The sequence below is a fragment of the Convolutriloba macropyga genome, chromosome 9 (genome assembly GCF_964194025.1).
Source record: "Convolutriloba macropyga chromosome 9, txConMacr16.3, whole genome shotgun sequence".
Taxonomy (NCBI): domain Eukaryota; kingdom Metazoa; phylum Xenacoelomorpha; order Acoela; family Convolutidae; genus Convolutriloba; species Convolutriloba macropyga.
In genome coordinates this window covers 6712315-6784403 of record NC_134476.1, presented here as the reverse complement: position 1 = coordinate 6784403, position 72089 = coordinate 6712315, and the positions used below count along the sequence as shown (strand labels likewise).

The window sequence follows — 72089 nt, the reverse complement described above, 5'->3', positions numbered from 1 at the left end:
AGTTAGTAATTCATAATCGACTTTATAAGAATCTGCTTTCTCTATAGAATAACCAACAAACGCATCTTTGCAGCTAATGCTATGATTACTCAAGCTATGGTCAAAATAACGCATTAAACCCAATTTATCTTGATTTCCATAAGTTAAAGATTCTGGGAAAAACACTTCCTTTTGAAATTTAAAAACGCTATATTTCCGTTTGTTCTCGTAGAAGTACCGACTAATTCCAATTTGGCATTCTTGTAACCCAGACACGTAGGGGAAAATTTCGGGATAAGTTGAATTGTGATAAAATTCGGCCTTGTAATGCAATCGGACCATGGGCGTGTAGTGAAATAAATAATAATTCGGCTTATTCGCCATCCGACTCAAAGCTTGCAAACTTTCAGTTGGTAAAAAAGAGCACCCGTCGTATAAAAATACCCATTCGGCTTCGGTTTTGAATGCGTGCTCTAAAGCGAAATTTCGCCCCCTGTTGATATTAAACGCTGCCTTTTGTAAAACTTCGATATTTCTCGTTTTGGGTAAGTGTAAAATTTCAACCCATTCACCGTAGGAAAGTAACAAGAAGTAAATTTGGGAAATTTTGTCTTTGTCAATAACTGAGTGAATAACCCACAAACGCCCAAAATCTTTGGGTAAAATTTCACGATCTAAGATAAATTTGGTGTTTATTAATGTCTGGCTGTCTGCGTGTAAGGGCACAAGATCATTACTCAGAATTCTGGTTAGTAAAAAGCGGGCTTCTTTTGAGTGCGGTTTCTGGAACGGGTTTGGCACGTTTAGTTTATTGGTAATATTGTTTATCTGCCTTGAAACGTCGCCTATATAATCGAACAGCGAAGCCCATGAAATAACAAAAATTGTAACAATTACAAAAATTATGATGACGAATAGATATTTTCTTCTTAACAAACGAAATATTGAAAATAACAGCCGCATTTTGATAGCTTGTGGTTGCTAAGCTTTATTGATTAGAGAATTTTCAAGATTTTGTCAAAATTGAAAAATATTTATAATTGAAACCTGAATAAAAGTAATGGTTTACGTTTGAAGTAGATTTTTTTCGGGAAAAAAGTCTAAAAGTCTGGAAATGACGCTAAATTTTACCCATAATTTATTTGACTTTAAGATGGGTAAAATAACGATGCAATGTAATTTTTTCGATACACTTTTAGTTTCAAGTAAATCGTTAGAATAAAAAGTGAATCGAAGGTTCGAAGGTTAAATATTAAAACTATATTGACTTTTTCAGTAGTTTTAAGTAATTTGTTCATAGACCTCAATAAGAAGTTCAAAATGTATACGTATAGACTCACATACAAAAAATCTGCTTGTTATAACTATATTACATACACTTTTAAATAACTTAAACAATTTTGGAAATCTACAGTACAATACGTGTCTTTTTTTACGGTTTGTGACCACACAAGCCGCATGTGAACAACATAGATATTACAACCAATCGAAGCGGATCGGTTTTCGTCTTTTATCGATTCAATATCGTATTTATGTCTAATTTGTTGCTGTGAAAAATTCAGAAATTTTAAAGTCGTTTAATTTCACCAAAACTAGAATTGAAATTCTTCACTTTTCAAGAAACAAAACAGTCATAAAACTGAGTTGAAAATTTTTAATCGTTCGAAAAATAGGAAGGCTGGTGTTTGATTTTTTAATCGCAATATTTATCGCAACGCGTTATAAAATAGCCGTTTAAAATATTTGGTTTTTGCCAGATCGAGTGATAAAATTGATAACATCCGCAGCGATGTTATACATTTTTAATAATTATTGCGAACCTCATTTCTGATTTCTTCTGTCCATTTTTTTTGTCATTCTAAAGCTTGAAGTAGAACAAAATGAAAAAAAAAATGGAAAATGCGACTGACTTCAGTCTTTTAGTGGTCCTTGGTATGTATATGAGGTTATCTGATTTTGACGAGGTCAGTTGGGGTAATTATAAGAATCGTGCTGGCATCCTATAATTGTTCCGACCCTCAATAGTGGGGGAGGAACTTTTTACTCAAATGGGTTTTTTGTTCAGTCAATTTCGCCGATCGATATATTTATCGCAAAGTTTTGTGAGCGGCATCATTAGAGAGCTTGTCAAGCGTAGAATTTCAAATCAAAAAAGGTTTGATTAATTTTGCTTTTTCCAAGGCGCTACGGAGGTTTAAAGTTTTGTGGACATTAGCCTAAATTCCGTTGTTCTGTTCACATTTTTAGTAATTTTTGCTCAAATTTTGACCAGTTTTTCCTATAAATAGGATAAAATTGTTAACGAGAGTCTCATTCGATTTAAATGTAATAATAAAAGATATTTGCTGAATTGTTTGAGCCAGTTGTTTCGGCTAGAACTTTGGCAAAATTTTTGAAAATTCAACTTACTTTTCTTTAAAGAAATACATCACATATATTTATTTGGCCCAATGTGTCCAGTTAGACAGGGAGTGCAGACAAAGAAACTGCTGACAGAATCCTTGTTTACTCAGATAAGGGCTAATTAATTTTTTGAGATTATAGTTTTTTACATGTCAAAGGAACTATTAGACAATTGTTTTGAGCAATTACGTTGAGCAGCTGGGCAGCGATAGAAAGAACATTTATGAAGAGATCCGGAATGTATTTTGGGCCTGTCCTTTTAAAATCATTCTTTGCATTTCTTTCATATCAACTCACGGGAAGTTTTTATTTATCTAAAGGTTTCAATAATAAGAGGTCCCACTTTAATTTAAATGAGGTCCGATGTATAAATATTGGTTTTCTGAATGAAGCGCATGGTTTTCAAGGCTGCGACTATTCAATAAAAGTTTTGTGTTTTACCTCTATTTAATAACAGGTTTTGTAGTCTTGTGACTGAGTCGAATGTCTGACTCGGTATCAAAGTAATTATCTGATTCCTTCGGTCGATGTATATTGTTTTTTTTTCGCTAATATAACTAGATGGATATCCAAACTTGAACATTTAAATGTAACGTATTGACTTTTTGGTCAAATTAGCTTTTTCGGCAACAATTGCAACAACTTTTTGTTTTAAATGTCAAGCAACGATAGCAAGACCAGTTTTAGTGTAAATTTAAAATTTTGCAAACCAATATTTTGTCGGATTGTAAAGTTTCTTGTACTTCTTAATATTTTGCTTGTTTCAGGTCTTTTGTTTAATTTAAAATAGTTACCGTCCAGAATGAATTCAAATCGAAGCTGAATCACTGACAGATCAAATATACTTGCAAATGAAGTTTTTTGTTTCAATGCCGTTTGCGTAAAATTGTTTATGAAATTTTGAGTTGTGCCTGTTTTCGTTGTTGCTGTGTAGTCTTTTGACCTTGTCTCAATAATGACTTGACCAATTGGCTTCCTAAGAACTAATGATTTTTGCTATTGAGTGTTTTTTAGTTGGACCTATTGTCGTTATCATGTTTATGGATTTCAAATGTTGTTTTTCGAGATACAATATTTCTCTTTTGAGATTTGCCATTTCTAATCTTATTTATGTATCTGGCACCTTTTAGCCTAGTCCCAGCAGAAAGATGAAGCATTATCGTTTCAGTGAAATATAATATAGTCCTCATTGCTGTTTTATCATTTAGTTAAAAGTTTTATGGTGTTGATACTACGAGCCTTCATATAGTTCCTTAATTTTTGGACAAATAACATTTTTCGAGGCTTTCTTTTGCTGTCTTGTCCAAATTTCATATTAATGGCAACCTAATAATCAGTCATATATCACATATAAAAGGAGCAATTGATTATTTTTAGTAGTTTTAGTGAATATATTGTGATTTTATGGGCCTGGAGACCGTTTCTTTGCAGAATTATATTTAATTTTTGATTTTTTTTCTCTGTGTTTTTATCCTTTGAAGTCGTATTAATTGCTGGATAATGAAAATAATGATAAGGTATAACGGAAGTCATGCAATGATTTCAGTTGATCGCGAAAGATTTTAATAACCTTGTAGTTCATTGTCTTCAAAGAAAATTAAGCGTATTTTTTTTTAACCTCGCCTTTTTTGTTTTGCTGTCCACTTTAACTGTTATCAGTAAAGACAGGTCTTACTTCTGGTGAGGAGCAAAACAGTTCGTGTAGGTTTTATCTGATGTTTTTGACTTTTTAATTTCAACTCTTTTTTTTGAATAGATGGTCATTAAATTTTGGTCGCAAGTAATGCTTGCTGTTTCTTTCATTATTTGGACTTGTCTCTTACTCTTCTTGATGGCAGGTACCATCGGTCCTCGAAAGAGTTGTTATTTAATTTGTATAGCAGGTTGAGCTTAAATCATTTTTCTTGACAGATATCCTAATTGTTTTCTAACAATATATAAACTTTTCTCGTCTTCATTCGATAGACCATTCAGTGAAAAATTGATGAACGGGGTCATAACATTATGCGCAAATGTACATTACCCAATTACGGTCTCCTCCCTGTTACGGTCTAAATCCAAATAAAAATAAAAACGCCAAAAATAACTCATTCATAACTTTTTATTTGTTAAGAACTAAAATTATGATGAAATTCAACCAGAACAGTTTGAGCTATTTTGACGTTTTTGGTTTCCATTTGGAATTAGAGAGAAGTGGTAATTTGGGGTGCTGTGGGCATAAACAAAAAAGATCCAGTTATTGGTAGGGACCTCTCACGAAATCAGAGATAATATAATGTCTCGTATTAGGAAACTTTTAGCTAGTCAGCTAGTCCAGAAGTTTACAGACCTGCCTTTTTTCAGACACAGTCTTGATTTTTTTCCAGCGAGGTCCTTGATAATAACATGTATAAAAGAATTGTTTCATAGGATTTCTTTTAATTGGAAAAATAAAATGGAATTTCCCCTTGGCTTAAAAAAACTAAAATATGATCAAATGATATTGAAAACACAGATATTTGGCGTTAAGATAATTATTGCTGGTCGATTTGATTAATGATCCAAAAATTCCTTTGTATCGCCTTTGAAAAAAAGAATCTGGGGTTCTTGAGCCAGTCAAATTTCGGCCTTATTTTTGACGGACTTCAGCAAGTTACGTTTTTTGGAATTTTTAGATTTTGTGTGACCCCCTCAGATTTTGTGTGACACAATCAAATTATATACTTTTAACTGCATTTTTCAGTTACATCCCGTACAAAGCTAACCTCAAGAAATAGATACGTGGAAAAAGATCTAAAAGTTTTGCAGAATACACAAGCTCGAACAAAAAATTCAGATGATTATTAATCAAGTTTAAAATTGGGAAGATTTGAAATAAATTAAACACCTTCTCAACTCTTGTTCCCGAAACATTTCATCATCTTCGATATGTCATAACACAATGAGTAACTTTGTGAGAGAATTGGTTTAGAGGCAATAGTTGAGACGTGTTTAAAATTTCATCCAAGTTATGGGAAAGTGTTTTTCGAGGAATCAAAGTCAGTGACCGAAAAAAGAGAGCTTGCTATAATCAAATAGACCCTTCTTTTGAAAAAAAGAAATTATTTAGTTAGAACGATTTGCTTAGTTGGAGCAAACTTGCAAGTGCTTCCCAAAACATAATTTCTCAAGAAAAAACGAAGATATTCAGAAATAGAAGAAGAAACTGTTGAAAGAATTTAATTCATTAACTGACTTTATTCATTAAATTAAAGAGTCCTTGTTCATTTGTGCTGCAGTTTTTTATAGCAGCTAATTCCAAATTTTAGAAAGAAAAAATTTTGTTCTTCATTTTCATTTCAAATAAACTGTTTTAATTACAGAAGAACGAGTTGCAGAATTGAGAATAATTTTTCGAACAAAAAACTTTTTTCATTTTTTTTGAATTTTGTAACCACCTTCCAGCGTTATTGACATTTTTTTTCACGATTCCAAAGAATTTCAATTTTTAAATATGAACTTGAAAACTTTCACATCTCAGATATCCGGCAGCAAAAATTCAGTAGCTAAACTAATTTGAAAAGAATTTTTTGCTCAAATCATAACAAAACTAATTCTCTAGTGACAACTGATAGCCTAACTAATAATAAAAACTAGTTGATAATAGTTACAAAATGCAAGTCGCAGAATCCATATGGTATCATTATATAGTATACTATTGCAAAAAATTCTTCTTTGTCCAATTATAAAGAAACTACTAACAACAGATGAAAAGACTAGATGATCATATTTGCAATATTCTATCCCCAATTTTGTTTCGGAAACAGTTAATGTTTTGTAAAATAGTGCCCAAAAACTGCAGTTTTTTGAGCAATTCCTTTTTGCAACTTAGATTTCTAAAGTGATCTAGGTTCACGAAATTCTTCCCTTAATGACCGAACCAATAGTTTAAATCAAGTCATTTATACAGACAAAAATGACCGAAAATAAGCAATTGCTCCTCAATGACGTGGCCGATGTCTTAAAAGGCAAACTGCAAAAAAGAATTGTGGAAACAATCTTGTCACCGTTTTTCAATTTAGCAATCACTTTCCACGTTGGAATATAATTATTCAAAATGTGGAAAAAAGATTTCTTATATTTTATAAAAAAAACCTGCATCTTGTAACTATTTTTCACGGATAAACGCAACCAATTTCCAAGTTTTGAGCTAGTATTTAGCCTAATCCGTTTCCCTAATTTCATTGCCTGTATTTCATTTGAAATTACTTGAGACCCATTTCAAAGAGTTAACGCTTGTTCTGAACAATAGTATAGGTTGTTGCGAAACTGATAATTGTCCTAATAATTTACATTTATTCTCGGCGACTGTGGAAGTAATCACATATTTGGCTGTTTTTCTAAGTGGTCCAATGGACACTTAGTTATTTTTTAATGAGTTACGTATAGCGCGAAAAATTGTCACTTATAGCGTGGAAAATAATTACGACGTATGATCCAAAGTTTTCAAACTATCTCCGACAACATGCATCGTGAAGTATAATGTTTGAAGTTTTTGATAACCAATTTTTTGCATTGTTTTTTTTCGCTTTCTTTCTCAAATCGATTCCAAGCAATTATTTATTAACAAGAACTCTTTTTTCAATTTTTTCTCTGAAGCTGTTACTTTACTGGGTATTCTTTGACATCATTGAATGTCACAGTTATTGGGGTTCTGTGAACAAATCATAAAAAGTATTTCGTTTTTTGAATCTATTCTGACCCATTTTTCGTTTTTTAAATACGACAAGGAATACAGTGGTCATATAAAGTTCTTAATGGATAATTTGTCTGCTTCATCATCGGTGAGGGCCTTCGAATTTTATCTATAATCACATTTTTAAAATTCTTTTTTGGGTCGCAAATAACATTTAATGCGATAAGTTTTATCAAACAAAGTCTCTAACAAAGCAAATACGAGTTAACATTATAAGTTGTCAAAGCTATTAAATAGCGAAACTTGAAAAAGATCTCGTTAACACCGAAATGCAAAAATTAACTGTTGGGCACCAAAAAACTATTGACAAGATGGAAAAAAAATAGAGAATTTCTCAAAACTCACCCACAAAAACAACTGATAATTTTTTTGAAGGACCGGAAAAGTCAAAAACAAAAATTGTGCTATTCTTTGTTTGAAAACTTTTCAATCAAAAAAATTACACTGTTCGCCAAGCAAATTTCATATTTAAGAGTAAATTTTGGACAGGAAATCAACAAGATATTTGGTAGCAGACTACAGCAGATCCCTAATTCATCTGCAACATTAGGAGATTTTTCGTATGATGTTGATTTATATTTCTCTGGAGTCTATGCGCTAACATTATTTGCATTTGTTGGACGCAAATTAATTTATAAATGTATTTCTGAACAGGAGGTAGCAACTCAACACAAAGAAACAGTCGAAAAATGGTAAATTTCGAACCGCATTGTGTTGCTATACGCGCATAACATAGGTGCGGTAAAAGATGACAATTATGGAATGAAACAAACAAAGATGACATGAATAAATTTAACGAGCATTTGGAAGTGATATGCTTAGAGCATGATGGTTACTTAGCCATGGACTCACTATCTAGAAAATGCACCATCAATAGATGATATGTGTATAAACGGAGTTAATCCAAATAATGGATGTATATGAAACCTGGTAGAAAACATATGTCAGTATGTTACATTCAATATTCCGAAAGTATCACAAAAAACAATTCAACCGCGGACATTACAAATATATATGTTCTTTGGTTGATTGAAAATATTTTTCAACACAATATTCCTCCTTTTTTGAAAAAATTTTCCCGAGGAAACGCAAAGTAAAATCAGGTACACCATAAGCAACGTTAGTTAATTCAAGTAAGAATTTTCTGCAATTGCTGGTGACATAAAAAAAATTTCTCGATCATTTAATGATTCAGAATTTTCTACTTTGCATGATGCGCTAGTTGACACTTCAAAAGGAGCTAAATTTCTTCTTTTCAAGGCTTGCAGCATACAAAAGACTATCAGTACACATCGAATTCGCTTCTGCTAATATACTTTGTGACTATTGTTTTAGTAGTCAAAACTTGGATAGCCGAGTAGACTTAGCGCTCAGCACAATCTTAGCAGAAAAATTTGTTCTTGTAACAAGGGAGCAGTTAAAAGTGGGTGTTTACAAATCTGAATTTCTAAGAAAAAAATTTGAAACTTACAAAATAATTTGATTTAGCTGATGAGAAGTTTTTAAAACTTAGCCGTTGCATCTGGTACTCAGCAAGAAATGTCTCCTTAACGTCTCTTATTGTCCACATCAGACTCTGGAGTGTTTTCGGATCCGTTTTGGACGAGGCTTCCAATGCGTTCTCATCTGCAGATAAATACTTTTATTAAAGATTAAAGTTTTGACGAATTCAACTTAAATGGGCTCAGAAATCTTCATAAATTTGCCTTAGGATTAGAATTACAGTCTTCTAGCTTTGATTTCCCCGTCAGCAAATGAACAAATTAGTGAATTTTGATAGATCACTGATTTTCAACAAATCAAAAAATCACTGATGAAGAAGTTTGGACATTAATTCAGTTTGGACTCTAAATTTTATCATGGCAGATTTTTCTGATAGAAAATTTACAAAACTAAATTATTCGGCGAGATACAAAGTTATATTGATCAATGTTTTAGAAGATATATGGCTCTTACAGATTTGCGAAGAGTTTATCAATATAGAAACTGCAATGGAATGTTTGCAAAATTAAAAGATTTTTTTTGGACAACGCTCAAGAAAATGCACCATAAGAGCTGAAATTAATTTTCTCTAACTATAAGAGTACTTCAGATAAAACATGGGAGACAATAAATTTTATAGGGTTGGTTGGTTGTATCATCGATGCTTCAATTAATAACAAGCTGACACAAAGTTGATTTGCTGGCGATATTAAAAAGTTATCATCACAACCTTGTAATTGATAGTTGAGGAAGCAAAACATCAGTATTCAGAGATTATTAAAGGAAATTTAAACCTCAAAAGAGAAAAAGAAAATCAGTAAAAAAATTGACAAAGGTCGACTTCTGTCGCCTCTGAAGCTTTTTCCGTTAAAACAAGGTATGTACAGAGGGCTAACTGTTCCATTGAATGTTGAAAAAGGAGCTAAATTTTTAAGAGTTCAAACTCAGACCTTTTAATTTTGTGCAACACAATTTATTATTTTGAAAGATTGTATTCTTGCGAAAAAGTTCCCAACAATTATGAGGGACGCTCGCATCACGCCAATTCATCAAAAATTTGAGCTCTTTTTGGCTGAACATTTTTTCGTTACACCAAGTATTGCGGAAGTTGGTCAAAGACTGTTACTCAATCAGTGACCAAAATGTCTTGAAAATATTGAGTTTTTGAACAGAGAAAAATTCGGTTTCCACCTTAAACAACCTTCAACTGATGCTCTGCTTTACTTAATTGAAAAAGTAATTGAAAAATGGAAGGTAATTAAGATACAGGTTTGATTCCTAATTTCTGCAAAAAATATACTCAGAAATACATGACGTTTTTCCCAAGAAAGCTGAGAAATTAATCTTTCTTAAACGACACTTTTCCGACCAAATTCTCTCATATATCGAACATAATGCAAAAATTTGTGTATTGGTTTTTCAGAGAAAATAACTCTTAACCATGGCGTTGGTGAAAAGAAAAAAGTTCAAGCTGCACTTGACTCTGTTATCATTTGCAAATTGGAAACTAAAAAAGATCTTCTAAGGAAAATAAACAAATAGGAGACAAGGACGAATATTTAATGGGAAATCAACTCACATTAAATGCCAATAATATCAAATAAAGTCAAGTTATCATTCTTTGCAAGTCATACTCATTCAGTTGACAGGCTTTCTTTTACAGTTGAAGTTAATAAGCCAGCGCATGCTTGTCGTTATCTAGGAGGACGAAATAATTCAAACCTAACCTTGGAAAATATCCTTAACTCATTTTCAATTAAAAATGCTACTGCAATTAGTTCTTTGTATCTTGTAAGAGAACAAGTTCTTTTAAAAGAGTGGATGATTTCAAGTCAATTGTTCCCTGTCATCCCTACAAATGGAGAAATTAGGGAATTTTTGAAAGATCACTGATTTTCAACTAATGAACAAATAACTGATGAAGATGTTTGGACATTAATCATGCTCTAATTGTTATCATGGCAATTTTTTTTGATAGCAGAAAATTAACAAAATTAATTTATTAGGCAAGATTATGAAATTTATGTTGATCAATTTTTTTTGAAAGATATCTGGCTCCTACAGATTGGTGAAGAGTTCATCAATACAGAATTTGTAATGGAACTTTTGCAAATTTAAAAGATTTTTTTGGACAACACTCAAGAAAATGCACCATGAGAGCAGAAATTAATTTTCATTAACAATAAGTGTCCTTCAGATAAAACATGGGAGACAAAAAATTTTATGAAGTTGGTTGGTTGTAACATCGATACTTCAACTAAAGAAGTTGACACAAAGTTGATTTGCTAGCGTTATTTAAAAGTTATCATAGCAACCTTGTAAAAAATAGTTGAAGGAAGCAAAACATCAGTATTCAGAGATTATTAAAGGAAATTTAAACCTCAAAAGAGAAAAAGAAAATCAGTAATAAATTTGCAAGGAAAAGACAAATCCAATAAGCAATGAAATTGATAAGAATGGTCAAAAATTAAAAGACAAAAGTCGACTTCTGTCGCCTATGAAAATTTTTTCGTTGGAACTAAGCATGTACAGAGGGCTAATTATTCCATTGAACGTTGAAAAAAGAACTAAATTTTGAAGAGTTCAAATTCACACCTATTAAATTGTGCAAAATATAGAAAGGCACTGACAATCAACAATAGAGCGCCATCCCTGGGATTCATAAATGCTTGGGCCTTGAAAAAAGGAGAAAACAAAAGGGCAACACAATTTATCATTTTTAAAGATTGTATTCTAGCGAAAAAGATCCCAGCAATTATGAGGAACGCCCGCATCGCGCCAATTCATCAAAAGTGGAGCTCTGTTTGGTTGAACAAATTGCCATTACACCATCTATTGCGGAAGTTGTTGAAAGACTTTTACTCAATCAGTGAGCAGAATGTCTTGAATATAATGAGTTTTTGAACAGAGAAAGGTTTGGCTTCCACCTTAAAAAGTCTTCAACTGATGCTCTGCTCTGCATAAATGAAAAAGTGCTGGGAAAATGGAACGTAATTACGATACACGAAGGTAATTACATCTTAATTTGTTCCTGTTTTCTGCAAAAAAATACTCAGAAATAAATGAAGTCTTTCTACAGAAAGCTGAGAATTCAATTCTTTTTAATTGACACCTTTCCGTCCAAATTCTCTCATAAATCGAACATAATGCAAAAATTTGTGTATTGGTTTTTCAGAGAAAATAACTCTTAACCATGGGGTTGGTGAAAAGAAAAAATTTCAAGCTGCACTTGACTCTGCTATCATTTAAGTTATCAATCTTCCTAAATCATACTCATTCAGTTGAAAGGTTTTCTTTTACAGGTGAAGTTATTAAGCCAGCGCATGCTTGTGGTTATCTAGGAGGACGAATTATTTCAAATCTAACCTTTGAAAATATCATTAACTGAGATTTAATTAAAATTGCTTATGCAATTAGTTCTTTGTATCTTGTAAGAGATCAAGTTCCTTTAAAAGAGTGTATGTTTTCAAGTCAATTGTTCCCTGTCATCCTTCTTTAAGAGATATATTCTTTTACACTAACACAGCAAAAACGTACACCGCATACACAAACAAATTAATGGGGGAACAAAGTTTGCTATCTTCGACAAATTTTTGACCCCATCATTGATATTTTTTAGGGGCCGTATCGTGCCAGCCTAATTGTATATCTCGAAAGTTAACCTAATGAAACTTCAAACAGATATAGGACAATGGAGATCAATCAAATATTTCAAAATGTTGACTAGTCGCCTAATTGCTGGACAGAACAAAACGACAATTCAATTTATTATAAGCTAGATAACAAAATGAAGTGGAGCAAAAAACCTTTGATCCTGAAAAGAGATCAAAAGTGAACAAATTATCCTCTTCAATAAAAGCTCTAGATAGTGAAACCTGTATTTGAAATGTTTTAACCGAGTCTTTTGCTGGATTAGCACAAGAAAATCCTTTTAAAGGACAAATAGGAGCTTTCATAACCTATTTTTTACATATGCGGACGTACAGCACGTTTTCTAGGTTTTTATAATAATAACAATATTGATACTGTGATTGTTTTTTTAATGTTGGAAAGCATGTGGATATTTAAACTGAGGGTTATAAATAGAAAAATTTACTTGCTTACTTCAAAAAAGATCAAGTTTCAACTAGATCCCTTTTATGTAAGTTATAGAGTCTAATAAATAAATTTTTTCGAGAAATTGTTTTGAGTATTGTGGTGTTCCGCACCCATTTTTTGTACAGTTTAAGATCTTTTTTCTAATGAAAAAAAGATAAGATTTTTCTTTTCTAAGGTAAAGATAAATTAATTCTTCAAAAAATTGATCACTTCAGTCTAACTTAAAAAAATTAGACTGAAAAAATGTAAATTAAGCAAGGGCAGTATTGATTCTCAAAGTTAATTCATTTCTTTTGATTATACTACTTTATGTTCAAAATATCAATTCAGTTCTGGTTACAGAATCTTCAGACAAATCTGTGTTTGTTTATCATCGGTTGACCTTTTGTCCTCCACAGCGACGTTTTCAGGGATAGAGGTCAGGGTGGTAGACATAGTGACCTCTAGCGGGTGGTCTGACATTCCTGTAATGTGATTGGGCGAACTCGTAAGACCCTTTCTTCAGAGGGGGCATGTGATGCCAAGTTTGATGTTCAAACCTGAAAAATATAAAAATTATTGGATCTATTCTGTCCCCCCCCCCCCCCCCCCCAGCTTAGCATAAAACTTTTATGACCCCCAGGCGCACGTGCTATTTTCTTACATAGTAACGTGCTATATAACAGTAAATAAATTGTAACTGGGCTGGGGATGATAACAAATCACTGGGGGGGGGGGGGCGAAACAGAATAGATCCAAATTATTAATGGAAGACCAAAGTGTAAAGGTTAACTGAAATTGGTTTGACCTTGTTTGACGCTTACCCGGACCGAGATGGCAACGCTGAAAAGCAAAAAAAAAATATGTAAGATTGGCGGTTAAAGCGTTGAGTGTATGTGAGATATGCTCTCAAGCGTGGATCTTAAATAAACCCAACCGATTCACCGCGTCTATTTTGTTCACAAAATTTTGCGATTTTATGCGTAGGTTGCACCTAATTTTGCCTTGAATTTAGCGTTGCTCTTTAATAGTTTTGCGTTGATATTAGCGTAGATCTTACATAATTTTCTATGAATTTAGCTGAGATCTTGCATAATTTTGCGTTAAATTTGGCGTAGATCATAAACAAATTCAACGCATTCACCGCCAGTCTAACATATTTTTTGTTAATAAGCGTAGATTTTACATAATGTTGCGTTTATATTAGCGTTGATTTCACAGAACTTATAAAGAATGTGCTTCACGAACAGAATTAGGAATGGTGGCACAGTGGTAACATAGGCGACAGGCACTTAGGAGGACCGTCGTTCGAGCCTCACAAACAGAACTCGAAGAGTTAAAAAATTGTAAGATCTTCGCTAAAATCGACGCAAAACAGCTAACATCTACTTTTAGAAAAGCAAAATTATGTAAGGTAAGCGGTAAGTAGCGTTGACAAGTCGGAAAATTCACCGCAACTTTCTTACATAATTTTGCGTTGAATGCGTTGAATTTGCGTCTCTAAATTCAAAGCATTCAACGCAAAATGATGTCGGAAAATTTCGGTGATTATTCAGACTTTTTAACGTTAGTTACTGCTCAATTTTACATAGTTTGCTGTGGTCTCTCGTCAGGCCGTCCCAGACCAAAGTCACTTATAATGAAAACTTTTACTGATGCGGCTTGTACGGCAAATTTAAACCATTCGGCAGTAGGATCTTGAAAATGCCAGGCCTCGTCCTGCCGTATTGTCTTTAGTTTTTTTGCATTTTTGCAATTAGTTGCAAAGTACGTTACAGTTGTAATCTAAGTTTTAAAATGTTGATGTCAAGTGTCGGGTTCATTGGTATAAGAGAGACATTATAACTCCTCTGGTCTTTTACGGTTTTCGTAACAAGAGGGGAGGAGGTATGCACAGTGTGCATCAAATCAACCTAGGGTCTCGCTCCCCGGCCTGGGTGCCAACTAATCTGCCTACCCTTCCTGGACATATAAATTAGTCCCTTCCTCGACTCAAAAATTAGTTTATGATTCTTACTTGTTCTTTCGGGTCTCTGGACTAAGTAGCCGCAGTCTTTTACTTCTGTCCCGGATGATCCTAATGACGTCAGTGTTCTTCAATTTGTCCAAATTTGGAAGGCTGTCCAGGCGTTTTCCCGCTTCATCCTGACCCACCTATGAGCAGAACTTAGCGTTAGAAAACAGGGAAAAATAGTTGAATTTTTTTTGCAAAAGTTTATAAAGTTTAGTTAAACGTCCCATTTATTGAGATTTTCGTTTCCCTTCTCAAAATCAGAATGTTTTAGAGTGACTATTTTTGCGAAATTACTGCATTTAACATAATCTTTTAGTGACGCTAAAATTAAAACCAGCTTGGATTAGAGCGGCTTATTTTTATAGTTTGACTTTGCAGACACGATGACGCTTGATTAGTATGCAAATTTATCATCCACTTTCTCCCCAGGAAATTATCAAAAATTTAACAAAATTTTAAATCTAAGTTGAGACTTTTCCACTATTTTACCTGTAGTTTTAGCTCTTTTTTTCATCGCTTCTTTGAAAAGCAAGCGTAATGAGTTGTTCATATCTTACATTTTGGAGCAAAATTTCCTGCTGACAGAAATCGTTTGCTCTATATGTTGCGCAATAGAAATTAATCAATAACCAAATCCGGTACTCATTTGAACACTGGAATGAAACACTAAGTCAAAGGTATTTTCTTTCGTTAAAAAACTCACAGCAGTAGTAAGTAAATACTGTCTCAAGAGGGGGGGGGGGTTATCCTACGATACTTAAACATGGGATAATAGGGGGTTATCCTAGACGGAAAGGGATTAACTGTCATTCTTTACCAGATGTGACTATTTCCATGCGGCAAACTTGTTTTCGGTCAAACAGCCAACTTTGTTCTAAATTTCGTTCCGATAAGAGCTGCAAGTGAACAATTTATTGAAACGTATTTTAGCACTCATAAACACAAAATTTGCACGGTTAGGAATTCAAAAGGCGCAATATACGTAGTTAAGTACAATAAGTTTATTGTCTGCGTGCAACTTTAAATGCTGGTTCTTCTTCATAATCGCTACTACTACTTTCACTGCACTCATTAGCTTCATAATTAATGAATGGGTTAGGGGAGGAAGAGCTGGAGCTGGTGGCAGCATCGAAATCTACGATATCATCGCTATCAATATCGTCCTCGTTAATAATACTTGTCATTGCAAATCCCGGGTCAGGTGTTTCCCATTCTTCCGGGCTTTCACTTATTGTTGTATCCGGTACAACAAAACTATTATTATGGTCCCAGTTTGGACTCGAATCTAGGAGAAGATGAGCATAATTTTCTACAATTTCGTAGTCCCACTCTACTTCATCGCTATCCCAAGAAAAATCTTCGACTCGGCAATGATCAATTTTATAGTGGCCGAATGGTAGTGTTTTAATTCCCTCGTTCAAAAAGTGGCGTTTATTATCAAAAGCAGAGAGACATATTTTATTCGTTGAAACCGTTTGTAGAACATGCTTTTCCGAAAAAATCCTTGTGTTTTCAGCGCGCAGTGAACTACCAGTCACAAGTGTATTATTGTAGTCTGCATTTCGAAGCAAATTTTGGGCTGCTCTTGTTATTCCTTTGGCGGACATTTTTCGGTTACCTATGAACAGAAAAAAGCAGTCAAATTATGACAATCATACATAGTTAGTTGGTACTTTGTTAGTTTTTTCTTGAATCATTAAACGTAAAAAACTCACTCGTGGAAGTAATGCTGTACAGCGTTGGCTTCAGGCATATAAACTCTTTTATATAATCCCCAGCAAATTCGTCTTTGAATTTTAAGACGACGCGCTTATTTTGTTCGCTGTTCAGTTCGTGATCTTCTGGGTAATTTGAGAAGTCGAATTGATCAAGAACATTGCTCTCCTTCAGTTCACGGTAGAAATCTTCACAATTGATCCGGTATAGCAAGATATCAGTATCACTATAAAGTAATCGACAGTCAAATGAAGATCGCATTGTTCCATAGTGAAACTGATACATGTAGTATTTCGCTAGATCGAGTATTGTGGCCCCTACTATAGTTGGTGTATCCCAATAGATCTTTCTTGGGCGGGAGGAGAGAGCTGCCATGTTCTCGCCAAACACTTTGAATGTATCAAACTCAAACTTGCTTACTATAGTAAGGGTTCCTCTTGCGTCTCTCGTAAGCTCGATTTTCATCCGTCGACGTTTGGATTCGCAGTTTTTCCCATAAACGGCGTTGTTCATTAGTTTATAGAAACTCTCCTCAAATTTATTCGATGCCGCCTGTCTGTTCTCACTTTTCAGTGTTTTATAGGTTGTTAACCAATTGTTTTGAGTAAACTGTAGCACACGATGCATTTTCCTCACGACTAATCCCAAGTTAACATACAGTTTCAACAGCTTGTAATGCAGCACATAATGTTCTTTGTCGAAGAAAGTCTGCAACAGTTTTGGAACTTTTGAGTGGGGTAAGTTATGACTCTCTCGCAAATTCACTTGGTAGTCACTGAGCCAGTCATCGTCAACAATATTTTTCGATGGTGCGAGGGGGAGGTCCTGATGGTAATCGTGTAGACTTGCTGGATAATGCAAGTCGACTTCCACGAAGTAACCGACAGGGTTATCATCAGGACATTTTAGTATCTCAGCCAGTGTAATATCAGAGTTCTGCGTAAAATCTGACTGAGGGAGTTTTTCATTTTGCATGACGCCACCGTGTAGGTTATTGGCGTCCACGCAGAAGCCAAGTGTCGAGAGTTGTGAAGAGTCGTAATCTGGTAAATATTTATTATTTGCTGTAAACTTTCTCATCTCGTAGACTGAACATACTCCCCCACGTACTGCTCCTTCTATCATATCGAGGTGCTCGCGTTCTGTAAGCAATTCGACCTCCGCCTTGCATATTCTCAAGGATGCTTCCTTAGCCATATTTGGCAGTGTGTAAAAGTGCATGCAATCGAGTTTGTAGGTGGAGAAACTTAGCTCTCTGTGGAATTCACAAACGCATGCGAGAAGAGCGCAATCGGTTTTCAGGTATGCATCGTGGTAGTCTTGTAGAGTTTGGCAATTCAGAGTGTTCCACATCGTCTTGGCGTGGTTCAAGTTTTCTTGAGTTATTGTTACTGCGTTTCCTTCTAAAGTGTTACGCCATTCATTAAGAGTCGGTAAGGATTTTTCGCTGAACTTTTCTCGACCGCTAACATATGAATAGGGGTAATATCTTTTTTGCTGCAGGAGCTTCAATTCTGTTGAGGATAGGTTAGGAAAGACAGAAGCAAGTATTCCAAAACGATCTCTTGGTAAAATGTCAACCAACTTTTCGAGAGACGAATTCATCATTTTGAATGAATCAGTGAACCTCAGATTTTCATACTTTTTGATCACTCTTCCATCATCTAGGGTTATGATCTCCACTAGTTTTCCAAAATTCATGGAAATGTATTTTTCATCAGTAGATGGAATTACACTTACAGTGGTCGTTGGCTCACAAGATTGGAGGGCTAAACAAATGTGATGAAGATCATAATTTTGTATATTATGACCCACCACAGGGGTAAAGTTGACGTTCCTTCGTGCTCGATTGCATTTTTCATGAGCCCAGCCAAGAAATTGTCCGCTGTAGTGGCAGTGATCCAGATCAATTGATGATTGTTCATCATTATCGTCAAAGGCTTCGTTACATATCCAACATTCGCTAGCTGCACTTTTCGGATACTGGCTACGGTCACCTCTGAAGAAAGGAAAAGCTCGTTTGCACTTGTATATATCCTTGGCTAGTATGTGTAACATGTTTACAAATTTAGTAATGCAATCTTCAGAGCTGCCAACGTGGAAGAAGATGGGTTTTGTTGAGTAGTGATCAATTCCCGCAAGTGGAAACCCACAGGGCTCGTGTTTTTCAATAACTCTGGTGTATGAGTTGTTCCCGTGGGGCGTGCATCCTGCTACTGGACACAAGAAGGATTCGAAGTCAAAGTAAATGACTAACGGAACAAACCAGGTAGCGGCCAAGTTTTTGAATTTATATAAATTTTTTCCCGGAGCTGATAATCGAACAACAGCCGACTCATTTTCACAGCAGGTTTCCATATGTGCGGTAAGCTTTGCAAGGCCGTCTTCACACAACCAGAAACAATTCCGGCAAATATGAAAAGCAAAGCGAAATTTGGTATTTCGGAGTTGACAGACTACATTAACCAAGTTGGTAATCAACACATAATGGTAACAGTCTGCTTCGTATATAAGCAATAGATCCATTGTGAAGTTTGAGACAAACTTTGACACTCTGAGTGGAAATAAGTCTCTACCATCATAACCAAAAACGTTGATTCGAACTTCATTTAGTTTTTCGAACTGATTGATGTCTTCTAGCCCCATGGGCATATCGAATTGTCCAGTTGGTTGATGAAAGTTGGCTTGCTTGTAAGTTTCGGGTGAAGTTTTGTCTGTGTTGTAGTTCCTTCCTGGTCGATCTAAGCTAATATTGTTGTGCATCTGATATGCAGCAATATAGCAGTAAAGGAAGCAATTTGCGTCCTCATGGTTACGAATATTAAGTAAACCGCGGCAATTTTGTAATTTTGATGGTAATGCAATGTAAGACGAGCCAGTTATAGGTCGGTAACGGGCAAAGTTCACAATTATTTTGATAACTTTCTCAATCACTACCAACCACTAACATGATAACCCAACCACTACCATTAGAGGCAAACGTCGTTAGCACTATCATCATCTTCTCGACCATAGTCCAGAAGGTCTCACTGCAAAGTCCCTGACTGTACACCGGTGTCATGAGCGAATTTGCATAAATTTTAATAAGCTCATCTTCCTGATCTTCGTTTTGACTCGGCTTTCGGAGTTGAAGATGAGCACTAAATTGAACTTTTTGTGATCCTTGTGAGAGTTTTTGTTCTATAAGCGAATCGATTTGTGGTTTATGCTGGAGCATGAACTGAGCAAGGTCTGTGTTGGCTTGGGTTGGTGATGGCGGCAGATGGTAGCTCTGAAAGGTACCATTAAAGGCAGTTTCGGCCGGCGCTCGAGTTGGTTGGAATTGATCGCCAAAGACAGGTAAAGAATGCAAAGAACTCATATGCTGAGCAAATAATCTGGTGTCGTTAAAGACCATATAGCAGGACCGACAACAATTTGTAAATATTTGATGACAAGCCTCATGTGTTGTTCCAGTTCAGAAAGTTTTCTACAAGTGAATGTACAAATACAACGGGTAAAGACTGGTAAACCTACTTCGTCGGGATGGTAGCGATGCTCATGGCGAGATTGATTTCCTCTGTTTGCAAAAGTTGCCGAACAATATTTGCAATTTAAAACCATAGTTGAAAAATTCAAGATTCAAAAGTTAACAGAGATAATGACAACTTTCGTAAACATGTAACTCAACTTCAAATGGCGAATTTATTTCTATTCCACACGAGGTTCATATAAGACGCGCGCAATTCAAACTTTCAAAATTTTCGAATTTGATTGGATATTAGGAGCGCGTCCCCGCTTTAGTCAACTACTATGAACATATCAAGTTGCGTTGAACGTAAAGTAGCGCTTGACTTTACGTTTCTCACTGAACAACACTGACATGATAAAACTTGTTTGTTATTTTCGAATTATTAGTACAATATATAAAAAGATTTTTTTAGAACCAGGGGTAGTTCATTTTAGTTATTAGTTATATGTGATGTAAGAAAGCATATCAATTGCAATTTTTTTGATTTGCTAACTTTTAGGTTTAGTCAAAGTAAACTTTTATGAATTTTTAATGATCTTTCAATCAAATAATTTAATCCTTTTTCTTCATTTTCATAGATAATATGCTCCAATGACATAAGGGTAGGGGAAACATTTGTGTTTGAACCCGTTAGAGGTAATATTACACTCCAGTAGCCTACATAAAAAGAAAGTTTTGATTTGATTTCCATAGAATTTTTGAATAATATTGCAAAAACATCGCTTTTTTTGTACGCTTTGTTAAATTTTAAGTACAGGGGATGCTTTGGACGGTTATCATGCATAGTTTTATTACTGTCACGGTGTTTGAACAGCTAAAAAATCTACTAAAAGCAAATGAAATGTTCAATTTTTTTCGCTTAATGCTGCAAAAAAAAGCGATTTTTGTAGTTTTTTTACTGTAGATGCCGGTGGGTGCGTCTGACGATGTTGTTCATCATAACCAAAAATGCTCCCCGGGCACTAAAACATAGGAACCGACAAGAAAAAATCCCTCATCTTTATCAGGAAAAAAGTTAGATTTTCTGTCAATCATGATCAATCAATGTCATCACATGACAGACAATGACAAGCCCCCTGTTGCAAGCATTTTTCGATGACAGCTGTTATGAGATGATTTTGTCTCCAGCCCCCGAAAAATCGGTTTTTTAGAAAAAACCTGGTGTATCATTAATATTTCGGGTACTTCAATTGCTAATTATTGCCAGATGTTAATGAGACGTTAATGTCCAGATGTTTTGAAAATCGGTGAAGGAGCCGTTTTTCGACCCTGACCCTTATGACCAAAAGTGACAAGCATGTATCACTGATTACAAATCCATTTTAAAAAATAGGATTTTTTTTTTCGTTAATTACTAATTAGACTAATTAGTTGCTAATTAGCTGTTAATTAATGGTTAATCATCTCATGAAGGATTGAGTTTATTTTGACGAGCGTTATGAGCTTTTTTGTAGTACAGTGTCTGTTAGTGTCAACCCAATAGTCAGTTTCATCCCAACTATCTGTTGGAGCCGACTTTTTTGGGCTCAAAGGTCACCATGAAAAACAAAAAAAAATTTTTTTTTCGTTTTTTTTTCAACTTTCTTAGAAGAAATGTGGTCAATTTTTTTATTCATATCGGTAGCCCACAAAAGACAGTTGGTGATGGCGTTCAGGTTTTGAGTTTTCGTTCCGTCGAAAAAATTTTATTAAGCTAAAAAACCGGAAAAATCTCATTTTTTTTAAAAAAAATCCTTTCTTTTTTTCCTCCTTTTTGCTGAAAAAATGATGTTTTACTAGTTTAACTAACACCTGATGGTATACCCAACAGGAGCGCTGATATTATATCAGCATACGAAGAACGATTTGCTAAATGAAGTTTTTGTTTGATAAGGACTTTATGCATTTTTTGAAGCCTTTGTTCAAACCTAATTTAACATTTCAATAGCTTTCTCAACAAATTTTCTCTTAACCAATCAGAAGCTTGTTTGCTTCCTGCTATATATTCGAACACGTTTGAACATGTCCATTTTGGAAATTTTCTCCCAACTTTGTCTAACTAAACGATACTATTTTTGTGAACATGTTTGAACATGTCCATTTTTGTAAAATTCTGATTCTAAAGTCTGCTAGCTATGTAAAAACATTAAAAGAAGAGTGTCAATTAGCGAGCTATTCAGAAAAGCCAGTAACACAACACACCAAAGTGCAAAGGAAAAACAATTCAATATTAAATAAGTTGTTAGAGGTCAAAAAAGTTCATTAGAGAGTCTTCTTGTCTTCGTTTTTTTGGTGCTGCGCAAACTACTGGAGTTTCCGAGCAATTGGGTGTCTTGAAATCGGCTGAATTTGTTTGGGGTTGTGGTGTCTGAAAGTTTGAACCAGATAAAATGTTGACATCAAACTGACTTGCAAAATTGTCAGAGATCTTGTTCTTCCTCTGGAAATCCTCAAAGAGTGACGGACTTGGGGTTGGAGTAAAAGTTGGGCTTGGATCCACAGCAGGAGTTGTTGGAACATTGACTGAAACACCAGGTGGCTGACTGACCGGTGAGGATGGTGATGATTTGACACCCCACATATCACCCAAGTTTTCGTAGGCTTGATATGTACCGAGTTTATTCTCGAACAGGGGCACACAATCGCAGTCTTATCTGTACAAGATACGTCTCACTTCCTCCGGCAAAGTTTCTTCAGTCGAATGCATTTGTGGTAAAGTTTTTGGTGGTAAGTGTCCTCCAGAAGTAATGATACTGGATTCAGCCGGCTCCGATTTTTCCGGTAGGGCAGCAATAGCGTTAATAAACAGCTTCGGTATCAAACAATGCTGGTAAGTGTACCACAAATCGTTTTTTCTTTTCTGTTGTATCAGAACGACAAAATTTTCAAACACGGTATGGTAAACAAGAGTTCTCTCAAAAGAGATAGCAGACTCCGAAAGAATTTTCACGGAACTTGTTTTGAAGTTCAAGTTCGATTCAATAGTTAACTGTTAAGTAAGAGCAAAAGAAAGAAATGAACACAAGTACAAAATTTTTTCCCAACATGTGTTTCGCAAGGTTCGCCTTATCTAAGACCAAACAAATGATTGGAGCATAATCACACCTAGTTGCATAATATATTGTATAAAACATGTGGTTAGCCACACTGTGGTTCCTTTACAGAGGAATTTGGGGTCACATCTGTTTTGTATTGGTTTTATGTAAATTGTGTGTGGTCTCTGCACGATACTATCTAGGGTCACATCTGTTCTAAATCAACTTGTATGTAAAATACATGGGTCCCTACACTATTAATGGTTAACTATCTCCCACACAGAAGTGTGGGTTGTGCTGATAAATTTATTGCTTTATATACAAAACACATTTACTGGTTATCTTTGTTCGCAAGTAGGTTCTGGTGGTTTATAGAGTTATGGTCTTTATTAACTATTATCTAAAAATGAACACAAGTACAAAATTCTTTCCCAACATGTGTTTCGCAAGTTTCGCTGTATCTAAGACCAAACAAAAGATTGGAGCATACTTTTCAGTCACGCCTACTTGCATAATACAGCTCTTTGCTTATAGCATGTGGTTAGCCGCATGGTGGTTCCTTTACAGAGGAATTTGGGGTCACATCTGTTTTGTTTTAATTTTATGTAAATTTTGTGTGGTCTCTACACTATACTATCTAGGGTCACATCTGTTCTAAATCAACTTGTAAAATTCGTGGGTCCCTACACTACTAATGTTTAACTCTCCCCAACACAGAAGTGTGGGGTAGTGTTGATAAATTTATTGCTTAATATACAAAACACATGTACTTGTTATCTCTGTTCGCAAGTAGGTTCTGGTGGTTTATAAAGTCATGGTTTTAATTAACTATTATCTAAGGTCACATACGTATAAAAGTCTAAAATGAACAGTCTCAAGTACGCCGTGGGGCGTACTTGAGATTGTATTTACCAATCACTTGGATTTAATTAAAAATATGACGACACTAAATTGATCCCAACTTGCCGCGCCTCCTAACTTCGTAGTTATTTACATTAAGAGCAAGTGATAAAACAAGTTGCCTACCATGCCTTTTACTTCCTCAAAAGACACACAGTTTGGAGATTGCTATTTCGACATTTCCCAAACTGAAAAGCGTTTGGTCAGGGCAACTTTAAAAACTTACGAAAGAACCGGAACATATGTGTTTCTAAAGTTGTTCAAGAAAGCGGCCGAGGATTACGAGTTTGAACAGAGAATTTCTCTAACTCTAGAAGAGTTGGGAAATGTAGTCAAAAAAGCAGAAAAAATACGTGAAGCTGCTGCAACGCAAGATTCAAAACCACCCCCAGCAAAGAAGCAGAAATTTGATCAGTGTATTAGAGATGGTGGAAGCAATGTTTGAGCGCTCTCCCAACTATTTCAAACAATTTCAAAAGCAGTTCAAGTTTTTAATTGCTGATGAAAAGCCAAACTTAACAGCTTCGAATAACTATGCTGTGTGTCCTCATTTTGAGTCTGAATTTTGTCAGTTACCAACTAACCATTTTCACGTTCTGATTGAGAGTGCAATCGATGTTGAGACCATGAAGCCAATCAAAATTTTTGCAGTTCCCTGTCTCCTCAACACCTTCAGACACTTATTTTCAACCTAAACGAGTCTGGAATTTAAAGGAGATACATTTTCAAAATTACAGCTTGCCGTTGACTTTAATAACAAATCTGGAGAGAAAATGGATACAGCAAATGTACGCAAGCGACTTCCACCCTTGGCAACAGCGGCAACCAAACTATCAAAATCTACAGCGGTCACTAGCGGAATCTCAAAAACATTGGCGATCTACATCAATTGTACCACAGAAAACAATTCACAATTTTGTGTGTTCTACAATTTCTTCGAAAACTCAAACTGATCAATTTAGTAGGGAAACGTTAAAAAGAGTGGAATCAATTTTGAGTGGTCCTCATTCTGGTGCTTTTTGTCAGATTATGGATATATTTATGAGTGATTTTGGAAAACTAAACATTGATTCTGATTTACTATTTGTTCGTCTTGTATATGAAGAAAAAGTTCAGTTTTAAAAAAAAATTATTTCACAATATTAGTTTTGTTAGAGCATCATGTGAAGAGCAAAGCGAATCAATTGAAAATCACTACGATTTACAATTTGTCTATCATCAAATATTAAATGAACAATAAAAATACAAAAGAGTCCACACAATTCTGAGTTTTGACCTTGAATTGGTTGGTTTTCAAGTAATTGGTGAAACTGTACATTGTTTTTTGCAAGTCGTTGATAGATATTCTTGAAAGAAGACAAAGATCGTCCAAGGGGATCAGCAAACAGAAGATGGTCGTTCTTTTTACAAATGAGGAGCCAGTGCGTGCCAGAACTTTGAGATTTTGACGCGTTTACTATTAAAAAAGTGTTTGATTTCAATTTTGAAGAAAAATTGTCTGCTGCAAATACACCTCGGAATTTGTGCTTTTGTTTTTGACATCTCTGAATTAAACCATTAATATCATCTTTGTCCATCATCAGTTTGTTAGAAAATGATTTTCTGACACTCGTCGCGCAGTATCAACAAAAATTGTACTAGCTTTTTCTCCAATAAAAAAAATTTCAATGTTGGTCGGTAACGCTGCTGAAAACTTTAATTCGATAGATATGGAACAGTTTGTTAGCTCCGGGTGTATAAAATCATGAGAAGCTTGTTGGGTGCTAGTCAGATCAAATACCATTATAAAATGGTTGGGATAGTCTGACAGACTTATTCCAAGCCCATTATCAATATAGGCTAAATCGGATATTGTATTAAAATAAAGGCGTTTGCTATCATTTGTAGATATTGGGCTATCAGCCACTGGTAACCCGTTGCGATAAATATATATCTGTTCCCAGTCAAATTTTTGAAAATGAAAAGGATTTTGCATATTGTTGCCCAAAAATGCTTCGTTCGTATTGAGACAAATTGCTAGTCTTCGGATTGACTCTCGTGCAAAAATGTCCTCTTGCTTCCAACTATGCAGACCAGTTGAAGCCAAAAACGTCTTTGTCAAAGTTTCAAAGTAGGGATAGGCAGCAGGGCTGGTAAGCAAGGTTTTTTCAACGGCAGACACGACCTCTTCATTCAATGTCATCTTGCGAACGTACAAATTAGCTTCAACAATTTTCACCTTGTAATGTTTTGCAGCATCATCCGAAATGATAACAAAATCATCAGTAGATCTTCTGAATGCAATACGAAGAGTTACACCACTGAGCAGATGTTAATCAAATGTGAAAAAATCTACCGCTACTTTACCATAAAAAGTGCATTCTGCTGACTCTCTGACCGAGTTTATTCTTCGAGCAATTTCACCTGCTTTTATTGCAGATGGATCTTCTTCGTAAGAATAGCCTTGACATGCCAACCAAGTGTTCTTTGCGTCTTTGTTATGTGAGAACTCAGTTTCTATAAAACTCTTGTGTGTGTAATTTCCATTTGCGTTAGAGATTTTTAACCCGTTGGCTGATACTGTGCAGTCAGAGAAAAGTGAATGTAGCACATTATTGCAAAAGTATGGAGCATCGGTTTTAGCAGTGTCAGCAGTAGCTGCCCCGTCATATTTGAGATCAGCTCCCGAAGACTGAACATTTTTGCATGTGACTTCCAAAAAAATTTTTTGTAAATCAATAAAGTGGTTACGGTCACCAGTTACCTCGAACTCTAACATGGGTTCATCAGGACTATAAACAGGTCGCAATTTTTGACAAAAACTTCCATCGAAAATCACCAAGATCGCCGGCCTCTCAAACAGATCCAAAGAGCTATGGGTTGCTTCGTTTGGTAACAGGTTAGCGATCATATTTAACTTGAGAAAAGAAATCAGACCGACTTCTTTTTGGAACTTTTTGTTTTGAAATGACCAAATTTTGTTTGGTTAATGTTTTTCTTGGTGATTTTTTTTGAGCGACTCATAATCGTTTTTCTTTGTTGCCGAAATCTTGCTCCCCCTGTTTGTTTTTTAACAGTGTTGCTTATTGTATTTTTGAGTGCTTGTTTGGGTGATTTTTTACTGCTGACAACGTCTAGCAGCTCTGGAATACTATGCTTTAAAAGTTCTTTTCCAATACGTTTTGCAGTAGTAAGAATGAAACGTCGAGCTAGGGGCAAAGCGACCCGCCCAATTCCCGCAGCTAATGCACCAAAACCCCTGCCTCTTTGCCGGTAGTGGCCAGAGAAATGTGGTAAGGACGTTGCTTGGTTTGCGTAATAAGAGTCCATACTAATTGGAAAATTTTTTGAACTGAAGGGTTAAAACGACTTTACCGGTTCCCGAAAAGGGAACCAATTTTCCCGTTTCTGGGCGAAGCTCAATCGATATTGATTGTATGGTGTTTGATAAGAGTTTTTTGTAATCTAAATTGGAAAAAACAATTCGATGAGTTGGTTCAAGCTCGCAGACACTACCGTTTTTCAGACGTTGTTTTGAATCAATGACTCGAAGCAAGGGGGCTTTTGTATCACCGACGTACTGGTACTCAATAATATTCGTATATATAAAAATTAAGTGCTTTCCCGAGCAAAGATCAACGGGAACTTCTCCATAGTATGCTGCCGTTTCATCACACTTCATTAGTCTGTTTGATGTTGCGCTTTTCATTTTGTACCCTATGCGTACTCCACTGCCATCTGGAATGCCCGAAAAACCAATAATGCTGGGAATTTCTTTACTGGGAAAAGTAATTCCTTCATTTTTACCCATCAAAATTTCAAACTTTCCAGTTTTCTTGATCTCTCTGAATGAAAAGTTTGGTAGTCCAACAGTTCGTTTGATAGTAGTTAGTATGTCAACAACTGAATTATAAGTTCCTGTCATGATAGACAATTTTTCACCGTTATACGGACGAGAGATCACATTGGCTTCGGTAGCCCTTTTCTGGCTGTCTTCGTACCCTTTTAAGCTATATACTACCATGTCTCCATTTACAATATGCTCAATTTTTGTGGGGAAAATGATCTCACTGAGAGCTATTCTCCAGTCACCAGCGAGTTGAATTTCATCATTGAAAAAGTTTCAAAATGAACTGAGAGTGTTAGAGACAAAAATTTTCATTGAAGCAGATGAAATAACATGCACAGTGAAAACCGTTTTCACTCATTTTTCTCTACACGAACAAGTTGTAACTCTGCTTGATAAAATTTACCTTCAATTTTTTCACCGTTTGCATCAATAAGTGAATACGTTGGCGGATTGAAGGTTGCTAAGCTTTCTACTTCAAAAACTTCGTTGGTGAAAGATTGTTTGTACCCTTTCCTGAAGGCTTCGTCTTTTTTGACAATTCTAACAAAATCTCCAACGTAAAATTTGGGTCTCTGAAACTTGATTGTTTGAGCGCTCAACGAGACAAGTCGTGGAACATCTTTTTAGTGACTTTGTTTGGAGCAAGTTTGGTTACTCGGTTGACTCGTGAATTAATTGTTTTCACAAATTGATCCAGTTTATCTATGTAGGAGTATGTCCACTTTTCTTCAAGGTACTTGTAGATAATGTTTTTTAGTGACCGAATGTTCCGCTCTGCGAATGCAGACTTTTTTTCACTAAAAGTGCTGTATAAATGAATTCCTCGTTTGTTGCATAAGGTTTTGAAGGCTCCAAGAAACTCTGTACCATCATCAACCCACACTTTTTGTGGTTGCTTGTTTTTTATCATTTTTTTAAAGGCCGAGGCATTTTGCGTTGCATACTTTGTTTTTAAGGGCTCCACACGAAAGTATCTGGAAAGACAGTCGACCGCAACCAATAAATATTTAACATTTCTGTTGTATTTTGCTAGTTTATCCACAAAAGCCGAGTCAACGGACCAAATTTCATTTATGTCTTTTACTATAACTTTAAGTCTGGGAAATCGTAAACGAATTGGGCGATATTTTGTAAAAGGTGACTTGGTTTCCAAGTATGTCTTAACTTTACCAAATGATAATTTGCTTTGGGTTTTTAATCGCTTTGGGTTTCCAAACGATGCAGGTCCCTTCAAATACAGTTGGTCCAACGTTTTTTTCTCAGAAGAAGTGAGACCATTTTTTCTGTTTGGTCTCTCCTTCTGCCGTCTTTTTTCTTGTGCCCGTTTTTCTTTGGTTGGTAACTTGATAACCGCTTCCTGACTGTCCTCGTGGGCTTGCAAAAATTTCTTCTTCGCTTTCGGATGCTTCCAAGATCTGTTTGGCATAGGTATTCGAAACTAAATGAGGTGGAAATTCGAGAACTAATAATGCTCGAGAATATTTTTGAATGTCAGTTTTCTTTGTTGACTGCTTTGTGTTATACAAAAAAGTTGACGCTTTTAAGCCAAGTGGTTGGTTATCAATATGAATGATACCACCTGGATCTTCAATGGATATTGTCGGGGATTCTAATATCTTGTTGAGAATGATTTCTGCTCTTCCGATTTTATTTTTCTCCATCACTCCCAAATCTCGCATTATTGACTGAAACGTTGTAGTTGTACTTTTTTTGACAATAGATTCAATTTCACTGTCATCACTCATCGGCTCCTCTTTTTTCTCATGATCTGTTTCAACATGTATGCTGGGTTCTCTCTGGACTGCTCCGTCCTCTTTTTCACTTTTTTCCGGATTTTGTAACATGTTTCTTTGAATGAGAGACAATTGCGTGGCTTTCTGTTTGTAGACAGGATTGTCAAAAATTTCTTTTTTTGCCGGTTGTGTTGACATGAACATTCTTTTGGGAATTAGGATAAATTCTTCAGTATACATTATCACTTCTTCAGATGAAGGTAACACGAGAGAGCAATACCTTTCAAAAGAACCGTGTTTTTAGCAAAAATCTGCCTTTTATTTTTTAAAGTTATTTGTTTAGATAAAAGTTTTTAAAATGAAGTTTCACGACCTTGTATTAATGTCTTCTTTACGGGAACGTTACCGTTGACTACATTAAGCAAACACTCGCAAAGAAAGTTAATAAAACTATTTGGTGCCGACTTGATTAGTTCTTTTGACTTTATGTCCGATGTCTCTAACATTCGCCGCAGCATACAAAGCTCTTTCTCTCTCATTACTCAAATTGGTTATAACAGCTTTAGCTGGGGGAAGGTAATAAACGGATGGTCCTGGTGGAACAATATTGGAGCAGTAACGTAAAACGTCCGTTGTTTTTGGATCCAGATCGATTAGTAAATTACCAAAGGGTTGTTTGGTTGCTAGCTCGTAGCTATCTTTCAAAAATTGCGTGTTATTAAGCTGTCGACCAATTAAACCAATCTGTTGAATGTCACGGGGTGATTTAAATAAAATGATGTGTGTTGTATTAAGATCAATAGTTCGTGACCATTTACTTTGTTGAAATAAATTGTGTTTTACATAAATTACACTAATGTTTTTGTGACGTCCTGCTGTAGCCAATTTCGAAAACTCTTTGTCATTAAAAATCTCTTCACATGAATCGTCAAACACCAACAGACAGTTTTCGAGCACCGATATCAAATCGAAGCTTGAAAATTTGGTAAACTGTATGTTTAATTTTGCCTCTAGTGACTTAAATTTGGGTTGTTCATGTTGGTAGAAACAAAAAATCGAGAGGAACTTTGGAGAAAAAGTGTTTTCGAGTAACATTCTGAAAATAAGCTCTGTTTTTCCACAACATGACGGATCGCAAACAGCCATAAACAACCGGTCAGTTGTTGAAATGATTTTATTCATAATTTTGGGTTGGGAAGAGCGTATCCAACTGTACAAGAAAGAAGAGAAAACCAAAATGTAGACTCTTCACATTCAAGCTGGAAAAACACAAGTTTTACTAGAGAAACTATTATGAGAAAAATTATAATAAAAACTTGTGAAAAATAAACAACTTCTGATCGTAGTATCCTTGAATTACAAAACCTCCATGATCGTCTTTCATGGTGATTATCGTCAAACACTAAGTCAGTTATTGCCCCGCCTTTATCTAACTGATCCTCTGCTTTACTCATTTCAAAATAAGTTTTTTTTAAAAAAGAGGTAAATTTGGTTATTTCATTATATAAATTTCATAAGATACAAATTGTGAGTTTTGATTATCATTGATAAAAGTAATGGTGTAGTTCGCATTTACTCTGTCAGTTTTTTCTCTGAAAACAATTGACTGTACGTTGTTCTTTTCAATTCTTCGTCTTATTTCAGCTGGAAGGCTCTTATCCTTCAGTGGCATCAGAACTGGTTCTGCAGGCTTGGGCATAGGTAAAGGGGTTAGTTTCAGCTTTCGCATTTTCTCTTGGTACAATTGAAAGTACTCAAAAAGTGAAAGGTGTTTCTTGAAGGCTTCTATTTCAGCTCCAGTACAGACAATTTGCTGTTTCCTCAGTACAGTTTGACCACGACTGTCAACTTTTTCCTCTTTGAAAAATGTAGCTGTTAATTGATTTTCATCCACTATACAACTGTAAACCACTAAATTTGGGGACAAGTTCACTTGAAGTAGAGACGATGCTGCTTTCTCGGACCGTCGATTCATTCGTTAGCCACAGGTAAAAAAGTGTAGCTTTTTTTCTTGCACAGTGTTGATTTCTTTGCCGCTTAGGACAGCTTAAAACATGTAAAGTACAAATTGGTGTCTCGTGAAAAAATTCCAAATTTTCAATTTTTGGACATAATAAAATCTCTAAATTGATAACGTCCTTTTTGAGAAGTTTCTGAATAGTTTCTGTTTTTTCTGTTCCCTTCACATAAAAAGTTGCCAAGGGAAATCGAAGTGCTATGCTATCAAAAATTTGTTGCAAATAACAATATGGATAATCTCCACTCTCCCAATTCAAACCAAGTAGATATTTTGACACCCAACTGTATGATCGTCTCTCACTCGAAGACAGTATGTTGAATGAAGTTGGGGGTAAAAATGACACAGTATCGCAATAGTTTTCTGTCGAAACAGCTAGTTCTTTGATAATAAAACCAGACTTTTTATGTCGAAAGCCTTCAAAATCAAGAACAACTGGTCTTGATTTCAACATTCCAGCAAACTGAATAAATTGCTTTTAAAAGTCTTTACATATAGACAGAAGGCAAGTCCTGTCACGTGACCAAGATACTCGTTTGTCACTGGACACGGTAGGACATACGAATAGCCCGGCCCTTTTTCACTATATTCAAAGACAAAACCTGAAGCGTCGTGAAGTATAGCATGCAACCTCAAAATTTTGTAAGACTTGAAATACTTGTCCATAGACGAATTATCAATACTAATCAGTCCACCATAGGGTCTCATTTTCATCGCAATATCCAAATCAAGATCAGGATCCAAGTACTGACTTGTTGCCAAGAAATAAAGAAACCTTTCACCGTATTGAAAATAATCCTTTTTCAATTCCTTGTAAATTTCGTGAATAGCTTTCAAATCAACCGTCGCTAGGGTTGCTATGGCGGAAAAATGAGTTTCAAGGCCGCCTAATCCCCCTTAATCCCTTTCCGTCTAGGATAACCCCCTATTATCCCATGTTTAAGTATCGTAGGATAACCCCCCCCCCCCTCTTGAGACAGTATTTACTTACTACTCACAGCTTCTTGAAATAATTTGCAAAGACTTTACTAGGCATCTTTACAAGACGTTAGCTTTTTATCAATTTATTAGTACGAAGAAAATCAAAATTCTCGGCTCCTACTTTATCTCTATAAATAAATTTTGCCTTCTTATTAACATTAGCCCGAAATGGATATATCGGCATGTTATGTGCAAATATACCCATTAACAAGTACAATTTTTCTATAAACAAAAATTAATTGAACTGATTCATATGCAAGAAAGTATGCTTGAAATTTGATTTAACCAGAATGGAAGCATCAAGCCTCTCTAAATCTATCCACGGAGTTTATGATGTCAGAATACATCCATTACGAGCCTGCGCCCCCCCCCCCCCCCGACAAAATAAAAAAAATCAATTTGGTCCAAATTAATCCATTGATTCCACAAAATGTATCTTAATAGTTGTATGGCAACAAAGAACGACTATACTAGCCGGTGCGTATGAAACAACGGATTATATTAATTTTCACTCTGAAAAATTATGATTGTTATTATAGGATACAACGCCTTCGTATCAAAAAGGAAGAAACAGGGTCAACAGACAAAACTGTAAAAAAACAGTTCCGGAAAAAGTAGTCCAAAACAGAATAAACATCTCCGGAAAAAACAGCTCTAGTCAATGCGCTCTTCAAATTGAAAATGAATCTCTCTTCAAGAAAATGAATCTTTAGTCCTAAAAGAATGCTTTGAAGTCGCCAACCGAAACTTATTGTATCTTAGTGGTTGGTGGCCGGGAACCACACCCGGAGGTCGCTGGTTTGAGTCCGAGTGGACTGAAAAGTCTTATTTCTGCGAAAAACAAAATGATGGCTAATCAGTTCGGAATTTTGGAAAAAAAATCAGGTAAACGAAGGAGAAACTCGCCAGTTTTTGTGCGAGGAAAGCAAATAAAAAAACTAGTTTATGGCTGTAATTTTGCAATAATCAGACTGCTTCTAGGGTTTTATCTTTTAACTCAATGAATATATAACTCCGAAAATGACAATTAAAAATTGACAGAAAGAAGTGGTCGCGATAACAACAATTAAATTCTTTGAAGATTACTTTTTATGTAAGCACCATTTCAAATAATCGAACATATGCTGATGCTGGTAAATTTGGGACATATTCTTCTAAATCTCCATCAATTTTTCTTTCAATTGCTATTTTTGACCTCTTATCCTGATGGACCGCTGTTATCTTCCGTCATTTTGTTGTTAACTGATTCTACAAAATTATTATTCTAGCTTTTGACGGAAAAGTTTGTTTTTAGAAAGCTGTTTTGTAAGCGCTCACAGCAAAGTCCAAAAGGAACTCAAGGTTTTGGCGCTGCGACCAATAGATTTTATCGACCTGTGTAATTGCTCTCAAAATAACTGAGAACTGGTCGAAGACTTGAAAAAAAATAACCGAAGTTTTTCAAATTCAGATAATCGTGCTGACTGACACGAAGACTGTGCGAAGAAAATTTTTTTTTGGTTTATATGGTCGTCTTGCGTTCTAACTGCACAGGTCGATAAAATCTATTGGTCGCAGCGCCAAAACCTTGAGTTCCTTTTGGACTTTGCTGTGAGCGCTTACAAAACAGCTTTCTCAAAACAAACTTTTCTGTCAAAAGCTAGAATAATTATTTTGTAGAATTAGATAACAACAAAATGACGGAAGATAACAGCGGTCCGTCAGGATACAGTTTTTGTTTACGGTTGAAAAATCAAATTTTGAGTCTTTTCGTTCTATTGAGGGAATGTGCTCCCAACTGCAGCTTTGAAATCGATTTGGTTTATGTGTCTGGAAGAGAACTTAGTACAAAAATGAAGATTGTAGACCCGATAAAAAAGGACTTTAGCTGCTGAGAATGTCTCTTATTTAACCGAACATGGGGTTGCTCAAACAAATAAAAGCATCGAGTTTCAGAAGCAATATTTTTTTCTCATGTTGTGCAATTTCTAACCGCTATACTCCTTTTGTGAGATCTTTGGGAGCTCAAACCATTTCCATTGATTGATGGTTTATCTTTTGCGGACAAATTTGTTGACGCCTTATGTCTTACTTCCGGCCGTTGTCTCTCTAATTTTTTTCTCTTTTGGCAGCTATTTCTTTTTGAAGTGTTTTCTCATAATACAACAATACCAAGAAAAAACGCCATCCGTAAATTTATTGTGCCAAAGTTAGGCACAGTCTTTAAAGTGAAGCAATTCTGATTATTGCGTCATAAAAAACTCCGTATAGCTACAATTTACGTTATTATTTGGACGGAAAACGTCATGACGAAGTCTTTCCTATGCGTTTCAATTAAAACAAAATGTATCACAGCTATTCACAGCTATGTTTTTGTTCAATGACATATTCTCCTCGAGAAAAATGCGCATAATTAGTGATATACCAATAAGCAAGGAAAATGAACTACAAAATGTATATCAACGCATAAAAAACAGAAAAATTTGAACCTAACAGAAAACCGAAACAAAACATAAACAGTTTTCTAGAGACTTGCGGACGAGACACTTGAAGGTTGGCTAAGCAACTCTGATTTAACACTACATTTTAAAACAATTTTTTCTTTAAAGGTTTCTCAGCTCAGATGCTGCTTGGATAGCTTTTGTACAGCTAACAGACGACATATACTATGAATAGCAGAGACTTCTTATCCACTACCAAGTACATATCGTAATAATGAATACGCGGCAGTTTTGGTTATGCGTAATCTAACTAACCTTATACGCAGGGTAGTCTGTGTTCAAAAATCTCACCGAAAAAAACTCTAAAGAACTACATCTGATGATTATAGTCATCTGTAGTATTAATAGTTGCATTAATAATTGTATGTATTACGAATACCACAAATTTATTACCAAATTGCAATGGTATCAGCAGCATTAGATGTATGAGGAGTATGAAGTAGAAGATTTCAGAAAAATGAAGCTATTTATTTCAGTGTGATTGATCGCATTTGTGCATTTTTTTTGACAGAACAATTTGAAAAGATAAATCTTAGTGTTTTGAAGAAAAACAGCAAAAGATCGTGTTAAAAATTGCTGTTAGTTACGATCAAATAGGAACAGGTATAAAAATTGTGATTTTTTCTACAACAAATTGTTGAAAGAAATGCGAAATTTAGCGGTCATTTTTTTTCACCGCAATGCATTTATTCCCGACCCAAAAATCAACTAATGGCAACATTTACCACATTAACTATTTCATCGGTTTTTGCAAACCGAATCTATTCTGCGCTCTCTTCTCTCCCAACTTAGTCAGCCGGAGGCGCACGTGGTGTTTTTTACACGGTAACCAAAACCTGCTATATAACAACGCATGATTTTTAAGGGGGTATAAAAACACCTAGGGGACAGAACAGATCCGACGTCAACCCCAGGAACATCGTCGGACGGTTAAAACGTTAAGTATAAGTAATATGTGCGTGAAAATAAATTTGAGTTTCAAACCTCGTGAAAGAATTTGGCGACAATTTTGAGTTCGTCTTCGGAAGCATTTTGAGACCATCTGAGAACTGCGTCTTTGGCTTCACTGTTCAATACTTTTGACAAATCAGCCTTGAAAGATACAGAATCGTGTGCTTGCGACATAATACTAACTAGTTATAATATCAATTGTAATAACGAAAATTGGTTAACTCTTTTAAAAAAAATTGTAAACAAAATTTTAGTAGCTTTTAGTAAAATTGTGAGGTAAAAAATTAGTCAAGATTTTCCCAGTTATTTAAGTCGGACGATTTTTTTTATCTTCGTTTAGTATGAAACACTCTTTACCACGTCAAAACGATTTAAAATTATTTTTCACTGTTATTTTTATTCACTATTATAAATAAAAATTATAGTTTTTTTAACCATACTCATACACGTTTCAAAAAGAGCTCAAATAAAAGCACGTTGATAAAAATTTGAACGCTTTAAATAAACAGTTTAACCGCTTGATTTTTCAAACGCCGTGTTCAAAAACTATCAAAAGAGCTTAAAAATAGTAGTTTAAAAATCAATTGTATTGCTCGCGGGTTTTTTTAAATTTTGTTGGGGGATTAGATGCATTCAAGCTGCTTCATGGGAGGGGATATTCCCCAATTTGAAAGGAAAAAAGAAGCTTTTGAAAATATTTGAGGTTGGCTGACACAAATCCGATTGAATTGTAATTGCGATTATACTAAATCAACTAAGCGTGCGTGGTTGCGGTCAACTGGTAATCCTCATTTTGGGGACGCTGAAGTATATCGTGACTTTTTTTTAAAGATACCCCAATATTTTGGATACGAATTGTACAAAAATTTGTTTCAATTTCATGCTTCAAAAATGTCTGAGGTCCCTTGAGTAAAATACGGGGTTTCATGTGAGGCAAATATTTGATAAAATGAATTGAATTATAGATATTGTGTTGTCAAAAAGAGCCATTGTGAATAAAAGTTTGTTTTTGAAAGATTTCATTTGCTGATAAGAAAAATTTCTAGTTTGATATGCTTGTATGATAACCATTTTGTTATTAGCCAGTGTCATGATGCTAGCAATGATGTTTATCTTAAAAATTTTCTTTCTGATGAAACAAATCAGAGTGATTTAGGGGGTTTGAATATGATATAAAATCAACGATTTGTGTACTTACTCTTCGCCGCCTAAGTGCCACATGCTGATAATGCATTACCGGGCAGAGGTGTCCACGTTAAAGAACGCACAATTGTGTAAGATCGGTAGTGAATGCGTTGAATTTATGTACTACTTATGCTTCAGCGCAGATCATACATGATTTTGCGTTTTAAAACGTAGATTTTACACAAAATATGCCGTGAAATTCGATTCCATAGTTTTGCGATGAAATCAGCGCCGATCAGTCTTTTCCGTTTGTGCCCCCTAGTTTAGAGGGTGCACATTAATTGCAACACCCAGACGAACGAGCAATTTTATTTACATACTGATATACTATGCAATGACATGTGTTCTGTATCTGGGGGTGAAAAAAGTACTGTGGGTGGGGCACAAAGCGAACAAATCCCACGGAGTTTGGGTTGACATTAGCGTGATTTCATATAACTTATAAAGAATACGGCTGTTTAGTGGTTCGAATCTCAAAAACGCAGCTCGAAGCGTTGACTTTTTATAAGATCTAAGGTAATTTCAACGCAAAATTATGTATGACTTACGCTCAGAAACGCAAAAATATGTACGATCTAAACTTAGGAAACCGGAATTCAACGCATTTACCGCGAAATTATATAAAAAAATTGACATGAGTTTTCCGAATTGTCAACTTTTATTACCACTTACCGTACTTTATTTTGTCAAAATTACTCGGCCCGAGTTTTGAACAGGTTTTTTGTTGTCATTCTAGACGTTTTAACTCAGATAAACCAGCATTACAATGATGCATACATTTTCTGACACGTTTAGACCCTATAAGAATTTTTTTTCAATTTTTTCCCAGTGAGGTACATTTTCAGGATTTATGTACCAAGCTAGTTGCTGTTTTTTAACTTGTACTGTTAAGTCAAGCCATTTAATTAATTTTTAAGATGTTCATGTACACATTAGACTTATCATCGCTTGTGAGGATGTCAAATGACCTCAATTTCCGCTTTGTTCTATTTTGTTTATCATAAACCGATTAAATCTTCTGCAATTAAGTTTTTTTTAATCTGGTCTCTTTCGAGCCTTATTTCTCTAGATTAAGAAACAATTGCGTATTCCCTTCCCAAGAATGCAATATTAGTGTCTAAGTAAAGGTCAAATAAAAAAGCTATCGCTCTACACTGTATACATTTATTGTATTTAGTAGATCCTAATGAGGTCAACAAAGAAAGAACGAGCGTTGATGGAGCACTGTTGGATTAAACCAGATCAAGAACAAGCTCCTTGGTAGGAAAGATGGATAATAATTGTAAAATATACAATCTTAGCAAAGAAAGGAATCTATTTTCATGCTCTACGAGAAACTACATCAGATAGAGTCCTCCTTCAAAACATATCTCCGTTAAAACTGTCAGGAAAAGTGCTGCTCAAAGAAAAAAAAAAGGTCTCCAGATCTAAAATGAGCAGTAAAAAAACAATTGGCTAAAAAATTCCGAAAAATTAGAATTTACTGGAGTTCTATGACGAGACGGAGTGTGAAAAATGTGTGACCGAAAGTGGTATCTGTTTCGTAACTTAGTCTTGGGCTTGATGCAGAATAATATTTTCTTCTCAGGATTGCAACTACCACTTAAAAAGTTGACAACCAAAAAGCAGAATTATCCTCGACACTATCTTCATTAAACAAGGAATTAAATTACATTTGACAGATAGGTTTTTCCATAACTCCAAAGCAATTCCATGTTGAAATATAAATGGTGTTGAGTTATCGATATTTGCATCACCACAGGATAAACCGGATCATCTACAAGGCACTTCTGTGAAATCCGATTTTCGAGTTCCAATTTTCCCATTTTTGAAGTACGCCTACTGTCAACTAAATTTATGGTCAAAAACGTCCCTGTAATGCACTTTTGTTACTATGAGAGGAAAATTTGCTGGTAATTAGTGATTTCCTCCTGATTTCTACGTTCTCACTGACGTGTCTGCTGTTTTGCAAAAATCAATCAACTACACATTAACTGGGCAGAAATTACACATTTTTTTACGATCGTGTCAAAAATGCTAGCCGATGTACTCAAGAAGATCACATAAAGTTGGTTTACAAACTTCTTGAGTAACTTGTCTAAGATAATCTTAGAATAATTTTTCCCAAATGACAATTCGCTAAAACTGGAAATGAAAAGTTCGGATTTATAGTTTTTCACATTCCGTCATCTGAATGTCAGAAAATGAAAATTCAACCATTTTCTTTTTCTCGTCACCTGAACACTGGAAACAACAGCCTTTCCTTGGGAAGCGTGTGACCAACCTCTCAATTATGTCACCCACTCAGTTTTTTAGTCAAAATATCGACAAAAGTCGAATGGAACGATACACAAGAATTATACTTTCAAACTATTAAGGGACAAAATCCACTTTCGACAAAAAACGCTTATTAAAATCCAACAAAAAGGACGGGCACCAATTGCTGGGCATCAAATTCTGGCTTAGACGCATCAAATTCTGGCTTAAGCAACAGGCAAAGAGAAACTTTCAATCATAAAGTGATCCAAACTTTAAAGTGAACAGTCCATTCGTTTTCTGAACTCTACGAAAGTAAACAAAAATTGAAATGCTACTAGCCCTTAACTCTCGCTCTACATTTTTGGAAAAAATATCGAATTCAAACACTTTAATTTTGCAATCAAACTCTGAACTACAGCTATAGGCCACCACCGTGCCACTCTCATATTTAAATTGACTGCAGGTTTTACCAAATTCTACTGACCTTCAATACCAGGTCAAAACTTTTCAAGGTCTACATCACTCAATCAGACCCACATGTGCTACAGTCGGCTCCAGTGTTTTCGGAGGAAAAATTGTTAATGATAGGAGAAATGAGTACTTTGTCTTGCACTTTTTTTAGGTACTCACAATTTCCATACGCAGAAGTTCAAATATGCCTAATGCTGTAAAGTTCGTTGACAGTTACATACATACACACTGTGTACCAAGTAAAATATGTCTCGATCAGGAAAGATATCTAATTGGTAAAAACAAAAAAAGATATTTTGTAAACATAAAAATATCAATGTAAATGGTGCGACAGCTGATGACCTCAGATCTATCGCGTTCGTATATTAAAATAAACTTATTACCTCGGTCCTTAGTCCTTAGTATAGACATTCTTAGAAAAAAAAATAACAAATGCCGATAATGATGCGCTGGCCGACTTTATTTCACTAACGATAGGTGACCCCGCGACGCAAAACAGTACCTGTTTTCCTACTAAATAGATGAAATACGCATACAGTCAACTTTAATACATTCAGTGGAGGCGGCGGGTATATATCGTTTTAAAACCTGATTTCGTGGCCTCAACAAAATGCTGGCAGAGTTTCATAAAGCAATGGACTTTGCTTTGAAGAGGTTAAAAATGCAGATTTTTCTTGATGGTATTTTGAGTTTAAGAAAAAGCTCACAAGAAGAAAATGTGAACTATGTGAGTCAAACAAAGTCAGCATACCGTGAGATAAACTTAAAACTAAGCAAAAATAACTTATAAATCACCAGAAAAAATATGCGACCAGTCCATAAAAAGGTTTGGTAACAATTATACAAAAAAGAACAAAAACAGTAAAGTTAAAAAATTAACTTATTTTTTTGAAACAGTTAACTTCAAAGTAATAAATACCATTAGGTATCAAATAATATTACCACAAAACTACGATTACCACTGCTTCTATAGAAGCGCATTAGGACCTGTCCTTATTCATTTTTTAAAGCGTCTAAAAAGAACAACAAAGAACAAACAAAATTTCAATTGAAACTTGCCAGAAAACACTGTCAAAACAGTCAAGCCAAATTTTGGCACTCAAAATATATTTGATTGCGCCTTCTTCATACAGTTATAATGTAGTACGTGGCCATTCATTAGTAAGACTAAGTAACAAGTAGACAAAAAAGCGAAATGCTAAAGTACGTAAAACTTTTAATTTTTTTTCGAAACAAAATTACATTCAATGTCATGAAAGGCATTAATTACAAAAAAGAGCTATTTAAATAGGGTCGTCTATTCTTGAAAAGGAAGACCTCGAGACCTGTAATTATCCAGAATATTTCTTGCATCTACAAAAGATCGTCAAATATGACAAAAATCAAATTAATATACTTTTTTTGTGAAAAACCGGTGTCGAAGCCAATAAGGTCATAACAAATTCTTTTAAAAAAGATTTTGGGACACCAATCCCTTTTATTCCCCTTGACACGCATAATGTCATCTTTGACCTGTAATTAACTAATGAGATTAGGTAACAAAAAGAAACATAAAAAGAACAAAATTGCGAAGTTAAAATGTTTTTTTTTTAATTTTGGAAAACGATTGTTTTCAAAGTCATGAAAGCCATCAGCTATCTACTAACATCAGAATATCGGTTCTTCTATTCTTCCATGAAAAGCCAATGAAAGCTATCACTATACAGGAAACGACAAAGTATAAATGACAGTTAGAGACAAAATTAAAAAATTCAATTGATTTCTTCAAGAAAGAGGCGTCGAGGCCGTTAAAAAGATGATGTATATCTTTCAGGATTTTAACATATTCATTTGTGCCTTATTTTGAATGCTAATTGGGTGACATGAGAACTGTCAATAATGTGATAATGTGACAAAACTAGAAAACGTGAAAAACTGGCAAATACCAAAACAAACAAAAATATGAAATCTTGTAGTATCAAAGCCAGAAAACAATAACTTCAGGCTTAAAACTGCAACCGAGAATAAATGTTAAATCAGTAGAAAGAAGAAGCAGTCTTTCTTTAATGACACTAAGCTGGAAGTTGACCAAATTAAGCCAAATTTTGGCACTCAAAATATATTTGATTGCGCCTTCTTCAAACAGCTATAATGTAGTACGTGGCCATTCATTAGTAAGACTAAGTAACAAGTAGACAAAAAAGCGAAATGCTAAAGTACGTAAAACTTTTAATTTTTTTTCGAAACAAAATTACATTCAATGTTATGAAAGGCATTAATTACAAAAAAGAGCTATTTAAATAGGGTCGTCTATTCTTGAAAAGGAAGACCTCGAGACCTGTAATTATCCAGAATATTTCTTGCATCTACAAAAGAACGTCAAATATGACACAAATCAAATTAATATACTTTTTTTTTGTGAAAAACCGGTGTCGAAGCCAGTAAGGTCATAACAAATTCTTTTAAAAAAGATTTTGGGACACCAATCCCTTTTATTCCCCTTGACACGCATAATGTCATATTTGACCTGTAATTAACTAATGAGATTAGGTAACAAAAAGAAACATAAAAAGAACAAAATTGCGAAGTTAAAATGTTTTTTTTAATTTTGGAAAACGATTGTTTTCAAAGTCATGAAAGCCATCAGCTATCTACTAACATCAGAATATCGGTTCTTCTATTCTTCCATGAAAAGCCAATGAAAGCTATCACTATACAGAAAACGACAAAGTATAAATGACAGTTAGAGACAAAATTAAAAAATTCAATTGATTTCTTCCAGAAAGAGGCGTCGAGGCCGTTAAAAAGATGATGTATATCTTTCAGGATTTTAATATGTTCATTTGTGCCTTATTCTGAATGCTAATTGGGTGACATGAGAACTGTCAATAATGTGATAATGTGACAAAACTAGAAAACGTGAAAAACTGGCAAATATCAAAACAAACAAAAATATGAAATCTTGTAGTATCAAAGCCAGAAAACAATAACTTCAGGCTTAAAACTGCAACCGAGAATAAATGTTAAATCAGTAGAAAGAAGAAGCAGTCTTTCTTTGCTGACACTAAGCTGGAAGTTGACCAAATTAAGCCAAATTTTGGCACTCAAAATATATTTGATTGCGCCTTCTTCAAACAGCTATAATGTAGTACGTGGCCATTTATTAGTAAGACTAGGTAACAAGTAGACAAAAAAGCGAAGTGCTAAAGTATGTAATACTTTTAATTTCTTTTTCGAAACAAAATTACATTCAATGTCATGAAAGGCATTAATTACAAAAAAGAGCTATTTAAATAGGGTCGTCTATTCATGAAAAGGAAGACCTCGAGACCTGTAATTATCCAGAATATTTCTTGCATCTACAAAAGAACGTCAAATATGACAAAAATCAAATTAATATACTTTTTTTTTGTGAAAAACCGGTGTCGAAGCCAGTAAGGTCATAACAAATTCTTTTAAAAAAGATTTTGGGACACCAATCCCTTTTATTCCCCTTGACACGCATAATGTCATATTTGACCTGTAATTAACTAATGAGATTAGGTAACAAAAAGAAACATAAAAAGAACAAAATTGCGAAGTTAAAATGTTTTTTTTTAATTTTGGAAAACGATTGTTTTCAAAGTCATGAAAGCCATCAGCTATCTACTAACATCAGAATATCGGTTCTTCTATTCTTCCATGAAATGCCAATGAAAGCTATCACTATACAGGAAACGACAAATTATAAATGACAGTTAGAGACAAAATTAAAAAATTCAATTGATTTCTTCAAGAAAGAGGCGTCGAGGCCGTTAAAACGATGATGTATATCTTTCAGGATTTTAATATGTTCATTTGTGCCTTTTTCTGAATGCTAATTAGGTGACATGAGAACTGTCAATAATGTGATAATGTGACAAAACTAGAAAACGTGAAAAACTGGCAAATATCAAAACAAACAAAAATATGAAATCTTGTAGTATCAAAGCCAGAAAACAATAACTTCAGGCTTAAAACTGCAACCGAGAATAAATGTTAAATCAGTAGAAAGAAGAAGCAGCCTTTCTTTGCTGACACTAAGCTGGAAGTTGACCAAATTAAGAAAAAAATAGAGGAAAAGTTAATTAAGCCATTATTTATTGAAAAGTCAATTATTTTTAAAAAAACGACCATAAACTTTCAAATGAAAAATTAAATGCATAAGCTTGGAGCTGCTTAGCAAGCAAATTGTTTGGACCTATCACTCCTGAGCTTTGATTTGATGTGTTCTGTTCTTTATTATTAAAAAAAAAGTCTTTTTTTTTTAAAAAAAAAGACCGACTGATTACAACCCGATTTTCTTTGGATTTTAACAGTCCAAAAATGGCCCAAAACTAGCTCTGCTAATACTTATTGTCCGTTAGGAACAATTGATTTTTCGAATGTTGTAGATATAGGTAATTTGTTAGTTGAAAACTCAAAATAAATTCTCCATTTTTGATAATCAACGAGTAAAGTTAGCAAAAAACGGCAAAGCTTTAACTACAGTGCACTCTCAGTGGACTCTGAAGTAGAAATAGCCCCCTTCTGAGTCCATAAATATTTTATGAGTGTTGTTTGGGGTGTACTGTTGGCAAATTTAATCAAAGTGGACTAAAGTAGCTTATTTCGTGCTGTTTTTGATGAAAAAGGCTAAATTTTGAAATGTTTATCCAGATTTTTTGACCAAAAAAATTAAATCAAAACAATCAACAATGCTTGTTCGTCTTCAAAAATAAAATCAACGACACTATTCTTAAAAATTATAACAAATTTTAGCAAAATTGACGAAAATTTAGGCAAAAATTCCGGAAAATGTGAAAAAAAACAACGTGAATTCACTCTTCTTTTCTCAGAAGTTTAAACCTCGATAACTCCCTGTAGAAAACGAAAATAAAAAAATCTTTTTAATTCCATATTCTACGCTGGACGAGCTTTCTAATGATACCAGTCTCAACTCTCTACGATGAATATATCGAGCGGCGAAAATTCACGGAACAAAAAAAACCCATTTGAGTATATAGTTCCTCCCCCCTCAAGAGGGTCGGAACAATAATAAATTGTTCGTAGTGCCGTTATCACAAAATAGTACCAAGAAAAAAAACATACATTGTACAATTACAATCGATTATGATTTGCGACACTACAAGGTCGCCATTAAACAAATCTGGTTTGTTTTCAAACGCCTCACGGAAGAGTAGTGCATTTTTTCTTGAACTAATGAATAATAATAAAAAAAATAGCGCAATCAACAATTTTGCTCTAATGAGCGTGAAAGAGTCTGTCTAGCAAGTCCTGGTTACCAATTATATAAAGATTCAAAAATGTATGGCAAAATTCTTTTATGTTTGCTTCTTTCATTGTTCCTACATCTTCAATAAAGAGATTGTTATAATTCAATGCCATTTTTAGCATCCCAAGAACTCTGCATTTCAATGAATTACTATCGAATGTTTGTCTGCTAATTTTTACATACAGTCCACGGTTTCTCTTTTTCATGATCTCATTAAGGTCCGAGTCCGCTATTATAGTTGAAAAAACTTCACTTAGCGTTTGCTTTTTTATTAGTTATACTAGTAATTTAGATATTTCAAAAGCATGTAACTCTGAGGCGTTGCTTATCAAATTTTGAACTCGTATTTGCTCGATTGACTCGTATTTATGTTTCCAAAAAAAATTATTTTTAAAATTCTTTTTAATTAACATGTTAATTGGTTTTAAAAAGTTTTCATTAGTATATTTGTAGATCCTAATTCCGTTTTGTACTATTGGTTTGACATATATCTTAAAAATTCTTAGAAGCTGTGTTCTTCTGAAAGTAAGACGTAGTCGGTAAAAAAGGGAAGAAAATTTTAAAAGCTTCTCTTTGATATGGTCTTTGAATTTCAACTGGTTGTCTAATAAAAATCCTAGATACCTAAAACAGCCGTCCAATTTCTGCTTGATCAATTGTCGTTCTGTGCTGGTTTAAATTGCGTCCTTTTCCGAACACCATGTGTTTTGTTTTTGTTGTGTTAATTGTAAACTTGTTTTTATGAAACCAGCCAGCAACTGCGGCTAGTGCGGCACCGTGTTTTCTTCCTACGGTCTCAATACTACCTTTACTAGAAACAACTGTATCGTCAGCGTAAAGTATAAGTGTGCTTTTTTGATTTTAGAGTTGGAACGTTGTTTAGATAGATAATGAAAAGCAGTGGACCAAGAATTGATCCTTGTGGGACTCCACATTTAACGCTTTTCTTTTCAGATTCAACCATTTTCAGTACCGTTCCTCGGAGTCCGTAGTAATCACACTTTTTCAGCAGTAGCTCATGGTTCACTGTATCAAAAGCGTTTTTAGATAAATAAAAGTGCATTTAGTTAAGTTTTTTGATTTAAACCAGTTTGCTCTGATTTCTTCAGTTAATGATGCCATGGCGTCAACGGTACTTGATTTTCTTCGAAAGCCAAATTGAGTTTTTGAAAATGTATTGTTTTTGCTCAAAAACTTATTAATTCTTTTATATAATAATTTTTTCAAACAAATTGCCAATTGCTGGAAGAATTGAGATTGGTCTGTAGTTTGTGGGCTCGCAGCGATCACCGCTTTTGAAAAAAGGCCCAATTTTGGCTATTTTCAGGCACTGTGGAAATAATCCGTGCATGAGACACTCATTATATAATGTTTCAAGTAGTGGACTAACTTCCCGTTAAGCTTTTTTTAAGAAAAAAGTAGTTTATGTTGTGGCAGTCTAAAATAAACTTTGATGGAAGCACTTGCAGTGTATCAGTGATTTCAGAACTGGTTATTGGGAAACAGAACATGGTATTTGTGTTAGTTTCGTTGTCACATCTTTGCTTTGTATCAAGCGTTTTTGCTAGCTCTACTCCAATGTTTGCGCAAAAAGTGTTAAAGGTTTATATGTTTTCTACTATTTGTTTATTGTGGAGAGCCGGTACCGTTTTGCCCGATTTCTCATTGAGGAGATTGAAAAAAACTTCTTTTTCTACTGGCTCCTTCTTTTTCGATCTCATTTTGGTATAAATGTCTTAATTTTTGTTTGATTAGATTTCTGACAAATTTGCATTGAGCCTTGTAATCATTGCAGAAGTTTATTATCTGGGTTTGGAGACACAATTTTCTCAGGAACTTTTTTTTGCCGCAGCACTTTTCACCTGGTTATCTATCTATGTTTTTTGTACTCCAGTTTTAGATGAATCTAATATTGGTAGATTTTCGTCTAGAGTTTTAATCAAAATTTCATGCAGTTTTTCAAAAGCTTTATCGGGGGACCATTCACTACCCTTACAGCAAAATTACTTTCAATTTGTCCATCAACATATTGTTGAGGTAAACAAATTTACGGTTCTCTAATTTGGCCCATTTTCATGTAAATTTTTTGTGCCTGTTGGACGAGTTTTCCAGAATTTGTTCAACTGTTAGTGTTACTGTATGTTGGTCTGAAATGCCGGAATCAGTAATGTGGACGGAAGACAAAATGTTTGAAAAAAACGCATCCAGTGTTGATTTTGTGCTCGAGGTTTCCCGAGTTGGGTTAATGTTTTCAACTATAGATAGGTTGTTTCCTGCCAGCAAAATGACTATTTTCCGGAAGTTTGTACTACGAACTAAAAAGTTAAAGTTGAAGTCTCCGCATAGTATATGCTTATCTTCAGGATCAATTGGTAAGGTATCTAAACAATTTTCTAGCCTTTGACAATTAACAATGTTTTGTTTTCTTGGTGGAATATATATACAAGTAATCATCGGAAAAAGCTGTTTATCTGCTTTGATTTTTATTGTAAGAGCCTGCAGATCGTTGTGATCGCATCTTTTCACTTCAACGAAATCTAAATTGTTCACTACAAAAATTCCTACGCTACCCCTTCTTTTCTTTCTCTCACAACTGTATAGTTTTTGGTATTCTTTTCGTGAAACATTTCTTTTCTGTCAGGCAAAGGGCTATAGGTTTAGATTTTAAAGTTTCCAAATGAATGTTTAGCAGATCAAAGTTTTTCTGAAGGGAACGTATGTTCTGCAGAAGAATAGTTTGCTTATTTAAAATAGTCTGTCTGTCTAAATTTGGAGAATGTAAAAAAGAAACAACTAAGTTAATTACTGCCACTGGCCTTGATTTTAGTTTGCTGTAGTTTTGCGTGAGAACATTTTTTCAGTTTGCTGATAGGTCCTACTTTAACTTTTTTGATTTTTCTCACCTCCCCCTTCTTTTTTTATCAAAACAATAATTAGGTTTCCCTCTGGAAAAAGAAAGGCAACTTTTATTCTCGGATATCGCAAATAGACACTGCAGTAGCCGAGTTATTCCTCACATTCATTGCCTTTGTCAGTCGCGTATTTCGTGGCTAGGCAAAGAACGGCCCGCGGAAATCGCAGGCAGAGAACAACTCAGCCTGAAAAATAAATTAAATAGGAAACCAAAATGAGAAAGAAACAGTTTTTGGTTTTTGAATGTTTTAGAATAGAAAAAACACACACACACATCCCTAACGGCTCCATTGAACATCTCTTCCGTCGTTGTGACAATATTACAAAGTATTACATTTTAAATCATGGTAGTCAAAGCAAACACAAGGAATTGAGTCTGAGCTCAAGGTTGTTTTTCATTGTTTTTTTCTTCAGTTTTGTTTATGGACAAATTGTTTTTTCTTGGGCGGAAACGTTATGTTATCCTCTGATCGCCTGTCTGGCTTTTCGTTGTTGCAGTTTTGTTTTCTTTTAATCGCATTTACTCTATTAAGATCCTCCAGTTCGTTGACTCTCATAAACTTTAGTTTGTTTATGCCGTTCTCAACCAGCACTGACACTACACAGTTGTGTGTTGACACAATCATGTGGCGTTTTTTTAGCTTCGTTGGCTATACCGGATTCAATCTCTGGGAGGGGTCCGTTGATATAGACGTTTTTTCTATTGATGGGATTGTTTTTTTTTAAGGTGCCATCTTTTGTAATAGACGTTGTTTTTCTCATCAAAATACAAGAATTTACATATTACCGACGGCAATTGCATCGCGTTTCCAGTGTTGTGCAGTACATGGCAAGCATTTATGTTCTCAAAGGGAATGTGCATTTTCAAAAAATTTTGAAAAAATTTCAGTGCTTCAGCAGTCACATCGTTAAATTTTCTCGCATCGAATGGTGGGTTTACGATAATAATGGAATCCTTCCTTGTATAACGCTCTTGAGCGCGCAATTGGTCGTTCAAATTTTTTGTTACCTTCATAAGGTTATCGATTTCTTCCGACTGTTTTTGAGAAATATTTTTTAAGTTTTTCCAACTGGGAAACTATTGTTTTTACCTCGTCTTCTGTGTACTTTTTACTCACAAGACCTGAAGAGCCTGGGTTTCCACTAGCATCATCCATTGAATCCATCAAATGATGATTAAAAGATAACAAATGCTGTACGAATTAACAGAATAACGAGAATAGAGAACTGAATATAATGTTATTATGCTTTAAAGTTGTCAATATTAAGACACAGTTGCAGCGCAAAAAATTTAGAACATCATTTAAGCTGAAGGTCACCGACCGCTTTCAAATCAACATCTGTTCTGCTCACAACAGATGAAGATTTATACCAAATTCTGCCCAATTTTGCCAATAATAAAAATTTTTGCTAGAGAGAAATACCAGAATGTGAATTTCTCGAATTAGCAAATAGCAATTGCTACTAAAATTGGTCAAAACAATCCGTCCCAAGCTAGAAAGTGGTGTTAAATGCGACGCTTCCCTCCCGTTCGCGAGTTGATGCGATATTAGATCAGTTAACAATAGATGAAAGGAAACCCATAGAACTTGATTCTCGCTTCCATAATCATATCGGGAAACGTTAGAGTTTCAATGAGCTGTTAAAGAAAGTTTAAAGTTGTTAAGGGCGATTAAATCAATTGAATTTGTAACGTTCTACCTTTGGAGAGTGCAATTTAGATCAATCACTGGTTTCAGAGCCTCACTTTGATTCATAAAGAAAACCATTTTAATAAGTCCTGAAACAGCCATGGCCTTCTACCTTGTCAGTTCTCAATTGAACGTTATCCAGAGGATTTAACTGTTGCAAAAATGGAACAGATTTCTTCAACCGCAACTTGAATTAAAAAGATTCAAAAAAATCTGCCCCTCGATTACATCCACTCAATAAATGCGATAACCCGTTAATTAAATTCTTCTTTAAATATCATAGAAAACAATTCACTTATTTCAATTGACACTTTAGCATCACAAGTATGCGTGCAAGATTTATATTCATCATTCGCCAAGCAAATATCAGAAAAAAGTTTACCCATTCAATCTAAACACTTCAAAGTATTCACATATATCGTTTAAAATTCCTGCCAAGAAATCACTCGCTCCGCAAATTCCATTCCAATTAAGGACTCAGGACCAAGTTAATAATATCAATTTTTTTGCCAGATGAAACGAAAAACTCCTTCCAATTATTCGAGTTTTTTTTTGCCAAATAAGAAACGGTCCAACCAAATTTCTCAATGAGTCGAAGCCAAAATGATTTCAATGTTTTTGGCCCAAATAACACAAGAAATTTGGTTGCTCTTTTCACAATCTGATAACTTTAAATCAATTAATAAAAACACTGTGCCTTCGTCATCAATCTCATCAAAACTATTCCAAGAAATACAGAAGTAGGGTAAAGTTCGAACAAGTGTCTCCCGTAGCCCAACTGTAATCGACACCCCAACGTGTTCTATCCGGCTTTCCCTTCACACAGCTTTGCTCTGATGGACTCCTCAGACGTCCAACTTTTGAGAACATAGTTTGAACTTGTAAAAGTTTGATAGGACGCGTGTTGAAAGACTTACGGGATCTTTTCCGTTTGTGCCCCCCTTATTATTTGCACCCCCCACACGCACGTGTAATATTTTTACATAATAAAGGGGAATGAATTTTTTTCCAGCCAAAATTGATGGTTTTTCAAAACACCAAGCGCCCGAACTAATTACAAAAGCTAATAGTCCCACTGATACACACACACACACACACACACACACACACACACTCATATATATATATATATATATATATATATATATATATATATACATACATATATATATATATATATATATATATATATATATATATATATATGTGTGTGTGTGTGTGTGTGTATACATATAGAATTTGAAACTCCATTATGCGAAAGGTTTAAATTAAAGCCTTATCCTAAAAATAAATCACCGACTTGCATAAAAAAAAGAATAAAAATTCCAAAAATGTTCAAGAGAAAACGTCCTTGAGATTTTTAATACGCCAACTGCGAATATCTACACAAAATATAACAAAAATGATTTAGCTAAGCTCAGCATAATATGTACCACGCCCAAGCTATTAACTTTTGTGTTGTTCGAACAAATCATAAATCGTTAATTAAATTAAGACAAGGTGGCTCGTTAATGTGCGTTCGCACATGATGTTGCAACCCGCGCTCATTTACATTTTTGACTTAACTGTCTTTTGACCAACATTTTTGACAAAGAGATAATCAAAAATAGGTTTTTGAAATTTATAAAAATCGTTACACAACCAAACTAATGATTGAATTAAATAATGACATGCTTCTTTACAAGGAGATCTGCCATTAAAAAGACTAAGAGAAAAAAAACAACAACGAAAAAGGCCAAAACAAAAACGAAACTCAATATCTAAAAGCACCTAACAACGTCAAAATACAATCAGACAAAACCCTAACGACACAGATTTACTTTTTCCTAACTCACACAGCAGATGAGATTTATCTTAATGAGACTAGGCAACAAGTCAACAAAAAGAAGAAACATTGAGGCGAATTTAAAAAATCAATCAATTTTTGGTAAACCAAATAATTTCAAAAGTAATCAAAATCCTTCAAAATCATTTGTTTTTAGCCAAAAAATTTCTTGATAATTTTGTTAAAAAGTCAGAATGAAACCGAAAGGCCCTGTCTTTGGTTAGACTAAGCCATAGGAACAGACCAAACATGCAGAAAAGCTCAAAAAAATACGAAAAACAAATTACAAACATTGCGAAAACACAAATTAGCGAAGCCATTGAAATCATTAGCTATTATCTGAATATTATGACTTTTATTTCAATTTGTATATATATATATATATATATATATATATATATATATATATATATATATATATATATATATATATATGTATATACATATATATATATATATATATATACTAATTCAGCGCTAAAAATATGCTGAAAGAACAAGTAAGTTCAATCGGGCCACATTTGAAATTCATTGGGATCTGTTATTACGCGATTGTGCTAAAGGAAGTGAAAAAGAAACACAAATACACCACTCACATAACTTTATGAAAACGCATATTGTCAAAAAAAACAAAACTTGAGTTACATCATGATATCAAAAAAACAAGTTACTTTTTTAAAATAGAAGGAATTGTACTGGACCTCTCAAGGATGAGAATAAGTTACAAGCTGACGAAAAGAACAACAAACTGAACAAAAGGAAAAATCTTTAAAATATTTGGTATACTAAACTTTAAGACTAATCGCTTTAAACCGATTGTTTCGGTAACAATTATTCATTCAAACCTCAATTACAAGCTTATGAGACCGGCCAGCATTTTACGGCTACCTAAAGAATGAAAAAAACAGGCAAAAACAGCAAATTAAAAAAAAAACGAGAGACAAAAATGACGAAGCCATTAAAAAATGAACTTTACGGTAAAAACTTTTCTACTTTCATTTAATTTTTTAATGGCAATGAAATCATTCTTTTTAACAATTTGACTCCAATAAATCAACAAACATGAACAAATACATTAAAACCACAAAATTTAAGAGAAAACCCGTAGTCTCAACGCCATTAAATTCAATAGCTCTCAAAGGAAGCTAATAAATACGCCAGGTTAGGTATCGATGAGACAACAATGATGCTTGTAATCTGCAATCCATCAATGAGACTTCACGATACGTTATTGACTATGAAAACAACAACACCCAATACAGGCAAAAATCCGAAAAACAAGTAGAAAAGTGTGAGAAGAAAATGTCGAAGCCATTTAAACCATATGTTTTTCTGTGAAAACTTTCGATAGGATCCATTGAAAGTCTTCTCTAAACCAAAGCAACTATCAATAATAGGATAATGGGTTAGGATTCCAAAAGTAACCAAAATTATAAAAAAAATCCGAAAACTTTGTAAAAAATTATGAAAACTCGTGCATCGAAGTCATAACACCAATAGCTGGAACACAAAACAGCTAACTAAATTGGTTTTGGTTCAAGTAGAACGGAAGGAGATACGATAATTACTGAGACTGACATTTAGTTCACGATAATATGCTTAAGACCGGTTGATGTTAAATAAATTTCTCGAACAATCATTTTTAAAGTCTCAACAGCCATTAAATTGAATAACTTTCAACGGAAGTCAATAAACACGCTCAGTTATGACTTGAATGAAAGACAACACTACTTGTCAAACATTGGTTATCAATAAGACATCACAATAAGTTTTATGACGATGGAAACATTAACAAATACAGGCACAAACCAAAAATTCAACAGGAAAGTGCGAGAAGAAAGTGTCGAAGCCATTTAAACCATAAGTTTTTCTCTGGAAATTTTATCCATGACCCATTGAAAATTTTCTCTAACCCAAAAGGAGACGTCAATATCAGGATAATGTGATAAGATTTCAAGAGGAACCAATATTATAAAATTATCCAAATAAAGTTTTTGAAAAATTTTGAAGTCTTGTTGCATTGAAGTCATATAACAAATAGTTAGATGATAAAACCTTCAGCCAGATTAATCTTGGTTGCAGTAGAGAGGAAGGGGGTTCTGTCATTACTGAGACTGACTTACATTTCACGAAAAAAATTTATGATCAGTTAATGTTAAAAAACAATTCGCGAAAAACCAGTTTTAAAGTCTTAACAGCCATTAGCTGAGCACTCAAAGCTCTAGATAGGTTCAGTTAGTGCCCATTTGTGAAACCATTGCACTTTTTGTCAGCGAGTCTATGCCATGGCACTCCAAAAATTTAGCAAAACTTCAAAAAGAAAATCAAATTTCATTTAAAATTACGAAAAATAAGAGTCAAAGCCAAAAAATCACGATTGATTTCTTCAAAACGAATTTTTTGTTCATTGGGCTTCGTTAGACTGTAATTCAGGTTGTCATTAACGGAACCTTCATTTGAAAAGTGACAATTCTCTTGGTGACTTGAGAAAACAAAAAAATATTAAAAGTTCTAAAAAAAAGAGCTCGCAAATAGAGTTCGAATTTTTTTGATAGTACATTTCCCTATGAGACCAGAACTTGTCTTTTATCGCTCTTCGTTCTTCTATTAGGAATTCAAAATTGATTCATTTTGTGGCGTGAAATGGAATTTTGAATTAATATTTTTATTAAAAGGTCTTAATTTGAGAAATTGTACTAAATGTGAACAGAATCATGCCAAATATCCCGTTGTTTAAACAAAACTTCAAAGCTCGATAACTCCTCGAAAAAAACGAAATTCAAAAAAAAAAATATTTTTAGTTTCCAATTCTACGCTTAACGAGCTTTTTAATGATACCACTCACTTTTCTCTACGATGAATATATCGATCGGCCAAAATTGACTGAAAAAAAAACTCATTTGAGTATATAGTTCCTCCCCCCACAAGTGGTTCCTCCCCCCACCAACACTAGAGTTTTATCTACTCTAGTGGATAAAACAAGGGATTCAACCACCAGTAAAATTTGTCCCTTTCTCCTAACGCTAATCGCGCATGTCGAATCGGGCCAAACTTTACTGTTTGTTGAATCCCTTGTTTTATCTACTACTATACATTCTCTCTATGTTCACTTCTTTTATATTTTAAATCTATCATTTCTTGTCTCTCTTAGTGCAAACCGCTAGTACAGAGTTAAGCTGGTAATTAACTGTTATCAGACGGATCGTTTGGGTTCTATCCCCACTGTCTCCAGTGGACGTCCCCAGATACTAGTATAAAACTAATCAGTGAAACTGCTTCGCAGATGAGACCGTGTAACAAGCACGTAAACAAACTTGCGAAAAAACTTGAATAGAAGGAAAAGCTTGAACAAAAATTGAAAGAAATGTTAAAATATTAAAGTTTTCCAATATCCCCTAATCAATATTTAATCAATCTAAAACTAAAACTTTCTGTCTCACTTGGCGTAGTGGTTAAATCATCGAGTCTAGTTAAATTGCTTTAGCAAACGGAAGGTTTGGGGTTCCTTCCTCACTAACTCCAGTGAACTTCCACCGACTTTGATGTGAATTACTATGAAACTAAGTGAGATAAAAAAACAAATTCACAGTACGGTTGATCAGTGAATTTGCAAAAACAACTTCGTTGAACTGCTTCACAGATCCCTACAGTGAGACTCTATATGGGACACACTGTGATGGGTATACAGTCAAAAAACACTGAGATCGGTGGAAACATTGTGATTAGTGTTTTTCAGTATAACTAGTGAGATCGTGTAACAAGAACGTAAAAACAAACTTGCAAAAATCTGTGGAGACACTTTGTGGATTGATGAAGCCACTTTGTGGATAACTTGAACAAAAAGAGCACAGTCAAAAACACTGAGATCGGTGGAAACACAGTGATTAGTGTTTTTCTGTGTCTTCTTGATTATTATACTTAGAAGCATGCTCTCTGAATTGATTTCTAGTGTGATCATATCTATGTCTATGAAGATAAATACATAGTCTACATTTCCTTTTTCTAAATCTATATAATGATATATGTTTATAAACATTACATATACTACATGTTAGATATTGATCAGGATCAGAATAATGATATCCCAAATGTTCTATATAATTTTTCACTTTAACCATATTTTTACATACATAACAAGAATATTCTAATTCTTTTCAATTATTACAACATTCTTTCCAAGGTTTATTTATACACTTTTTGCATTTCATTTTCTTTTTTCGAAAAATTATTTTTGATTATTTCCCTAAGTAAATAGATCATGTCACAATCAACTAATACTAGTGTTATAAACTTCTGCGATGTCTGTAATCTATCCTTTGAATCAAAGAAGGGTTTATACAGGCATCGATCATACGATCTCAAACATAAGGAACTATTGGCGAAAATGTTTGAGTCTGAAGGAGAAGAAATCTTGGAGAAGGTGTATAATTCGGATGAAGATGAATATATTATTAAAACTAAAGATATCATTAAAACTAAAACTAAAGTGGTACCCCAACCCGAAAACAACATCTACTCTAAAATTAAATCGGCGAAGCCGTTTCACGGATATGAATGTCAAGAATGCAATGAAAAATTTAGGAATAAAATAGCTCTAACTACTCACTCATATAGTCATAATTGTAAGTATCTAGAAAACACAGAAGACTTTGATATAAACTCAAGTCAGAACATGAGAGAATTTTATATTACTGATAAGGGCGGGAATTACATTGAAGATATAGATGAAGCAACTAATTACTCATTAGAAGAAATTAAAAGCTGTTACCAGTTTCGTAAAGTTAAGAGTTTTAAAGCTAAGATCACGGCTGAATGTGATGATAAGAAGAGAACCAAAGAAGAAGTTAAAACTACTAAAATATTTTTCAATACTGATTATATTAATAATAATGCAATATATGAATATGGTGACTTCAATCGGTGGTTAGATTTCACAAAGGAAATATATGAAGGTTATGGTTATAATTTGAGTTTCTTGGAATAAGAAGTATTCAGTTGAACATTGAACCAACTAAAGCATCTATTGGTAGTTATATAGATTTACCTCCCAATCTCAAAAACTCTAAATCGATATTAAATAAACGTAGTTATAAATACAATTGCTTACAACTAACTACAACTGCTTGGCTACATCCCGCCCCACACCATGCAACTCGAGAAAGTAAATATGTAGATAAACTAATTGAAGCAAGACAACAACATGAAGATGACTTTGCTTATATAATAAGAATACAGAAATTGTTTAATATTATTATTTGGGTATACACACCTTGTGGTGGGGGCAAAATAGAATTGTTTAAACAAGTGGATGATTTTTATAAAGATAGAAAAGAGGTAAGAATACTAGTTTGGAGTAATGGTCTAATAGAACACTGTGCCCTAATAAAAAATATAGAAACCTTGTTAGAACGACCAAATAAAAACAACATTAAATATTATTATTGTGATAGGTGTACCTATTGGTTTAACTCACAAATTAAATATGATAAACACGAATGCAACAACTCATTAGAACCAGAGATTGTTTGTCCTAAGAAAAAACATATTACTTTTATAAATGAACGCAAACGTCAGAATATTAAAAATATTATAACTGCCGATATAGAATGTTGCATTGTTGAAGTCTCAACTAATGATTTAAAATATGTAATAGCTGAACATATTCCAATAGCTGTGGGTTACAACTGGCAAGGTAACTTCAAGCACTACTTCGGTCTAGGCTGCATCAAAAGATTTGCTAGAGATCTATTAGAAATAGAAACAGAGAATAATTTCAAACGTAATGAAAAGATGATATTCTCAGAAGAAGATAAATTATATCATGAAACTAATAACACTTGTGATATCTGCACTAAAACATGTATAAATAAAGTAAAAGATAATAGTCATGAAACTGGTAAATACAGAGGACCAGCATGTAAAATATGTAATCTAAGGTACAAACAACAAAACTTCATTCCAGTAATATTCCATAATGGCTCTGGCTATGACTTCAATCTACTATACAGTGAACTCTTTAAACAAAATAAAGATAAAAAAGTAGATAACAAACCAATAGCTGCTGGTAAGTCTAAGATGCTTAGCATTGGTTGTCTCAAAATCTTAGATAGTTATAACTTCTTAGCTATGCCTCCAGATGAAATGGCAAAGATATACGGATGTAAAACTAAAACATTATATCCATATGAATACTTTGGTTTAGATGAGTTGGGCACCGAATGATGTGGAAATATTAGACTACTGCATTAATGAATATGTTAAACTAAGTATGAAAGAATTCAAGCTCAACCCACTCCTTTATGTAAGTCTCCCAGGCTATAGTTTTGATTGTTGGTTAATGTCAAGCGGTGTAACATTAGATACATTACAAGATAAACCAATGCTAGATGATTTTGTTGGAGCAAAGAGAGGTGGTATATGTGGAATAATGGATGATAGATATATAAACAATAGTAATACTAATACTAATGTTAATACTAATACTAAGGCTAATCAGGGAACCCGCTTGGCTAGCCACGAGCAAAGCTCATTCACAGATACTAATGATAAAGTTAATAATAGAAATATATGGTACATAGACGCAAACAACCTATATGGTTATGCAATGATGCAAAAGTTACCTTATTAGGACTTCAAGTACTCTGACACATCTATAGATACAATATTGAATACTCCAGATGATAGTGATCATGGTTACTATATAGTTTGTGATATTGATTATACTAATGATTGTAAAGAGAGAACAGAACAGTTAGCACTAATGCCTAAAAAGAGAAAGATAAATGATAATGAATTAGGTTACAGAGAAAGAGATGGAGGCAAGGTAAGATCAGAGAAATTAATCTTAGACCAAAACAACAAAACAGAATATATGGTTCATTATAGGATGTTAAAGTTCTATGGTATGATGGGAGTAAAAGTAACAAAAATACATAGAGTAATTGAATTTAAACAAGATTATATATAGAGATTATATACAAAACAATACAAATAAAAGAGCAACAGCTAAACTGAAGCACAAAAGGATGTAAGGAAATTAATGAATAACTCAATATATGGAAGAATGTGAATGAATCCTCTACACTTCTTTCGAAGCAAGTTCTTGCATGATGAAGAAAAGATAATGAAAAGTGTAAGTAGACCAACATTTAAGAATATAACTAGATATAGAGATTATAGCCAAATAGAATATTCAAAGAAAAAAATAGAATATGATTCTCCAGTATATGTAGGTGTTACTATCTTAGAATTAAGTAAATTACATATGTATGATGCATTCTATAATATTCTTCAACCATCTCTCAAAGACCTACAACTCCATTATATGGATACGGACAGTTTCGTATTAAGTTATAGTGAAGGTAAAGTTAGTGATGAGCATATGGACTTGTCTAATCTGGAAGTACCAATCAAAACTAATAATAAAGTCCCAGGCAAGTTTAAGCACGAGCTGGGGGTAGGATTATTGAGGAATTTATAGCATTATTCCCCAAAACAAATAGCTTTAAAAATTGTCCTAAAAACACTAAAGAAAAAGGAATAAAGAAGCATAATAATGCCAGACACATAGATTATTATAATGCATTAATGAAATAGACAGAGAACAGTAGATGAATGTAGAATACAAAAAGTTGGTGATAACAAGACAACAACAAAAACAAGTAAGATTAGTTAAATATATTTGATGATAAAAGGTTTTATGTAAAAAAGTTATTGTAATAAATTCAAAAAGTTATCCACATGATGAGAACTTGTACTTATTTAAAAGGGACTTAGTAAATATGATCTGAGATGCGGCTTCAACGATTAATAAATTATATAAGGATAAAGATCTACGAAGTAGCTTTGCTAATAAGGATAAGGATAAAGATCTACGAAGTAGCTTTGCTAATAAAGATGTAGATAAAATGGTTGATGATATTAAAGAATTAAATATAGATAGCAATAGAAAATTAATAGAAGCAGCTATTAGATTATATAATGAGTTAATATAATATTATAACTATAATAATAGAACTAATTCATACTTACTATAATATTTTTATATAAAAAATGACTAAACTAGAAACACTTATAAAATTAAACAATCTAGAAAAACAAAACAGAAGATATAGATTAGAAGATAAATTAAAACAACAAGAATATTATGGAGAAATAGAATAGTTATTTGATCCCTTAACTAAAACTTTAAATGAAAATAATGAATCTTGGCGGGCTCAAGGTGAAGCAATGCAAGCTCTTCAAAATAAAACACTATCAGAACTCAGGGGTAATACTAATGCTTTAAAGAGTGTGGAGCACCAAAGACAAAGACGAAGACAAAGTAGCTTTCTTGAACAAACCAATCTTGTATCACCCGAAAATTTAAAATATGATAGAGGTAAAACATTTACTATAGATATTGAAATGTTTGAGATTTCATTACTAATGAGTAAGCAAACAAATTAACAATTCGAATTAATATCAGTTGATCCAAATTCAAACAAATTCAAAATAAATGGTGTGGATGTATCTTTAGTCCATCATATAAAAATGAAAAGTAAAGTATATGATTTTTCTAAGGGTTTTGTTATATTTATTACTAATAAAGATGTGAACGAAAGAGATATAAAAGGTGATGAAAACAAAATAAAACAATTTCTAAGGGATATTGGTTATAAACAAAGAGGAGATATTAAAAGTGAGAGATCAAAACTTATAAGAAGAATGTTTGCTAGTATCAGTGAACCCACTCCTCATCTTATATCATTACCAACCTCTAGTGAAGATGAAATACATCGTCATGATACTAGTGACTATGAACAAGGGGTAGTAGAAGAAGAAGAAGAAACTGATTATGAGACTGATTATGAGACTGATCCGCGAAGCGGTTACACCGATCCGCAGATTGAAGCTAGTGGTTTAAATAGCAGAGATCCAAATAGTTTAATAGAAAGATTAGAATTATTACAACTAGAAACAAAAGCTGGTCATGATGGATTATATGATGAAATGCTAGATTTATCTAAGCAACTATTATCTATGAATATTATTAATCGAGACCAACTAGATAATTATGTTTTTAACTATGGTAAATAGATGAAACCATGACTACGTCCATGAGCAAGCTCACAACTTCGTTGAAAGGTGAAACCATCAGGGAATCTGCTTCGCAGATGAATACGTCCATAAAAAATGTGGAAAAACAACAACAACAACAACAACAACAACAACAACAACAACAACAACTAGCCAAAGAAGTATTCACTCCTCGAAAAACGAAGTTTAGAAGAGAAAGAATAATACCATTATATAAAGATGAAACAAGGTCAGCTGATTTAATTGATAAGTCATCTCTAAGCAAATAGAATAATAATTATAAGTTTATATTAACTGTTATAGATATATTCACAAAATATGCATGGGCTATTCCATTAAAGAATAATTCTGGTTTTTCTATAACTAATGGTTTTAAAATAGTTCTAAGTGAACATCCACAAGGTGGCTCTGAACCTAGAAAACCGGAAAACTTATGGGTAGATAGAGGTAGTGAGTTTTACAAAAAAACATTTAAATCTTTACTCAAAGAATATGAAACAAAACTATATTCTACTTATAGTGATTTAGAGGCTGTATTCATAGAGAGATTTAATAGAACATTAATACACATAATAAATAAACCTATGTTTATCTATGGCGATGGTAATTGGGTAAATATAATAAATGATGCTGTTGTAACATATAACAATAACATTCACTCAACAATTAATATGACACCAGTTGATGCTTCTAATAATCCTGATAAAGTTAAATACACTTTTAGTTTTAAGAATATTAAACCTAAACTTAAAGTTGGTGATTATGTTAGAAGTGTAGATAAACGTAATATCTTCTGTAAAAGTTACACTTCTAATTGGAATAGAGAATTGTTGAAAGTTAATGAAGTTCTAAAAACACAACCACCAACATATAAAATAAAAAATATTAAGGGTGAGATGATAGAAGGTAAATATTACGAACAGGAATTATTAAAATCCGAGTTTGACTTTGAATCTAATAATAAAGTTTTAGAATAATTAAATAAATTTCTTAATATAAATAATGACAAGAAATAGATTTAACCAAATAGATCCACTGGGCGCTGGCATCATCAATCGGGGAACCCGCTTCACGGATCAACAAACAACTTAACACTAAGTAAGGCTCGTGGATTATTCCTAGAAGATAATGATAATATGGATATGAAGGATACCTATAAAATTACAAATGTACATCCTCCGATAGATGAAAAAGATGTTGTTAATAAAGAGTATTGTGACAATAACTTATTATCCTCTTCTAATAAAATAGACATTTTACGTTGAAACATAACTGAACTAAGAAAGGGTGACTTTGATAAAGTTACAACTAAAACATTACAACTAAATGAAACACAAGTTAATGAAGAACTAATTAATGAGTTTACTGAATCAACAAATGAAGTCAGAAATACTGTTAGGTTTTGTAATAAAGTTGCTGCAGATACTATCTCTAAATATAATCATTTAAAACAAGAATTTGATAATAATAAGTTTAATCAGAATATCACTAACATACAACTAGATGAAATGTTTACTACTGGGCTAAAAGAATTTAATGAAGTTAATAAAAAGACTAATTCTTTTACAGATGAAGCCCTTTTAAAGAATAGAAGGACAATAGTACAATATATAATTCCTATATTTTTACGAAGTACGTTACTTGATAATAAAGAACAAGAAAGTCTAGAGAACCATTATGGTTTTAAACAAGAAGATATAACGAAAGAAATAGAAAGAATTTTTACTAATTAAAATAACCGAAACTATGACTAACCCAACAGCACCGAGTGAGAGATTACTATACCCAGATTTGTCATCAGTATCAGAAAGATTGAAAAACGAAAAAATTCAAGCTAATAATAAATTTAACAACAATATTAACATTATAAAAGATATTAGAAATTATTATGAAACTGAAACTAATAACTATAATAAGAAGCTAGGCAGATATAAAAATTATATTAACGCAGCTGAGATAACAGAAATAGTATTATCATCAATAGCAACAACGGCAACAACAACATCAGTTGCATTAACAGGTACAGGATTAGCTTATTCTATACCAACAGCTTTTGCTACAGCAACTGTTTGTGGTTCATTATCAAAAACAATTAATACTAAAATTAGAAATAAAATTATGAGGTATTCACAAATGTATATTTTAAGTAAACAGTTTAGTGATAAGTTTAATAGACTATATACTAAATCAATGAATGATAATAAAGTAGATAATGATGAGTATAATGAATTTGTTAAGTTATATGAAGAATATAAGAAGAACAAGAAAAATAAGTTGAGTATTTTTCTAAATTAAAGATATTAGTGTTTAATAATAATAGTATGTTTAGTAATAATAATACTAGTATTAATATATATATATATATATATATATATATATATATATATATATAGATAATTATAATCATAATCATAAATATAATATAATCATAATCATAGTCATAATCATAATCATAATCATAATCATAAATATATTATAATCATAAACATAATCATAATGATAAACAGAATATAATCATAATCATAATCAAATTATTATCTCTTCTTTGTGCCTAAATATAACCCTCTTCCTTTTTGTACTACCTTTATACCTTCACCAGTAGTTGCAAATTTAATTAAATCGGGTGTGGCTGATAAAGCAGCTCTAGGGTTTCCAGATGCAGCTGCACTTCCTATTTTACTTGCTTTTTCTAATGCTCTTACTGGATTATTAGCTACTTTCTTTCCAAAGTTAACTGTAGCCCTACCAACACTTTTAAAGAAAATTTTCAATCCCTCTGCTTCTATTGTTCATCACTAACAGTCATTGACTTATTTCTCTTACACTTAACACAATTACCCTTTAACTTTTTAGTACCTTTTGAAGTAATAAAACTTCTTATGCTATTAGTACCACTATAATGTGTACCTCCAACACAATATGAATTAGTTTTGAAATTATTTAAAAGACTCATTTCTATATATAAAAAATAATGGAAGTTAAAAAGTATAATCCCTTTGTTGTTATTAAACCTAAGCCCAGGGCCAGACCTAAGGCCAAGATTAAGCTTGAAGCTAGAGGCTTGTCTCTAGTGAACAAAAAGAAATTAGACATTATTTATGCTAAAGCTTTTGTTAATACTAATAAGAAATAGTTAGGTATTAACAAGAGTAACAATTAGAGCTGACTAGCTATAAGTATAAGTATAAGTATAAGTATATGGTTATGTATAAGTAAAAGTATATAATTATAACAATAACTATATTATACTATAATTATAAAATATTGCTAGAGTTATATCTAAAATTATAATTATCGCTAGAGTTATATCTAAAATTATAATTATATCTTTGACTTAAATTATATCTATGATATTATATCAACCATCCTATTACCATCACTATTCACACTAATAACCTTTCTAGTTAATACTAATGCATGACATATAACATCTGCAACTGCAGCAGTAAATATAAAATTAAGTTGTTTTGGTTGTGGACCTATATGATCCCTTTGATATCTAGTATCGAATACATATATTCTATAACTACTTTTGAATGTTCTATGATTTATATATGGTTTTATATTATGCGGTAACCCATTATGATCTTTATTAAAGCTAACAATCTCTTTAAAAGCATCATTATAAATATTGGTTCCATAATTAATATTCATTCTATCTTCAGGATAAAACTCACTACCAATCTTGCAATAACATTCAGTAACATTCAATACATCAAATGTACTTGCATCATGAGTTTGTTCATTAACATTATTATTTTCAAAAGCAACTATTATATATTGTGGTCTTTCCATACCACTTTCCATACCAAGATCAAACAAGAAGTTAGTAGCTTTGGGTACATTCTTATAAAATGTCTTTCTTTCATAATAGCTAAGGTCTACATTATTCTGTTTACTTAAACCTTTTGCACAATAATTCTATTATCATTACCAGGATCAATACTAGGTACACACCATGATATATCTTTATTACTATATTTCTATATTACCATCATTAGCAACTGCACCAGGATTAGCATTAACTCTAAATAGAGCTCTATTATTATTATTCCTTTTTAATATTAGTTTAAACCCTAAACCATATATAATCTTTTCTAAATCATTTACGAAACCAAATAGATCACTCATCTTAATCATCATATACATATGACCTCGTTGTGCAGCAATATGGTCACCTTTAAATTGACTATTTCTATTGCCTTTATTTTTAACAAATCCACTCTCATATTCATCATCAGTACTAGTTAATAACTTATACATCAATAGATTAGGATGACAATGATCTAGATATTCAATAGTCATACCACCACTAGTTTCAAGCTTAATTGAACTAAACAATGCCATCATACCATAATTTACTAATCTGATATTAGCATCATTAGCAAATACACCACCAGCATCATCTGATAAAACAAACTCTATGTCTAGATATGAATCACGTAAATTTAAATGATTCTCTTCTCTATTGAGAATGATATTGATGTTAGTATTGATTGTATTCATTGTTGCTAGATCACTAGGTTTATATTTTATAATCTGACTTTTGTGTATATCATTGTTATACCCATAAGTTGTATCCAAAATAAAATCCATTTTTATTAGATCAAAATTTAACTTTTAATTATACCTATAACTATAACTAAGACTATAATTATAGCTATGACTATAACCAAAGCTATAATTATAACTATGGGGCTTCGCCCATGTTTCACCATAATTATGACTATAACCATAAATATAATCTAATATTTGAATATAAAAAATGACTGATAGTTTAATCTTAAGGGAACTACAAAATATACATGAAGCTTTAACTAAAACTAAAGAAGAGCATACATTTAACTTTAGAATGATAAAACCAACAGAAAAGTTTAACTTTTGTGAACCTATACTTAACTCATCAAAATTAGGTTTCAATAGATTATCTGTATATAATTCGGTGTTTAATGTGAATAGAGGGAACAATCAATTCATATATGATATCAAGGGTGAAACATGGTCAGATACCCGTATTTTAGCTATTATACCAGGAGCATGTGAATTATTTGAAATAGCAGAATTAATAAAAGAAGAAACTAATGGTAATGTTATAATAGAATCTGATAAGAATACAATGAAAAATTTAATGGAAGTAAAACAAGGTGCAATTAATTTTGACATAGAAAATTCAATAGCCCCATTACTGGGCTTTAGAAAAATAGTATATGAACAAGGTAAATATACATCTCAGATAATTGTTGATATTATGGGTTTTAGTACTATTAACATTCATTGTAATGTGATATCTGGTGATAAAGATAATGGGAATAACACAGACATACTATATACTTTTACTCTAACAGAACCACCAGGTTACTTGATAAAAATTATACCAGCTAATATCTTGTATCAAAATGTAACTAAAGACAGAATAGAATATATTGAATTTCATATTAAAGATGAGCATGGAAGACCTATAGACTTTAATGGTGATGTATTAAGTTTTACTTTACATTTGCTGTAGATATAGATATCAGCGAAGCTGTTTCACAGATAGATATAAAGATAAACATAAACATAAACCTAATTACAAAACTCTCCGATCCCAATTAATTCTTAGTTTACCATTAATATTTTTATTTTTAGTTATATCAATGACAATATAATTATAAGGCTCTTTCCATACCTTATTAAATATATTAGCAAAATCATTATAACTAAGTTCAACATTATTAAAGAAATCTTGATATATATCGATGCTAGGATTCTACCTCTATGTTCAAATAAAATAAATAGATTACAGTTTTCTCTAACACTCTGCCTATCCAGAGAGAACAGGTTTTGATAAGGATATACCATATTGCAATTATTATGTCTACCTCTACAAAAGTATTCATTAATAACTGGTTCTTTGGCTCTAACATCATCGAATATCATTAGTTTCTTTAGGTCTTTGGGTAGTTTATCAGGAGATGGTAAATCTTTTATATCTTTAATAGATTCTATAATTGCTTTTAGGTTTATTCTTTCTAATCCATTGTATTGATCATCAGTAGGTCCAATGATATATAGCTTATCAAAATATATACTAGCTAGAATTAGGTTTTTTAAATAAGAATGTCTTACCACATTCACTAGGACCAGATATTATAAATCTATTGTTATCTGGGAATGTGGCTTCAATAATTATATCATCATCATTTAGCCATGATTATAGATCATCATTTATGTTAACAGATATCGGTGAAACCGCTCCGCGGATATTATTAGTTGGACTATGGGACTTCGTCCATCCGCGAAGCGGTTCCACCGATATTTCACCATTGCTAATGATATTGCTATTACTATTACTATTAGATTTACTCCTTTGATGTTTTTCACCAAATAGATAAATAAAATTTTCATCTGCGAAGCAGGTTCCCTGATCATTATCATTATCACTAGCATCGACATTTTCAATGACATTATCAATGGTATTATCAATGACATTATTAGCAAAGCTACTTCGTAGATCTTTATCAATGACATTATCACCATCATTATCATTATCATTATCACTAACATTAACATTATCATTATCATTAACATTAACATTATCATTATCATTATCATTATCATTATCATTAACATTAACCTTATCATTAACATCACCTCTACTACAATTCAAACAAAAACGCTCTTTATATATTCCTGGATATTTACATTGATTAACTAGAATATTCAAAGCACTTTTAATTCTAAATCCTCTATCAATAAGATAGATCATGTATAAACAATAAAACCCACAATAAGATTCATCATATTGTTTTATTCTTTAATTAGAGCCTAGATCAACATATTCTACTAGGAATAATGGTGGGGTTTCTATACCAAAGCTATCAAAGTAATACACAGGACCATCTTCTCTTCTTATAACTAAAACCCAATGTGTACCTTCAGTTGGATGTAGATTTACAATAATGTTGAAGTTAGGATTGGTAAAACTATCTGGAGTTTGATCTCTCATTACAATTTCAATTGATGTTAGACTTATATCTTTACCTATATCCTTTTTTCTGATATCGCTCATAGCACTATTATCAATATCAAATTTATTTTTGAATTCCTCAAAAGTTAGGATGAGCATTTTTATATAATATATTTAATATATAAAATTGGATAAAGGCGGTATACTTTTTTTTATTATTATTATAATTGGAATTAGTTATATAATATATGATTCAATACCGAGTAAATACAAAAAACTAGAAGAAATCTTTGGTGGATTTATGACGAGGAGTCTAGTTAGAATTGAATATGAAAAATCACCATTACATACTATTGTTTATGGTGGAACTGGAACAGGTAAAACATATTTTATTAGACAATACTTAAAGTTATACTCAGTCCAAAATCAAAACGAAGACCAAAACCAAAACCAAGACCAAAACCAAGACCAAGCTAAAAATATGGTGGAACATGGTCAAAGACCTATAGTTATAGTGTGTAAAGATGACAGAGACTGGATAGATCCTGAGTGTAATAAGTTTTATACTGGGTTTAATAAATGTGATATAAGTATGATCACAAAAAATAATATGCATGAATTTCAAAATTGTGTAATAGTACTTGATGATATGGGTGATAGTTTAAATAAGGATATAGGTTGTTATTTTACTGAAGGTAGACATTATAATATTCAAATGATTGTAATGTGTCATAAACCAGCTCAAATAATTAATACAGCAAGAATGAGTTGTGATACTATTTATTTAACATCTTATAATGGACCTGATCTACTTAAAAATTTTAATGAGATATATAATTGTGAACAGGATTTCAATAAAAAAATTAATGAGTTAAATAGTAACCATTATAATCGTACAGATGGAATGTCAGATGAATTCGTTATGGTATAATTAAATATAATAAAAAGGAAAATACTTTCATTATTATTAATAGTAATAGAACAATGATATATGATTCAAGAGTTGGTTTCCTTTATTTAAAAGCTCTTATCTTAAAAGTTGATTTAGAAAGAGAAGATATAAATAAATTTATAGCATATATGAAACCACTAATGATTAATGCGACAGATAGAAATGTTATTAATCATGATAATTATCAGTTTTATTTCAATAAACTTCTTACTTTAAATAATATTAAAATACAGAATGATGTTCTAACTAAAGAAATGATTATGGGAAAGGGTATAAAAAGTTTATCAACCATTGGTGGAATTATAAGCTCGGGTTTAATTATATTTAGTTATATTTATCCTGATATAATATCAAGAAATGCTGGGAGTGTAGCAATGGGAGCAAGCACAATGTTGAGTAGAGTAAATACATTAGTTAACGTTGGATATGGAGAAGAGTTGGATCCACGAAGTGGTTACACCAATAATGATCCACGAAGTGGTTATACTGATCCACAAAATACAATCTGCGAAGCAGGTTCCCTGATACAAGAGGAATATATAGATCTGCGAAGCAGTTTCACTGATCAGTGTAACTGTGACTTCGTCAAAGGAGAGATGAGAATTTTGAATAGAAAGGGAGGAAAGTTTTTGTCCAGACTATATGGAAATAATGAAGAATTTAGAGAAGAGATTATATATTTTGTTAGAGATAAAAAAGATTTAGACCTTGATTTGATTTTAGATAAGAGATGTAAAACTAATACACTCAATACTTTCGGAAATAAATATTTAGCAGAGTGTATCACATCTAAAGATAATACGAAAGATTTAATTGAAATCATGGCTAAATATTATTCACAGCATAGCTAATTTTATAATTTTATCTATTAAAAATGCTTTCACAATGTTTAGAGTGTAACTATGAATATGGAAACATTGCTGTTTTAAAATATCATTATGAATCATGTCATAAAGATAAAACTGATAAATGTAGGTGTGGTAATATAATATTAAGTGGTATTTGTGCTAATGATTTTTCTCCATGGGGTTGTTCTTTAAAAAAAGAATCTAGTTCTAGTTCTAGTTCTAGTTCTAACCCTAGTTCTAGCTCTAGTTCTAGCTCTAGCTCTAGTTCTGGTTCCGGTTCTAGTTCTGGTTCTGGTTTTGGTTCTGGTTCTCGTTCTGTCTATGACTCTAACTCTAACTCAGATCCTAGCCCTAACCCTAACCCTAACCCTAACCCTAACCCTAACCTTAACCCTAACCCTAACCCTAACCTTAACTTTAACCCTAACCTTAGCCCAGAAGTCTTAACTAGAAGTTGTAATAAATGTAATTATAAAAAACCACTAACTGATTTTGATGAGGGTAAGTATACATGTAGAAGTTGTACTTCAGCTAAAGTTAATTGTCCACATTGTACTTCTGTTGTGAGATATGATGGGATACGGGCTCATGTAAAGAAACAACATCCAGATGTAGAATTAACTAGAGGATTTAGTAGAAATATAACTGATCGGTATAACCGCTTCGCGGATAAAACGATTAATCCTAGTTGGAAAAGTCCTAGAGCTGTAAGTCCTTTAGTGTTTAACCAAACTGAGGAAAGTTGTTCATGTAAATACTATAATTTTGTATCATTTCTTATTAATAATGGAATAAATATAGAAAAAAGAAAAAGAAAATATAAATTTATTGAAGAGTATAGATAATTTTAAATAAAAAGTATAAAAAAATATAAAAATATCAAAAAAGAGGGAATCACTCTTTAAGAGCGAAAAAGAGCGATCTTTCTACTGGGGGATCACTCCGAATAAGAGTGAATCACTCTTAAAGAGTGAAATGTAAATTTTGCTTTGATTTTTTGATTTTTTGTTTTATTTTTGTTTTGAATTGATTTTTTTATTGAATTTAGAGCTAATATATAGTAGTGGATAAAAAAAGGGATTCAACAAACAGTAAAATTTGGCCCAATTCGACATGCGCGATTAGCGTTAGGAGAAAGGGACAAATTTTACTGGTGGTTGAATCCCTTGTTTTATCCACTACTTATAGTTCCTCCCCCCATAAGTGGGGTCGGAACAATAAAGGTACTTCAGAAAGGATCCTGAAAGATGCAGATGTGAATATGCAGATGTGGAGAAGGGTATGTTAGGAGCTGCTAGCGATGAGAGTAACAGAGATACGATTGGTACTGATGTCAAGCCCAGGATCGACATCAAATCCCACAATGTCTGCCGCCTCATTCCATCTGCGAAAAAAATGATTTACTTGAAAAATTCTTGACAGATTTAAAGAAACAAGAGGTTCAAGAAGGTTTTCGAAGACCTATACGAAGTACTCATATCGGAATATAAATAAAATAAAAAGGTCTAATGCGTCAACTTTTAAGGTTCTGGAACAGAGAGAACCTGGTATCCCAGTCTTAAACGGCGATATTGCCAAATTGGGAACACGGTAAGGAAGACGCGTAAAAAGTTTACTCGAAACCAAAACGGGCAAAGATGTTGACAACAGTAAGCAGGAGTTAGGATGCGGTGTCTCCTCTAATAGATCTAATACTGCGCGCGGTATGCGAGGTCGCCTTCCTAAAACACCAAACTGCGAAGTTTCCCTATATAAATGTCAGAGTTAGCGGTGCCGCCAAATACAGATATCACTTCATCTGTCGACGCTCCTAAATCAGCGTTGCAACAAATTTCACCATCAAAGCAACTCTTAGAGCAAATTTAATCAGAGTAATCTGACTTCAGAAGCAAGTGGTCGGGTACGTCGAAGCCCAATTTATTAATGCCATATTTTGTTAATTCTTTTAAATCTGCAAGTTCTGAAGCACAGCTGAAACGTCTTCAATTAGCAGGAGATTTTGGGACAAGATATTACAACCCAGAATGAACCGCCAACTATAGTGGTCAACGTGATTCAGGAAAGTGCTACTCAAAAACCCGATCAAACGAACATTTTTGCAAGTCATTTGACCGGTAACTCGTCTCGTCCCGCGAGGTCGCTACATTAGAGAATCTGGGCAATCTACAACCAATGCTTACTTGTCCCTAACTGTTTAGGAGGGATAATTTAACAAAGATGAGAGAGCTAGTGGTGAATTTCTTTTAAAACTGCAAAAACAATAAGATATTTCAATTAATATGAGTAATTCAAAAGCAGGAAATACGGTTTGGATATTTTTGTAGCATTAACTGCCGGTGAGTAAGTTTTTTATCTCTAAAAACTTGTTACTGAATTTTTTATTATGTGTTAGCTTTAGTGAAAAAACTGAGGGGAATGTTAATCATGAGTTCAAATATTAGTGCAGTCAATCTTCTTTTATGTCATAATTTTGTTCGTATTTGTGCCGTTTAATATTTTGGATATATTTCACAATCATTGTGAGTCTTTTCACTCATTCGTTGTTATTTAAGTCTTGCTTTATTAGGATCCACTTCAGGTCATATCCGTTCTCTTTGATAAGCGATTCATCTGATCATTAGACAACTTTATCTTTTGAATTCTCGATTCAGGAAGCAAAATCACTTAATATTGAATCGAGTACACGGTCTGCAAACATTTTACTCATTTCTGATTGTGTACAACAATTTCATCTGCTACGACACTAAAAGTTAAATCAATTTCCTCTATCGTAGTGGTGAGTGTGGCGTCGGTTTAAAGAAAAGTTTAATTCCCGATGAAATATTTGGACGCTCAGGCACTGCGC

At 33.3% G+C, this 72089-nt stretch overlaps 1 protein-coding gene across 1 annotated transcript; it reads right to left on the bottom strand.

Moving 5' to 3' along the window:
- Window positions 1-12906: 12906 nt before the first annotated feature.
- LOC142345999 (uncharacterized) lies at window positions 12907-36312 on the bottom strand. The gene is made up of 3 exons (XM_075398469.1): window positions 35835-36312; window positions 14673-14809; window positions 12907-13215 (listed from the first exon to the last, which is right to left on the bottom strand). The coding sequence occupies exons 1-3, from the start codon at window positions 35973-35975 to the stop codon at window positions 13083-13085; spliced, it is 411 nt and encodes a 136-aa protein (XP_075254584.1). The 5' UTR covers window positions 35976-36312; the 3' UTR covers window positions 12907-13082.
- Window positions 36313-72089: the final 35777 nt, after the last annotated feature.

Coding starts and splice junctions, on each gene's coding strand:
- LOC142345999 (XM_075398469.1), bottom strand. CDS start 35,975: ATGTCGCAAGCACACGATTCTGTATCTTTCAAGGCTGATTTGTCAAAA. Junction 14,810..35,834: donor TCGCCAAATTCTTTCACGAG/GTTTGAAACTCA, acceptor TTCTGCTCATAG/GTGGGTCAGGATGAAGCGGG. Junction 13,216..14,672: donor CCAGAGACCCGAAAGAACAA/GTAAGAATCATA, acceptor TATATTTTTCAG/GTTTGAACATCAAACTTGGC.